Here is a 72,089-nt window from a genome sequence, read left to right on the forward strand (position 1 = left end):
GGTGGTGTTAAGATAGGTACAGGTGTCGTACCTATAAAACTGGCAACATATTCATATTATGAGCTTCTGTTCTTTTGGTTCACAAATTTAACTATCTTTGATGGCTTGACAGATAGCTGGTGCAACCATCTTTCGAATCAATAGTTTCAGCGAGGTACTTTTGATTATGGTATAAAAGCATTACTGCGAAATTACAAATGCAGACAGGCCGCAACATCACAATGTGAGGTTCGAAGACCTACATCTACATCTACATGTACATGATTACTCTGCAATTCACATTTAAGTGCTTGGCAGAGAGTTCATCGAACCACAATCATACTGTCTCCCTACCATTCCACTCCCGAACAGCGCGCGGGAAAAACGAACACCTAATCCTTTCTGTTCGAGCTCTGATTTGTCTTATTTTATTTTGATGATCATTCCTACCTATGTAGGTTGGGTTCAACAAAATATTTTCGCATTCGGAAGAGAAAGTTGGTGACTGAAATTTCGTAAATAGATTTCGCCGCGACGAAGAACGTCTTTGCTTTAATGACTTCCATCCCAACTCGCTTATCATATCTGCCACACTCTCTCCCCTATTAGGTGATAATACAAAATGAGCTGCCCTTTCTTGCACCCTTTTGATATCCTCCGTCAATCCCACCTGGTAAGGATCCCACACCGCGCAGCAATATTTTAACAGAGGACGAACGAGTGTGGTGTAAGCTGTCTCTTTAGCGTCCTCCCGATGAAACGCAACCTTTGGCTCACCTTCCCCACACTATTTTCTATGTAGTCTTTCCAACTGAAGTTGTTCGTAATTTTAACACCCCGGTACTTGAACTGACAGCCTTGAGAATTGTACTATTTATCGAGTAATCGAATTCCAATGGATTTCTTTTGGAACTCATGTGGATCACCTCACACTTTTCGTTATTTAGCGTTAACTGCCACCTGCCGCACCATACGCTAATCTTTTCTAAATCGCTTTGCAACTGATGCTGGTCTTCGGATGACCTTACTAGACGGTAAATTACAGCATCATCTGCTCTAAGAGAACTGCTCAGATTGTCACCCAGGTCATTTATATAGATCAGGAACAGCAGAGGTCCCATGACGCTTCCCTAGGGAGCACCTGATATCACTTTAGTTTTACTCGATGATTTGCCGTCTATTACTACGGACTGCGACCTTCCTGACAGGAAATCACGAATCCAGTCGCACAACTGAGACGGTGCCCCATAGGCCCGCAGCTTGATTAGAATGCGGCTTTTCGCGGATGATACTGCAGTATACAGAGAAGTTGCAGCATTAGGAAATTGTTGCGAAATGCAGGAAGATCTGCAGCGGATAGACACTTGGTGCAGGGAGTGGCAACTGACCCTTTACATAGACAAATGTAATGTATTGCGAATACATAGAAAGAAGGATCCTTTATTGTATGATTATATGATAGCGGAACAAACACTGGTAGCAGTTATTTCTGTAAAATATCTGGGAGTTTGCGTGCGGAACGATTTGAAGTGGAATGAGCATATAAAATTAGTTGTTGGTAAGGCGGGTGCCAGGTTGAGATTCATTGGGAGAGTCATTAGAAAATGTAGTCCATCAACAAAGGACGTGGCTTACAAAACACTCGTTCGACCTATACTTGAGTATTGCTCATCAGTGTGGGATCCGTACCAGATTGGGTTGACGGAGGAGATAGAGAAGATGCAAAGAAGAGCGGCGCGTTTCGTCACAGGGTTATTTGGTAACCGTGATAGCGTTACGGAGATGTTTAATAAACTCAAGTGGCAGACTCTGCAAGAGAGGCGCTCTGCATCGCGGTGTAGCTTGCTCGCTAGGTTTCGAGAGGGTGCGTTTCTGGATGAGGTATCGAATATATTGCTTCCCCCTACTTATACCTCCCGAGGAGATCACGAATGTAAAATTAGAGAAATTCGAGCGCGCACGGAGGCTTTCAGACAGTCGTTCTTCCCGCGAACCGTACGCGACTGGAACAGAAAAGGGAGGTAATGACAGTGGCACGTGAAGTGCCCTCCGCCACACACCGTTGGGTGGCTTGCGGAGTATAAATGTAGATGTAGATGTAGATGTGAGGAACGGTGTCAAAAGCTTTCCGGAAATCTAGAAATACGGAATCAACTTGAGATCCCCTGTCGATAGCGGCCATTACTTCGTGCGAATAAAGAAAAAAAATGTTCAAATGTGTGTGAAATCTTATGGGACTTAACTGCTAAGGTCATCAGTCCCTAAGCTTACACACTACTTAACCTAAATTATCCTAAGGACAAACACACACATCCATGCCCGAGGGAGGACTCGAACCTCCGCCGGGACCAGCCGCACAGTCCATGACTGCAGCGCCTAGACCACTCGGCTAATCCCGCGCGGCGCGAATAAAGAGCTAGCTGCGTTGCACAAGAACGATGTTTTCTGAAACCATGCTGATTACGTATCAATAGATCGTTCCCTTCGAGGTGATTCATAATGTTTGAATACAGTATATGCTCCAAAACCCCACTGCAAACCGACGTCAATGATATAGGTCTGTAGATCGATGGATTACTCCTACTACCCTTCTTAAACACTGGTGCGACCTGCGCAATTTTCCAATCTGTAGGTACAGATTTATCGGTGAGCGAGCGGTTGTATATGACTGCTAAGCAGGGAGCTATTGTATCAGCGTAATCTGAAAGGAACCTAACCGGTATACAATCTGGACCTGAAGACTTGCCTGTATCAAGCGATTTGAGTTGCTTTGCAACCCCTAAGGTATCTACTTCTAAGAAACTCATGCTAGCAGCTGTTCGTGTTTCAAATTCTGGAATATTCCATTCGTCTTCCCTGGTGAAGGAATTTCGGAAAACTGCGTTCAATAACTCCGCTTTAGCGGCACAGTCGTCGGTAACAGTACCATCGGCACTGCGCAGCGAAGGTATTGACTGCGTCTTGCCGCTTGTGTACTTTACATACGACCAGAATTTCTTCGGATTTTCTACCAAATTTCGAGGCAATGTTTCGTTCTGGAACCTATTAAAGGCATCTCGCATTGAAGTCCGTGCCAAATTTCGCGCGTCTGTAAATTTTAGCCAATCTTCGGGATTTCGCGTTCTTCTAAACTTCGCAATCTTTTTGCGTTGCCTCTGCAACAGCGTTCTGACCTGTTTTGTGTACCATGGGGGATCAGTTCCATCTCTTACCAATTTATGAGGTATGAATCTCTCAATTGCTATTGCTACTGTATCTTTGAATTTGAGCCACATCTCGTCTACATTTGCATAGTCAGTTCGGAAGGAATGGAGATTGTCTCTTAGGAAGGCTTCTACTGACACTTTATCCGCTTTTTTAAATAAAATTATTTTGCGTTTGTTTCTGGTGGATTTGGAAGAAACGGTATTGAGCCTAGCTACAACGACCTTGTGATCACTAATCCCTGTATCAGTCATGATGCTCTCTATTAGCTGTGGATTGTTTGTGGCTAAGAGGTCAAGTGTGTTTTCGCAACCATTTACATTTCTCGTGGGTTCGTGGACTAACTGCTCGAAATAATTTTCGGAGAAAGATTTAGGACAATCTCGGAAGATGTTTTCTGCCTACCACCGGTTTTGAACAAGTATTTTTGCCAACATATCGAGGGAAGGTTGAAGTCCCCACCAACTATAACCGTATGAGTGGGGTATTTATTTGTTACGAGACTCAAATTTTCTCTGAACTGTTCAGCAACTATATCATCGGAGTCTGGGGGTCGGTAGAAGGGGCCAATTATTAACTAGTTCGGCTGTTAAGTATAACCTCCACCCATACCAATTCGCACGGAGTATCTACTTCGACTTCACTACAAGATAAACCACTACTGACAGACACAAACACTCCACCACCAATTGTGCCTAATCTATCTTTCCTGAACACCGTCTGAGACTTCGTAAAAATTTTTGCAGAACTTATTTCAGGCTTTAGCCAGCTTTCTGTACCTATAACGATTTCAGATTCTGTGCTTTCTATTAGCGCTTGAAGCTCACGGACGTTCCCAGCACAACTACAACAATTTACAACTACAATTCCGACTGTTCCTTGACCCAAGCACGTCCTGTATTTGCCATGCACCGTTTGAGATTGAAGCCCATCCCGTACTTTCCCGAGGCCTTCTAACCTGAAGCATTCTAGAATTTTTCGTATAATATGATATTCACCTCTTTCACTTCTTTGTCCATAGAAAACACATCAAACTACGCTGTCTATGCGATTGCCTAAATTTTGAGATCGCCTTATAAGTGACTGTCGTGAGTAAATGTTCAGCTCGAAACAAAGAAGTGTTTAGCGCCTCCAATAGCACAGCATCTTGTAAAACATATTTGTTAAAACAACCTTTAAGTCACCAAGTATTTTTTTTTTTTTTTTTTTTTTTTACGTATTGTGCCCTGGATTGGTCTCCTCTTTGCAGAACGAACGATAGTTCTTGCAGGAAATAAGAGAAGTCGCAGCTAGAAAAGTACGCTGAAACTACCTATTTTCATAGGTGACACAGCCAAGTGTTTGTCTTTCTTTACGTGCCGTAGTTGAGAACTGCTACACTGTGAGATCAAAAGTATTCGGACACCCCCAAAAACATACGTTCTTCGTATTAGGTGTATTGTGCTGCCACCCACTGCCAGGCATTACACGCGCAAAGTTGACACTCGGCGCGGTGGCTGTTGGGAGTGACCGTAGAGGCAATTCCCATTTACAGTCGCTCCCATCAGCCACCGCGCCAAGTGTCAACTTTGTTTGCGCCTGTAATACTCCACAACAGCGACCTCAGTAGTCTTAGAAACCGTGAGAGAGCGGAATGTGGCGCTCCGCGAAATTCTCGGAATTCGAACGAAATTTTCACATCCCTAAACATCCCTTACTCCACTGTTTCCGATGTGATAGTGAAGTGGAAACGTGAAGGGACACATACAGCACAAAAGTGTAAAGGCCGACCTCGTCTGTTGACTGACAGAGACCGCCGACCGTTGAAGAGGGTCTTAATGTGTCATAGGCAGACAACTATTCAGACCATCACACAGGAATTCCAAACTGCATCAGGACCCACTGCAAGTACTATGATAGTTAGGCAGGGGATGAGAAAACTTGGATTTCATGGTCGAGTGGCTGATCATAAACCACACATCACGACGCTAAATGCCAAACGGCGCCTCGCTTGGCGTAACGAGCGTAAACATTGGACGATTGAACAGTGGAAAAACGTTGATTGAAGTGGCAAATCACGGTACACAATGTGGCAATCCGATGGCAGGTTGTCGATGTGGCGGTCGCGCGGTTCCAGACTCTAGCGCCTAGGTCCGCTCGGCCACAGCGGCCGGCTCATTTAAGGGTGTGACTAATATTTTCTCTTGTGAGCCTATAATATGAGTCCCAAAAATGAGCTTTGCGTGCATTTGGGCGAGGAGAAAGGGGAATAGTCGGTGGTCTAGGTTAGAGGGAGTCTTGACCTGAATATGTCGTTAAAATTTCCATAGTAAAAAAGGTAAGGATTAGAATCAGTACTGAAGGACGTACACTAAGTGTTTTACAATTTCTGGCTTTATTCAGAAAATATTCTCAACCTAGTGTAAATTTGCCCTAAATGTCCCGCACACCGTTAGGCCGTCTTCCGCTCACGCCCCAACATCGTGCAGCCCGCCTCCAGTGGTGTCGCGACAGGCGTGAATGGAGGGACGAATGGAGACGTGTCGTCTTCAGCGATGAGAGTCGCTTCTGCCTCTGTGCCAATGATGGTCGTATGCGTGTTTGGCGCCGTGCAGGTGAGCGCCACAATCAGGACTGCATACGACCGAGGCACACAGGGCCAACACCCGGCATCATGGTGTGGGGAGCGATCTCCTACACTGGCCGTACACCACTGGTGATCGTCGAGGGGACACTGATAGTGCACGGTACATCCAAACCGTCATCGAACCCATCGTTCTACCATTCCTAGACCGGCAAGGGAACTTGCTGTTCCAACAGGACAATGCACGTCCGCATGTATCCCGTGCCACCCAACGTGCTCTAGAAGGTGTAAGTCAACTACCCTGGTCAGCAAGATCTCCGGATCTGTCCCCCATTGAGCATGTTTGGGACTGGATGAAGCGTCGTCTCACGCGGTCTGCACGTCCAGCACGAACGCTGGTCCAACTGAGGCGCCAGGTGGAAATGGCATGGCAAGCCGTTCCACAGGACTACATCCAGCATCTCTACGATCGTCTCCATGGGAGAATAGCAGCCTGCATTGCTGCGAAAGGTGGATATACACTGTACTAGTGCCGACATTGTGCATGCTCTGTTGCCTGTGTCTATGTGCCTGTGGTTCTGTCAGTGTGATCATGTGATGTATCTGACCCCAGGAATGTGTCAATAAAGTTTCCCCTTCCTGGGACAATGAATTCACGGTGTTCTTATTTCAATTTCCAGGAGTGTATTATTCAACGCAAAAATCTTGCCAATCCTGGCCTACGGGATAGAGGTTATATGGGACCACCTAACACAAAAAAATATAGAAACACTAGAAAAGGTAAAATTGACTTATCTAAAAAGAACACTAGGTTTCTCAAAGACAACAAGATCTAGACAAGTGTACCTGCTAGCGAGAGAGACATTCGTAACCGAAGACATCAAGCTTCGATAATATGATGCCACACACCAAGGTTTCCAGAAATCAACTGAAGATCATCTAGGATAAACGAGAAACAGTATGGCCGGAGATCTTTGACACCGAAGCAATGACGAACCGCTCATGGACAGCACCACACTTCGAACTGCGACATGTCGTAACCACATCATCTATTCACGGCTTTCATTACCTAACTTGCAAAAACGAAAATTATCACGACCCAACCACTACATATGTGTGTGAACTGTGTAACGAAGCCTTGAACGATATCGCACAGAACAGAGCAGTAAAAGAGTGAAATCTATAAATGAATATGGAAAAATGTATAATGTAAGATGTTAAGAAAGTACACTACTGGCCATTAAAATTGCTACACCAAGAAAAAATGCAGATGATAAACGGGTATTCATTGGATAAATTTATTATACTATGTGATTACATTTTCAAGCAATTTGGGTGTATAGATCCTGAGAAATCACTACCCAGAACAACTACCTCTGGCCGTAATAACGGCCTTGATACGCCTGGACATTAAGTCAAACAGAGCTTGAATGGCGTTTACAGGTACAGCTGCCCATGCTTCAACACGATACCACAGTTCATCAAGAGTAGTGACTGGTGTATTGTGACGAGCCAGTTGCTCGGCCACCATTGACCAGACGTTTTCAATTGGTGAGAGATCTGGAGAATGTGCTGGCTAGGGCAGCACTCGAACATTTTCTGTATCGAGAAAGGCCCGTACAGGACCTGCAACATGCGGTCGTGCATTATCCTGTTGAAATGTAGGGTTTCGCAGGGATCGAATGAAGGGTAGAGCCACGGGTGGTAACACATCTGAAATGTAACGTCCACTGTTCAAAGTGCCGTCAATGCGAGCAAGAGGTGACAGAGATGTGTAACCAATGGCACGCCATACCATCACGCCGGGTGATACGCCAGTATGGCGATGACGAATACACTCTTCCAATGTGCGTTCACCGCGATGTCGCCAAAGACGGATGCGACCATCATGATGCTGTAAACAGAACCTGGATTCATCCGAAAAAATTACGTTTTGCCATTCGTGCACCCAGGTTCGTCGTTGAGTACACCATCGCAGGCGCTCCCGTCTGTGCTGCAGCGTCAAGGGTAACCACAGCCATGGTCTCCGAGCTGATAGTTCATGCTGCTGCAAACGTCGTCGCACTGTCCGTGCAGATGGTTGTTTTCTTGCAAACGTCCCCATCTGTTGACACAGGGATCGAGATGTGGCTGCAAGATCCGTTACAGCCATGCGGATAATATGCCTGTCATCTCGACTGCTGGTGATACGAGGCCGTTGGGATCCAGCACGGCGTTCCGTATTACCCTCCTGAACCCACCGATTCCATATTGTACTAACAGTCATTGGATCTCGACCAACGCGAGCAGCAATGTCGCGATACGACAAACCGCAATCGCGATAGGCCACAATCCGACCTTTATCAAACCCGAAACGTGATGGTACGCATTTCTCCTCCTTACACGAGGCATCACAACGTTTCACCAGGCAACGCCGGTCAGCTGCTGTTTGTGTATGAGAAATCGGTTGCCAACTTTCCTCATGTCAGCACGTTGTAGGTGTCGCCACCGGCGCCAACCTTGTGTGAATGCTCTGAAAAGCTAATCATTTGCATATCACAGCATCTTCTTACTGTTGGTTAAATTTCACTTCTGTAGCACGTCATCTTCGTGGTGCAGCAATTTTAATGGCCAGTAGTGTAACTGCATGTGGCTATTTACCCGCAATTTTATTAAATAAATTATCACGTGCACCTGGCATCAGTCTGGCACCGCCGGCTGGAAACATTCCTCTTACATGACTTGAAGTATCTGAAACTTTATGTAAGACAGTTGACGTGTTCTGGTACCTTTTTGCCTTGTTACGATTGTGAGGCTTTCCCTTGTTATCAGCGTTTAAGACTTGGGTGTCATTTCTGTGTATGCAAGAGAATATGGTAACCGGCAACGGATGAGTTTGAGATTGACGTGATCTAGAAAATTTATTATTGTTTATACAGATATACGTCATAGAGAGAATAGGTATCCTTTTTACTTGTTTCTTCATTAAATTGCTCGTGACAAGGACGTATTTGACGAACAGATAATCGCTACGAAAACAAAGAAGCAAGAAGAGACAAAACGTTTCGCTGCACATTTGGAGGTCCCTTTGCAGCACTGATAAATGGCCCGTTTAAAGCGAAGATAAGCCGGAGCCGTGTGGAATCGCTGAGCGGCTTAGCGGATGATCCAGTGGGCGCGCGCCCGGCCCTGCCTCGTGCGGTCCGCGTCAAACGCGATTCTGCACGGCCGCGGCGCGCCTCGCACTCAGATAAAGCGGCGCTGCGTCGTCATTAGGCGCGGACGGCGCATGCGCGCTGCGTCAGCGAATACCGAGGCGCCGCGTAATTTGCGCGTCGCGGCTGATTGATTTCACGCCGCGGGCGAAACGCTTCTCTCAATTGTTGCGGCACGTGACCGCGGGTTGTGGGGAGGGAATGACAAAATACGAGTCAGCCGCTGTAAATATCGCAGCGCCCCCACCGATAAATCAAGAGGACTGTGTATCAGTTGCGTCCTAGCGGCTCCTGCCCCCGTGCGCCGGTGCCTTCCCCCAGCTGGGACTCGCAGTTGAGGTCCACGGCGGGTAAGGAAAACCTGGTTAATTAAAGAGCGACACATCACCTTCCGTCTGTGTTCTTCCGCAGCGTATAAGGATTCATCGCTGTAACATGTCATCTTTCACCCCCTTTCCTGTTTTATTTCAGTGGAAATTAGCCGTAGCGAATATAATTAGAGACAATCAGTAAAAGAAGCAAAGTTTCTATTTTAGTTATGTCTCAAGTTTTCTAGGTGCGGTTGATTAATAGTGAGTTTCCCGAATTTCAGCTGAGTTGTTAATTCCATTTCCTGCCCAATATTTTGACGACCGACCCGGCAATTTTTTTCAGGTGCTGGGACTTTTGCTGTTACGTCTACTCGTCCCCTGGACTTCAATCAGACTCTGAACTATTGTTGGTCTCACGCCGCTGTTTATAGCCGAGTTCATTTCCCGACGTCCACTGCGCCCTCCTTCCCCTTTTGTCTTACAGAGCACTCTCTGATACACCGTGAAACGAAAATTTACTGAGCGTTTCCCAACTCTGATGGATGTGATCACTGGTGAGATTTTTATTAAATTAAGTGTCGGACCGCAAGGTTTATTTAAACTGAAACCTCCATGCTGTCCTAGAAGCTTAGAGGCTTCAGTTTAAATAACCCTAGGAGTCCGACAATCAATTTATTAAAGTCTCGCCAGTGATTACATTCATCAGAGTCGGAAAACGCTGAGTAAATTTTAGTTTCGCGGTTTCTCTCGGTGTCTCAGTTCATGGTCTTATTCGAGGCAGTGGTCGGCGACAGCTGATTTGCTTGGTTGTTTTAGTCAGGAGTGTCGCTGGTGGTCCTGGCATCTATCCTCGACTGCTTGATAGTCTGCCCAATGTAAGATATGCCACATTCACATGGACTGCGACACACATTCGACTTTCGGAGACATTAAAAAATATTTTTATCTTAGTTCAATGTAGGTAAATACACTGGATGCCATGTTTCCGTATGAGTCTACTGATGTTTCCGAACAACAGGCCAGCATATGGCAGATAAGAGATTCTTTCCTTCTCTTCTCAGTTTTTCAACCGCTTTCTCAGGCGTTCTTTATTTCGTGTAGATGGGACGTAAAATTTCGTAAGAGGCAGGCGACCATGATTATTTTATAATCTAGTATTGTGTTGGAGATGAATAGGTCTCAACACAAAAGCCATACAGCCGGTCAAAAATGAATTCATTACTCATACTGCTCACCTGACGCTTTTAGGATTTATTTTCAATCATCAAATATCCAAGTGTACAGAGGAACACAAGATACGCGCGCTGTTAGATGAATATGTAAGGTAAGCTAACAGATTTCTTGATTTTGACTGCATCTCCCGCGGAATATGATGATTTGAGTTCCTACTTCTTCGGAACACCAGTCGTTGATGTTGTATTTCTCCGGCGAGGCTCCCCTCGTTTGAAAGTGTTCGATCTGTATGGACCAGAACCTTCATTGTGACGTATAGTGATACCCAAAGGCGTGGCGATAGTGCGTGCAGTTTTTGTGCATACACTGTGACCCATAGATATGGCCGGTGTTCTCTTAACCAACACGTCGAGGAAAAGTAGCTGGTCCTCTTTCTCAAGTTCCATCGTGAATTTTACACACATCAAAAGAAGTTTTGCATCACCTCGGTTCCGCGAGATGCGGAACCTGTACAGAAAATTGGAAAAGAGATTAACATAAACATGAATTTCGCCCTTTTTATTGCTCATGAAAACCACACATTGCATGTTGTACCACTATACAGCGAGATCTTCAGAGGTGGTGGCGCAGATTGCGGTACACACCGGTACCTCTAATACCCAGTAGCACGTCCTCTTGCACTGATGCGTGCCTGTACTCGTCGTGGCCTGCTATCCACAAGTTCATCAAGGCACTGTTGGTCCAGATTGTCCCACTTCGACGTAGAGTGGTTGGTGGGTCACATCGTCTATAAACAGCCCTTTTCAGTCTATCCTAGGCATGTTCAATAGGCTTCATGCCTGGAGAACATGCTGGCCACTCTAGTCGAGCGATGTCGTTAACCTGAAGAAAGCCATTCACAAGATGTACGCAATGGGGGCGCGAATTGTCGTCCATGAAGACCAATGCCTCGCCAATATGCTGCCGATATGATTCTACCGGTCGGAGGATGGCATTCATGTATCGTACAGCTGTTACTGCGCCTTCCATGACCACCAGCGGCGTACGACGGCCCCACATATTATGACACCCCAAAACAGCAGGGAACCTGCACCTTGCTGCAATCGTTGGACAATGTGTCTAAGACCTTCAGCCTGACTGTGTGTCTCCAATGATTGTCTGGTTGAAGACATATTCGACACTCATCGGTGAAGAGAACGTGATGCCAATCCTTATCGGTCCATTCGGCATGTTGTTGGGCCCATCTGTACCGCGCTGCATGGTGTCGTGGTTGTAAAGATGGACCTCGCCATGGACGTCGAGAGTGAAGTTGCTCATCATGCAGCCTGTTGCGCACAGTCTTAGTCGTAACACGACGTCCTGTCCTTGCACGAAAAGCATTATTCAACACGGTGGCGTTGCTGTCAGAGCTCCTCCGAGCCATGATCCGTAGGTAGCGGTCATCCACTGTGGTAATAGCCCTTGGGCGGCCTAAGCGAGGTATATCGACAGTTCCTGTCACTCTGTATCTCCTCCATGTCCGAAAAACATCCCTTTGGTTCACTCCGAGACGCCTGGACACTTCCCTTGTTGAGAGCCCTTCCTGGCACAAAGTAACAATGCGGACGCGATCGGGCCGCGGTATTGACCGTCTATGCATGGTTGAACTACACGAGCCGTGTACCTCCTTCCTGGTGGAATAACTGGAACTGATCGGCAGTCGGAACCTCTCCGCCTAATATTCGCTGCTCATGCATAGTTGTTTACATCTTTGGACGGGTTTATTGACTTCTCCGACAGTCAAAGGGACTGTGTCTGTGATACAATATCCACAGTCAACGTCTGTTTTCAGGAGTTCTGGAAACTGGGGTGATGCAAAGCTTTGTTTGATGTGTGTATATTACAGTGGATAGAGATTAACTTTACCACGAACTTTTCTGCTCCAAGTGGCCATGCCACAAACGTGTCGTCCACAAATAAATAGAAACAAGTGGGTTGCACGTCGTGACGCTAGACGGTTGGTAGATGCCAATTCAAAAGTGCATCTTCATATCCATTTTTATACATCCGCTAAACTCTCCCACGAAACTCCCTGCAGATTATTGGGATTGTGTCGACAGTACAATATGGTCGTAAGCGGAATTAATACAGTTGAAAAAACTGCACGCCATAAAGCAAATTAATACAGTTGAAAAAACTGCACGCCATAAAGCAAATTAATACAGTTGAAAAAACTGCACGCCATAAAGCAAAATTCAATGGCTTGCACTTTCAGCCAAAACAAGATGCAATAAGTTGTACTGTAACTAATCTCACTCAGAAGCATCTGGACGAGGATATAGTTGAGATCCTTGCTGAGGAGCTACATTTCGCACCTACTTCAAAGATGCTACCAATGGCAGATGACATCAGCTCCGTGGAGTGCGTTGTAGCTTCTCCAGCCGTGCGGGGTGGCCACGTGGTGTCACGGATTGCGCGGCCGCTCCCGCCGGAGGTTCGAGTCCTCCAACGGGCGTTGGTGTGTGTGTTGTTCTTAGCCTAAGTTAGTTTAAGTAGTGTATGAGTCTAGGGACCGATGACCTCAGCAATTTGGTCCCATATGAATTCACACACATTTGAGCATTTTTTCGTAGCTTCTCCCCTACTGTAAGCAGCAGTAAAAGGTTCGCCGCCAAACCTGTAGAGCACTTACCAAGTCGCCAGTGGTGTGATCAAACATCTCCAAGGGAGAACGAGTAACACTGAAAAAGCTGTGGGAAGGCAAGGTAAGTGTAGTTGTATCAGCCGACAAAGGCGACGCTACGATTCTGCCGTCTCGTGTGGACTACAAGGGAAGATATTCGATCTTTTGAATGACGTTGCAGTCAGATAGATAGATATCGATCCTGCGAATAAAATCGAGAGGAAGACTTTGAGTCTTCTCAATGAGTCAGGCTTCCCATGTAAAATATTATGGGTCTTAAAATACGAGCAGCTGTGCCACCACGATAATGTGGACTTTCTAAGGCAGACGGGTACTCTTGTAACCCGATAGTTAGTAAATACTGGTGCACCGACTTACTAGTGGGCTAAATACCTCGAACCCATACTTGGAGAATATGTGGTGAAATGCGCACACCACATTTATAATTCCTCCGATTTTTTACGTTGCCTTACTTAACTGTGCATCCTGGACACGGATATTATTGTCAGTTTCGATGTAGTATCCCTCTTTCTCAGAGTGCCATTTTCTGTTTCGTTGGAACTAATCGCGGAAAAGTTATACGGTTGTTTCACAGGACTTTTTACGCAAATTCTAAAGTCAACTTACTTTCTGTTCGACGGAAAATATTATGAACAAACTGATGGCGTGGCGATGGGTCGTCCGTTATCACCTGTAGTGGCGAGTTTTTACTGGACCACTATGAAGCGAAGCCACTGGAATGCACGAAGGTGAAACCCACATGTTTCTCTCCATCGCAATATAAAATTCATGATACAACTTGAAAAAGAGGGCCACCTATCCTTGCTAGATGTGTTAGTTAAGAGAAGATCGGACGGATCCCTGGGTCACAGTGTGCATACAGAAAACCTACACACATTGATCTCTATCTCCGCACCTCGAGGCACCATTACCCGTCACAAAGATATTAGGCGCTAAGGAGTCTGACACAAACAGCTCGAAAGTTTTCAGACGAGGAAAGCCTCGCCGGAGAATAACAACTCCTAAAACTGGTGTTACAAACGAATGGATACTCAGAGCATCAAAGTGAGTGGGCTATGGAGGAAAAGTCAAGGACGCCGGAGAAACAGGTCGAGACTGAGACCAAAGAAGAGAATCTAAAATCGCTGGTCTGCCTTATGCTGGCCCAGTTTCTGCAAAGGTCAGTAGACCCTCTCCAACTAAAATATAAAGAATTCCTTGTAATTTTAAAGGCGGTCTAGGTGTTCGAAAGCCGAGTCTGTATCTCATTCCAGGCGAACGATTCATGTCGTACATTGAGCAGATTATTGCTGAGCATTGCTTCGAATATAATCATGAAACGGAACACAACGAGGCCAGCATCGTGGAGCAAGCGCCAAGTTTTTGGGACAGAATAATCAAGAAGCCTATCGAAATAAAGACGGTAAGAAAATCTAATAAGCCGGGATGGTGGTTTCAGTTTAAATAACGCCTGCGTCCAGCACTCAATTTACTAAAATCTGGACGACCATAACATCCACCAGAGTTGGAAAACGCTGAGTAAATTGCCTTTGCTCTCTAAAGGAAAACAGCCACAAAGGGCTCAGCGGACGTCGGGAATCGAACTCGGTTACATAGGGGGCGTGAAACCAATAACAGCTCACAGTCTGATTGAAGTCCAGACAGCGGATACACATAACAGCAAACCTCGCAGTGCCTAAGGAAGGCGGCTGGTTGGTAGTCGAAATATTGTGCGTAAATAGGAACAACAACTCTGCTGAACACCCGGAAGGTTACTGTTAAATCTGTTTTAGTGTCATAATAAATCCCATTAGAGTGAAAGCAACAGAAGAGATGGTTTATGATGTTTTTCAGTAAGTTTTTAAAAGGTTCTCTAAAAATGAACTGTCCCTAAAGTTTGAGAAAATACACTTTATTCAGTTACGTACAACGAATGGAGTCACACCTGAAAATGACATAACACATGAACAGGAGTTATTAAACATGGTAGAATGCTTCAAATCTGATACTGCTTTCTGGAACGAACTTTGAAGTTGGTTGCACGTCTGTGCACCACCGTTCTGGTGTTGAGAATTGTTTTTAGGAATAAAAAATTTGGCTGCTAGGAAAAAGCTCAGAAGGACGCAATCAGAAACAAGAGTCAAACTTGGGTAAGGATTATCTCAAATACGCTCAAATTGTGTTTTAGAAAAGGTAACACGAAAATAGTAAAAGTCCCCCAGAGATAAGGAAATAACTAATTGATTCGGGTTTACATGAGCCAAAGCCAACTAGATAGATAATTAAAAACCCTAAAAAGTATGATAACTGCCTAACTAGGGGCGGAATGCCGCCTGGTGCTGTTGCGATTTCGTTTGTGCGGTATAAGAACTGCATAAGCGGCCAACAGTCGAATTGGACAGCTTTAGAAGGGTTGAAATGTTCTGATGCATTTGTTACTCAGGTGACATTCAGTAAGTTGTCGATATTCGAAGTCAGTGAGCTCTCCTGACCTACCCCGTTCTGTCGTTAGTGCTTCTCTCCCGGCCACCTTTCATACTGGAGGACTGAGCGAAGTGAAGCAGTGATTAGCACACTGGACATGGATTCGGGAGGGCAACGATCCGCGTCCGGCCATCCAGATTTAGGTGCTCCATGATAGACCTGAATCGATCCAACCAAATGCCGAGGCGGTTCCTTTGACATGGCACGGCTGAATTCCTCCCCCATCCTTGACACACTTTGATCTTGTTCTGCACCTCTAATGGCCTCGATGTGACGGGACGTTAAAGTCTGATCTTCTATTATAGTGGCGGGTCCTCTTCTAATGACATGTAGTGGTCAATTAAACATTCGATACGGAGTCGGGATACTTCTGATCGCCTAGTGTATACAATCAGTTGTAGTCAATTTGCAGGACCAATAAATTTAAGTAGTTCAGCGTTCGTAGATACGGGGGAAAAGAACCAATGGAATTGTAAGGTATTGGAGCACTTGTCCATGAAATCGACTTCAATATCTCACCACTGCGGTCCACTGATCTCGTACGTTGATACCACTGAAGTTCAAATGGTTCAAATGGCTCTGATGACTATGGGACTTAACATCTGAGGTCATCAGTTCCATAGAACTTAGAACTACTTAAACCTAACTAACCTAACTAATCCATGTCCGAGGCAGGATAAGAACCTGCGAGCGTAGCGGTCGCGCGGTTCCAGACTGAAGCGCCTCGGTCACACTGGCCGGCAGCATTGAAGTAATAGAGAGCTTAAACCTGGGAGTGGTATGGTGCTGAACCTAACTTGACGTAATATTTAATCGCCTCAAAGGCGTTTTAAAACTGAGAAAGTAAACGACTCAGAGCAGGTGTTAGGACATCCACTACAAAGTCATTAATAATTCAAAAATTTTAAACGTTGTACACAAGAATTTCAGATGCGATAAGCAGTGAGAGAATCAGTGTCAACAAGTTCTCAAAAGAGCTGAGAACAAACGCATTTGATTACAAATGTTGTGTTAACATCAGGCTACCAGCTTGTCTCAGACATGTCTCGTTCCCTCCAAATCTGAAACGCACACACACACACACACACACACACACACACACACACACACACACACGCACGCACGCACGCATGCACACACACAAAGAGAAAGATAGTGAACATTATAGCGACATAACCACAAGTCCTTTACAACTTCGACTAAAGAAACGAAAGCTACATATTTCGCACAGTAATCTTACATAAAAAAAGTACTTCAGCAATTTAAAGAGAACAGACAAAGTAAAACGATTGCCAGTGTTAACGTCTGGGTCACTAAACGAAAGCACACAGTACAAAAAAAAAAAAAAAAAAAAAAAAAAAAAAAAAAAAAAAGCGGATTTCTTGTAAAGAAAAGCACAGGTATGAGAATTTCACAGAGCAATCAATATTAAAATGTAATTTTCATTTGCTGTTTCCAAATAGGTTTAAAATAGCGAGGGCTTATACTATTAACACGGAATGCTGATCCAAATAAAGAGAACTATAATTCTCGCTGGCCAAAGCTACGCAGCATTATAGGCTAGGACTCAGTCTCAAATGTAACAAAGATGTTCGCCATTTCCTTGACATGCAAAAGTTTGGCTGTAAGTAAATACCGACGGCGCAGCATTAACAACCAAGGCAGCAGGAACGAAAAACATGCCGACTGCGGAGACGCAAACCCGCGACCACGATGAGAGAGGGAAGCAACAATCCTTCAAGTGTATTCACACCGTTACCACAGGCACAGGCATCATAACAAATCGGACCACCTTCCTGAGTGAGCGACCCCAGCAACTAAACAGAACGCCAGAAGACACTGAGGCCAGACAGGAGCCCACGTGCGTTCAGTTGAACTCATCAAACGATTCCACGCCGTCTGATGAGACGCTGCTCATGCTGTTGCTTGGAAACGACGAGCAGAGAAATTTCATGAGCGATAGGAATCTATTATAGCACGTGTACGCTTCAGCCACTATCCAGCGCTAAGTTAAATCAACAAGTAGTGCATATGCATTATCGAGCCACACTAATGATGCCGCCTGTCAGAAACCTGAATAACCACCTTCTGCAGCATGGACAGCTGCGCGAGATGCTTAGGGAGAGAGTGTTTGAGGGCCTGGAAAATACCAAGAGGGATGTCGAGCCGTGACGACTCCAGTTCCGTGGCCATTTGCGTTAGGATTCTCGGTCAAGGATCCATGCCGCGAGCAGCCCAATCGAGATGGTCCCACACATTCTCGATTGGCTTTAAATCTGGGGAGTTCGGTGGTCAGGGGTGTGTGGAAAACTCATCCTGTTGCGCTTCGCACAACGCAGATAAAGTTGCGAGCTGTGTGACAGCTGGTAGATGGCATCGTGCTGAGGATAAACATACTGTATATAGGGGTGGACATGGTCCCCAAGGATAGATGCACACTTGAGCTAATGCACTGTGCCTCGCAAAATGATGAGATCACCCAGTGAGTGCCACGAAAACATTCCCCAGAGCATAACGCTCCGTCCTCTGGCCTGGATCCTTCCGAAGTTTATCGCAGGGACTCTGCTTTCAGACGTTTCACGCCGTACGCGCCAACGGCCATCTCTCATCTGAAAAGGCCATCTGTCGATACTCAATGGACGTCCAGTTGCGATACTGGACGTGAAAATGCCAGCCTGCGTCGCCGATTAATAGCAGTCACGATGGGTACATGAACCTGGTGCCTACTAGGGAGGCCCATACGCAGTAATATTCGCTGAACGGTCGTTGAGCAGACACTGTTGGTAGCCCCTTGGTTCATGAGGACGGGCAGTTACCTCGGCGCCGGTTTTAGATAGCGCCATTTTCCATTGCACTGTATACTTTAATCACGACGCCACGCGAGCAGTTTACGAGCTGAGCAATTTCGGAAATGCTTCCACCCTATTGCGAAATCCTATGATCATGCCCTTTTCTAAGGCAGATAAATCGCTCCGTTTCTTCATTACGACAACGACTGCACTGTTCCCCCGACATGCTTTATATACCCCTCCACTGCAAGAGCTGCCACCAGCCGTCTGTCAAAAGTCATTATACTCTACCGGCCATTAAAATTGCTACAACACGAAGATGTGCTACAGACGCGAAATTTAACCAACAGGAAGAAGATGCTGTGATATGCAAATGATTAGCTTTTCAGAGCATTCACACAAGGTTGGCGCCAGTGGCGACACCTACAACCTGCTGATGGTTCAAATGGCTCTGAGCACCATGGGACCTAGCTGCTAAGGTCATGAGTCCCCTAGAACTTAGAACTACTTAAACCTAACTAACCTAAGGACATCACACACATCCATGGCCGAGGCGGAATTCGAACCTGCGACCGTAGCGGTCGCGCGGTTCCAGTCTGTAGCGCCTAGAACCGCTCGGCCACTTCGGCCGGCCAACCTGCTGACATGAGGAAAGTTTCCAACCGATTTCTCATACACAAACACCAGTTGACCGGCGTTACCTGGTGAAACGTTGTTGTGATGCCTCGTGTAGGGAGGAGAAATACGTACGATCACATTTCCGACTTTGATAAAGGTCGGATTGTAGCCTATCGCGATTGCGGTTTATCGTATCGTGACATCGCTGCTCGCGTTGGTCGAGATCCAATGACTGGTAGCAGAATATGGAATCGGTGGGTTCAGGAGGGTATACGGAACGCCGTGCTGGATCCCAACGGCCTCGTATCACTAGCAGTCGAGATGACAGGCATCTTATCCGCATGGCTATAACGGATCGTGCACCCAAGTCTCGATCCCTGAGTCAACAGATGGAGACGTTTGGAAGACAACAACCATCTCCAGGGACGACGTTTGCAGCAGCACGGACTATCAGCTCGGAGACCATGGCTGCGGTCACCATTGACGCTGCATCACAGACAGGAGTACTCAACGACGAACCTGGGTGCACGAATGGCAAAACGTAATTTTTTCGGATGAATCCAGGTTCCGTTTACAGCATCATGATGATCGCATCCGTGTTTGGCAACATCGCGGTGAACGCACATTCGAAGCGTGTATTCGTCATCGCCATACTGGCGTATCACCCGGCGTGATGGTATGGGGTGCCATTGGTTACACGTCTCGGTCACCTCTTGTTCGCATTGACGGTACTTTGAACAGTGGACGTTACATTTCAGATGTGTTACGACCCGTGGCTCTACCCTTCATTCGATCCCTGCGGAACTCTATATTACAGCAGGATAATACACGACCGCATGTTGCAGGCCCTGTACGGGCCTTACTGGATACAGAAAATGTTCCACTGCCGCCCTGGCCAGCACATTCTCCAGATCTCTCACCAATTGAAAACGTCTGGTCAATGGTGGCCGAGCAACTGGCTCGTCACAATACGCCAGTCACTACTCTTGATGAACTGTGGTACCGTGTTGAAGCGGCATGGGCAGTTGTACCTGTACACGCCACCCAAGCTGTGTTTGACTCAATGTCCAGGCGTATCAAGGCCGTTATTACGGCCAGAGGTGGTTGTTCTGGGTACTGATATCTCAGGATCTATGCACCGAAACTGCGTGAAAATGTAATCACATGTCAGTTCTAGTATAATATATTTGTCCAATGAATACCCGTTTATCATCATTTCTTCTTGGTGTAGCAAATTTAATGGCCGGTAGTGTACGTTGGCGTCGAACGCCACGCTCAGATTAATGTAAATGGACTGTGCAGTATCTGGATCGGGTTAAAGTAGGAGAAATAGAGTTCGGCACCGTTCGTAGTCGCTCAGTAGAGCTAGTGGGTGACCCGGCACGACACCTGAATGCGGCCCACACGCCAGACGTCCACACATCGCGATGCTCCCCTGGCGACGCTTTTTCCGCGCCCACCGCTGGCCGAGCAACTGCTGTTTCCGGCCCAGCGCCAGCCCGCGGCGCCAACATTTCCACGTTTGCTGCAACCTAATAACCAGCTCCAACAAAAACAGAATTATGAAGGATGATCATGCCGCGTTTTTGTTGTTAGTCACGCACTAATGCGTATCGCCTTGTGGCAGTCGAGACTTACGGCTCATTTGTCGCTATTATTTCTGTCCGAAAAAACTGAGCAGGAACCGCTCCACGTGCCCATCGGTTCCACGAAACCAACAGATGGTGGCAACGTTAGCGTTTACCCCGAGTGCGCATTTGGCACGGAAGGGTAGACTGTTTCGTTACGGAGAGTGCGCCCGACAGCCCAATAGCGTAATTCTTGATGAAGTTACCATTTTACCTGTAAAGTAGTGCGTCTCCCCACCAAAATTTTTTTCTGAAGGTCATTATAGCTGGTTGAAAATACACTTTCGTTTTTTTTCTTTTCGCTTTCTGCTAAATGTTTGTAGGATATGATATTTTGTCTAATCGTAACAGAACATTTCCACTGAAGTGTGTCAATGTTTTTTAAGAAACTACAACATGGATGGCCTCACCAACCATCGTTTTTAATACAGTTTTGATTTCAGGCTGTGTAATTTCCTTCACTCATTTAATGTTTAGTTTACAAACACTTATCTTCGGAAATGTTCCATTAATAGATCATTCCTGCTATTTGTCCCAATTTCTTCCTATAAAAAGACATTAAAAGATGCTACACTTATGTTACACATACGCAAACAGTGGAAGAAATAAACATTCATGTGATTTTAATCCAAACGGTATTGCGGAGCTCACACGAAACTGAAGAACTAAATTTCTGATGACGAAAATGTGACACTGACTGCGCAGGTTTTACGTTTTAAGGAGTAGTTGTGGTGTTAGGACGAAGTGCAGCCGATGACTACTTTTAGTCATCAAAAATGCAGTATGTGAATGTTGTTTTCTTCGTTACACTAATTTGCATTGTATAGTTGGTATTATCTGGCTTGTCTTAAGCAGAGGTAAGGACGTTCTTAAGCTCACAATATCCTCCTTGATATTAAGAAACCTAAGCAACGGTAACCGCCGTTGTAGTGATAGCTAATAATTGTAACTGAGTGACAGGACAGTAGAAGGGATGATGATTAAGCGAATTATTCTTAACAACATTTATTAAAAGAAAAATTAGAACAACACTTAATCACCTCCAGTGATCACAATAAAAGAGACAGATCTGGAACAGTCACATGTAGCAGGCCATTCTTACCAAAAATTACATTTTTTAAAATAAATAAATTAAAAAAGGGTGAACGTAACAAGCATCAATTTGAATTCAACAACTAAGCCCAGCGGCCACCTTATTAAAAACTATTAAAATTTGAATTCAGTGATTAGGCCCAACGGTCACTTTACCAAATACTAGAATATCTGAACTTCAGTGACACAACAGGCACTATAACAAGAACAACAATTTGAATTCAGTAATTTATGCGCGACGGCCACTTTACGAAGAAAAAAATGAAAATTGAACTTAACTAAGCAGGCACACTGGTCACCGTGACACAGTAGGTACAGTTTTTAGCTCTGGTAATCTGAATCTTCACAAGCTGAGCAATTACAAATACGGAGGCTTCTCAAGCACATGTTAGAAAAGGGAAAATGTAGTGCTCTGCAGGTTCCTTCCGTGTTGGTGACAGCTGCCTCAGGTGCCCTTTTGACGTGACATGCAGCATTACCGCGCTCCATCAGTTAAAACTTCCAGATCTTAGCAGACGTGAAGCCCTTGCCCTTTGCCAATAGCGGTCACGGTGAGCCTCTTATGCATTCTACTGTCCGAATACTTCGCTGATTCCCAATGCGTGGTAATTGCGCGCCCTCTAGCGCTGAAACTAATAACCAAAGTCGTTTCGTGAAATGATTAAAGAAAATAGCATTTATTTTTATCTTCATCTGTTCACACACAGAGCAGTGTTCTTCACCCGGTTCGATCACTGGAAACATTTTCAGTTTCGTCCCAACATAGTTGGCATTTGTGGTTTTCTGTAAGAATCTGGCGCGAAGACCACGCGTATTTTACCTTTCCTCAGAGCTAACTGATTTATGACATTTATTTTCTATACGGGTGGTCTTGCCGTCAGATTCTTGAAGAAAACCAGAGAGATGCCAACTATGTTGGGAAGATACTGAAAATGTTTCCAGTGACCGAACCGGGCGAAGAACACTGCTCCATGTGTGAACAGATGAAGATAAAAATACATCCTATTTTCGTTAGTCATTAAACGAAACGACTCTGGTTATTAGAGAATAAAATCTTAATGGTGAACAAAACATGCTATTGAATATATTTTTCTTCGGAGAACAGTCGAGGTGGATAAGTTTCCCGAGACTCGCTATTCGCGGGTGGTACTGTTGCCGGATGAGGAAAGCTTGGGGAAGAATGCCAAAAGCAAAAGGCAATCTGCAGTGCCCAATCTAAGGAACCACGAAGTATTCGCCGTAAGTGTTTTGGGAAAATCACGGTAAACCCTAAATCTAAATTTACATACTATCAATACCTGTTTCCCCGTCGTCGTTTCCTTTTACATTCGCGAATGAGGAAGAACAATTGATCGTAAACCTACGTGCGAACTCGAATGTCTCCTTCATAGGCTTTTCGCGAGATGTGCAGAAGAGGAAACAATACACTAGTCGACTCTTCTAGGAAGGTACGCTCTCGTATCTTCAATATTAGACCATACCGTGATGCAGAACGTCTTTATTGCATCGTCCGACACTGGAGATGGCTGAGCATATCCGTGACACTTTTCGTGTCGTGCTTACTAAATGAACCTGTAACGAAACGTCTTGCTCTTCTTTGGTTCTTGTCTGTTTCTCCTGCCCATCCAATCTGGTATGCACCCCAGACTGGCGAGCAACATTCAAGTATTGCTCGAAAGAGGGTTTTATGAGCTACCACCTTTGTAGGCAAACTACACTTCCCTAGGATTCTTCGAATGAAATTGTTTGGCACCGGCCTTATCTGCGAATAGTTTTATGTCGCCGTTTCACTCTGAATCACTCAGTGCACATATTCCCAGATATTTCATTGATGTAACTGCTTCCAGATATTATGTTGCAAACGTGTAAACATAGAGTAACAGGTCTTTCTACCTATTTATGAGAGACACTCTTCACTGTTTTATGTTGACAGTAAAAGGTCAAGCCCAGCAACAGGCCCCCATCCTCTGCAGGTCTTCCTGCATTCCACCAAAATTTTCTAGCGTTATGACTTCTCCGCATATATCATCTACGAAAAGTCTCACGAAACTTCAGACGTTGTGATAAGTAATGGTCCTCTAACAGTCTCTTGAGGTATGCCCAAAGTTACTTTCATTTCCGAAGAATGACATGGTGTGTTATGTTTGCTAGAAACTTTGAGTCCAGTCCGTAACCTCGTGTTTTGTTCTTTAGGCGGAAGTGCCGAACCGTGTCGAACGCCTCCCGGAAGTCAAAGAGCACAGCATTAATCTGGAAGCCGGTATCTGATGCTTCTGGGTCAAAAGCAATCTTTTTTTTTACCCATTTTCCTTCGTACAAAGCAAACTTACAAAATAGAGTTTCAGTCTCCAGGAGAATAAAAATGTCCCATTACTCTACAACAGACCAAAGTCACAGATATAGGCGTAGAGGTTGCTGTGTCTGTTCGACGAGACACCTTGGAAGTGGAAATAACCTGTGACTTTTTTCTTTTTTTTTTTCTTTTCTTTTCTCTCAATCACCATGAACACTTTGCTGCTTCATCAATATACTGTACTTTACGGTGCCGCTAGAAGATGCACAAGTTCTTTTGCATACACTACGTCAAATCGTACTGATATCCCATCAGGTCGAACGGCATTTCTTTCTAGAAGGATTTCAATTGTTTTTCTACCCTAAGGTCATGTTTTTCCATATCTTAAAAATTTGTATTTGTGGAGATCCACGGCCTCCATATGCTTAATAAACATAAACATGGTCCGTAGTAGGCTGTAATGTGATTTTTATTTAATCGTGCGATTAGCTAATTTCGACTATTTGACAATGGCAAGGAGTCGAAATTAGCAAATCGCTCGATTAAATGTAAATAACATTACAGCCAACTAAGGTCCATGCTTACATTTATTATTTCGATACTTGTCATTATGACTGCAGTGCGAGCTCTCTCAATGATTCCGTTTTGTAAAGGAGCGTTTAGTGTTTCAACCTTCGTCTTTCAACCTCCGTTCCGATGCCATTACGGTTACAAAGTTGAAACGTCCCCTTAGAAAAATTATAAATGACTTTGCTTAAACTGACACACAATATTTTTAGCGCAACGCAATCTGGCTTTCAATAATCCGTACAAAAGAATGGCCCTGACTAACGATAACCCATACCTTTCATGAATCACTTACCTCACAAAAATCTTCGTTACTGGAACTACTGCAATACAGAGAGCGCCAATACTGCCATCTAAATAAAAGATTCTAACTACTGAAGTCACTAACTACTGATAGGCATAGTTAGCAAATGAAAGATTTTGATAGAAAACAAACAATGTATTTACCTTAATAGTGTTGAAAAATTATAATATATATCAGTTCATGAAATCCAGTCTTAAAAATTTACTCTCTCTCTGATGGACACACGTCCAGATCATCCGCTCTCAAATCTCCGCCATTTCACTCCCCACATCCACCACTGCTTGCGGCTCACCTCCAACTACGTAACGCTACGTGCTGTCAACAGCCAACTGCCAAACACTACAATAGCAAATTCCAGCAATGCAAACCAGCCACAGACTTCACACAGCACAGCCAGTGATTTTCATGCAGAGTGCTACGTGGCGTTACCAACATAAACGCGTACAGAGTGTCTGAAAAGATGGCTCTGAGGCGTTTACTATGTGGCTGGATGGGCATTTGAACCGTCGTCCTTCTGAATACAGATCCAGTGTTTTACCATACCCCAACTCTTTCCGTTGTTGGCGGATGAATTACGCAGGCACCAACCAGTTCTCACGCTACCAATCTGCCAGCGACTCATCCTTACTTTCCAAACTGTTTAGAAACTTCCCTGCGTACCTCACAGGACAGGCGCTGCTGGGACAAAGTATAGTGCGGATAATGAATACGTTTCCAGAACGCAACATGCAGGGAACAGGTGAGTGTCTCAGATAAAGAATGGACAGAGTGTGCGTGTGGTCTGTCCCGTTATTATGCGGACCTGATTTAATAAAGAGGAAACGAGGACGGAGTGAAACTTTCCCAGATACACTGTGCACGACCCAGATGACAGAACGTCGCATGCGACAGTTCTGTTTTCCCTCAAAAATCGTTATAACAGAGCGATAGTCTCCTTAATGAAAAGCTGCAGTGTCACGCTGTGTGTAATTTTCTGCTCTATCTAAAGACGTACTTCACAGCTGGCCCTCGGCGTAAGAATGGGACGTTGACATCTCCCAAGACCCGGCAGTACATCTGTGCTGCAATTGCACGACATTAGCACAGCTTCGGACGTTTTCCCACGGTGGTCGTCCCTTTTGACGGCAGGCACATCTCGAGTTCTAATCTTTGTCCCCCCGGCGTAGCTGCGCCCCGGCTGTTAATGTCAACGCGACATGCTACGTCCACGGGCAATACAAAAAGTAATGCGGCGCTGAATGGCTGTGGGGAGCGCCTTATAATTTAAGCCGACAGAGGAAGCAGTTGAACGTCATTAGTTCTCAAAATAACTGCTACTTACCTTCTGAACTAAATGCGTCCGCCGTGTCGTCGTGCTGTTGTCCCTCGCGGAGGCAGAGAAACGAACCTCGTTGACCGACAAGTGTCGGGCCAGCGGCGGTGGCCACTCGGAGACAAGGCCGGCCCCTCATTGTGCACCGCTCATTGTTCTGTCACGGGAGACGGAATACTCGTAATTTAGGCCCGCTGGAACAACAGGTAATTCCGGGCGAGAAGGTGGCACCGAGGCCCGCGGTGGCCGCAGCCGTAATTACACGGCCGATTGCGCGTCACGCGATCTGCCGGGCCACCCAGGGGCGGAGACGTTTGCTGACCGCAGGCGGCAGCACCTGCGCCACTGGCCGGCCTCGTGACGTCACCACTAGAAGGCCGGCTCCTGCATACGCGCTGCTATTTGTTGCTCTCTCTTCTGGCTGGCAGGCTGCAGCGTCAGAAGACCAGCGAAGTGCAGGATGACCTGCAGAGAAGCGAAGAATTGTGCGAGGACTGGCAGTTGACTAGATTCAACATTATTCTTGCTCTGTAGATCATTATGAGGATATACCCAACGATGTAGGATTTCACAGAAATATATAATAAGGGAGAGTGGATGAATAAGTGTGCACGCAGAAAAATTTGACATATTCATAACAACTTTACATTTATGAAAGGCAATGTCCATTGCTTGACATAGTGTAGCACCCTACCCGTGACTTATCTGATTTTGGCATGTGTTCACCCCAGCTAATTGACTAACAGATCAACAGAGAGTGCAAAACTGCCGCAATATCGGATAACGCAAAGAAAGTAATAAGGCCCTGTGACTCCTGTTTGAACTGCGGTGGCAGTGTTGACATTAATTGATTCAGAATTGATCACTTTCAATTAAAAATGGGTTCACATTGATGTTATATTCAGCTATTGAACACCAGATGCAAATGTTCAACATAAAATTAATTAAGAAAATGACTTGGGATTTCAACTACTTGATTGAAAACAGATGCAGTCGATTAACATAAATTTATTTTAATTCCCGACCTTCCATCATCACATTACATGACTCTTGTCAGGCAGTGGTAATAAATTGCGTTTACATGGAGTAAAGCGCGATAAATCAAAATTAATTCCTATCGACTGACTCAGGCATAACACGAAGTGCGAGAAGAATTCCCCAATACAAGCCCCATGAAATCCTTGTGGAAACTTTGCCGACGTGATCCAACAAATTAATGTGGCGTAATTCAAGCCAGAGCAGGTGCAATATCACCGAATTCAGCATCATTGTGATGACGTCGGCGGGCCTCGTGGTGCTGCAAGGCTGCGCTCATCTATTCACTCCTAGCTATCTGGCTCAGTACATAGCTGAACCAAAACTTTCTATCTTCAAGCTCAATCGTTCCATTTGCTAAGTCCTTAACTTCAGACATGCTCACTCTTTCTCAGGCAAGCTGAGTCGAGAACGCCACGTCTGCATTCTAGGCAAGCTGGGAACGGAAGACCCCTATGGAGACTTCTCCCATTCTGCTCTTCACCTTGGTTTCCCCTCCAGCAAAATCAGTTACGCCAATTGCAGCACAAGTCGCGTTAATTATATGTCGCTTCCCAGCGCCTACCAGTGCCTGCTCTGGGAAGTGAACAAATTCCCACAAAATTTCCCTTCCTCTGAACTTCTGCTATTTAGCTCCTCCCAGGCCACCCATCAATATTAGCATCTGCACAAAACACCAATTTTTCCGGTATTCGGACTCCCAGGAGAGTACTTCAAATTTCTTGGTCCTACGTTCCCATTGGAGGCCAGCGTATTTCATTCTGTCGCTCTTCACCTGATTTACTTCAGACTCTGCAGACTGTGAATTCAGCGTGAAGTTGCTATAGTCATGAACACACGTATTTTGGTCTCTGTTGACCACTCCACCGTAGCTTTGCATGGCTTTCTCGCATGTTTCACTGAAAACAGGACGACGAACATTTATCAACAGGCGTACAAGTTCTCTGTCTGCTTCCCGGTACACCAGCATGGAGTCAACCACCCACTCACTGTCACTCATCTTAAGGCAGCTGGAGGCTGCGCACCGTTACCGCTTTCTCAGAGCTTGAGCTGCCCTAAGCTGCCTATTGTTGCTTCCCTTCGCTGCTCCCCAGCCGGCCACGTTCAACTCTGAATACTTCCCTGGGATAAACTAGCCTCCAGTAAATCAACGCGTTTCCACAAATTTTTCATGTCATGTGAATTAATTTATATCAGCCGACATTAATTATTCCAATACGTCCATACTATACCCTCTACATGATGCATTGTGCCTTGTCAGTCATTTTTGTTCAGCCCTATTGTTCTCTCAACGTGAGTTAGGTGATCTTTAACGACTTCATGTAAGGGGAATAGTTCTTGCCATCTTACAATAGGTTCACAAAAACATATTTTAATCAGTGAAGTGATGATGGTTCATCATTTTAACGAATACTGCACATTCATCATTAATGATGGTTTTGCCAAATGAAGCCTGAGAACTTTCCCTAGCCACGAAGTTACTCTGTGACATTCTGTAATAGATCCCTGTACTTCATGACATAGTATGATATACACCAGAATAAAGATACAGCTTAAAAGTTGCAAAAATAATTGAGCAAGTCCCTAGTAGACTTCAATCAAAACAGCTACTGCAGACTACTGGACTTTTCATTTAGTTCTATATTTTAATATTTTAACACCTGTATATATGCACCTGATATACCATATGAATTGGTCAGTTTATTATGTATCATAACAAGTAAGCTAAAACCAACTGTATGAAAGACAGCTATAGTTTCTCTACATTTACGACACTAAATAAATGTAAATGTAAAAAATAGTAACAGTAATAAATAGTGAAAAATAGTAATAAAGTGTAAGAAATGGTAAAATGAAATTTAGATGAAAATATCATCAAACCATGAAACAGATGACTCAAAAAAAAAAAAAATAATAAACACTCGATGGAGCCCAATTCCCTACTCCATGGTGTAATTACTCACAATGGTTCAGAAAGTGTGTGCTTCAGAGGGGAAGGTTATATGAATGAAAATAATCGCCACTTAAATTACCTATCAATTGCTGTTAGGAACTCAGAATATTCAAATGTTTTTAAAAGTAACATGGAGTGTGTAATCATTTTTGCTTTCACATTTGAACAGTTTTTGGAATGCCCATCGCTCAGATAAGCTGTCAGTCATGTATTGGGGTGTCCCTTATCGAGCACAGGAAACATGATTCCAAGCACAGCGCAAATGTGTTATCATCTCTTAAATGAATGTTTCAGTGTTTTTAAGTATTTCACGTCCATGGGGACCACTCTACTTAAGATAGATGGAATTAATGTTAGCAGATCTCTTTTTATTTTGCACATATGTATTATTTGTCTTACCTGTTTCTCCACAAGTGCGAAATAACTCATTACATTTTGTACTGTGTAGGTTGCATCTTAAATGCGCCAGTACACTGTCATAATCATCATCATTATCAACATCATCACAAAGTCTAGAAAGGTCTGGTACCTGCGATGCCTGGCGTTTCCTCCTTACTTCTGGTTTTGTTTTTATGTTTTACTGGCTGTTCAGTACAGCACTCTCATTCAGCTTCCCCATTCTTTTTCATCACCCCAGTCTGTTGCTTGTTTTTATTCCTTACTTCTCCATTTCAGCCTCATCCAGCTTATATTTCATGAGAGTGTGCACCAGCTTTTCCTCTGCGCTCTGTTATCCCAGGCCGCCACTACACACTAAAGCGACGAGATTCTCTGTGTTAAAGCGTTATATTTAAAAAGCAATCGAACCAATGATTAGTTACTGGTCTTAATAACATTCTGATGAAAGTAAATCAGTAATAACTGTAACCTTACCTTCTTAGTTTCGTCTGTTGGAAACAACAAGAAATTATCCTGTTTTATTTGCCTCACTCTCACGTATTCCACAACTCAATTGGCGCTTTCATGTCTCTGTTTATTACCTATATGTGTTGCCATATGGCAGTAGTAGTCAGAAGTCATGTCGTTTATTGTGAGCTTCAAATATTGACTGTTTATGGATACACGCCGTTCATACTTCCACAGCTCTCCCTTAGATGTGTACAAAATGAGGAGAGATCTGCTAATATTAATTCCATAGATGTTAAGTGGAATGGTCCTTATGGATATGAAATCACTAAAAACTCTGAAACATTCATTTAAGTGCCAATAACAAATTTCTCGCAAAGCATGTAAGTATAGGATACACTATGGTGAATATTATAACTTTTAGGTTCTGTAGCCACGAGTCATCAGAGAGGAAATTCAGTTTACAACAGTTATTTACACTGATCGTGTGACTGCGCTGAAGACGTATTGGATAGATTTTCTGTAATGCACAAGTTACCTGATATTATCAGCCATATATACATGCATCAATCAGTTCTATTTGTCAATGAGTAGGAGGCATTGGTCACCAATGTTAAACTGAATTTCATTAGTAATTAATCCCCTTATGGCGGATGGCAAATTAGTGAAAATATATGTTCCTGCACAATGGACACTTTTCTAGACCAAAGCAAGAGGCTGAAAATCTTAGTGAAGATTAACCTTTAATACTAATTCCAAGAACTGAGCTGTTGGTTGGAAAAATAGGTAAACGACTAATGACAAATGTCATACAAGAATAAATGCACTGTGTAGCAGTGGATAGTATCCCCAGTTCCTTGAACAGGCCTCTGCAGGCATTCCTTGAGTTTTCAGCACAAATAATTTGTGTTACAAGTTTCTGGACTCGGAAATTTTTACGTTAGTTTTATTAGTTACCACTAAACCTTGTCCCATATACAATTACGGAATGAAAGTGGCGAAAGAAGGACATATTCCTTATTTTTATATAATGTATTTCTGACAACATTGACATTGTAAATAAGGAATTGTTTAGGCGCTTGAGCAGTTCTGGCGTGTGGTCCTTCCAGCAGCATTAATTGTCAAATTATATATAAGTAATGTAACACCGAGAGGCTTTTCTACGTACTTGTCAAATTTTTAACATATACTGGGAAGAACCCTCTTACAATTTCTGAAATGAGCACAGTCTTTTTCTTTTTTTGCAGTTTAATGACAAATAATTGTCGAGGAGCTATTTACTAACACCACTTAGAGTTTCATTAGCCGAACTTCCAAAAACTATACTTGATTTGCTATTCGTTGCAAAATTTGTAACGTACATATTTGTTCAGCATAAATATATGGAGAAATCAATTGATGTTTGATAACACTATAGACGACAAAACAATAGAAACACTAACAAGCCTAAAAGACCTGCGAGGAACCGCCCGGAGCAGCATGAAATAGAAGGACCAAAGAAAACTAATTTTAGGAAAATCAGATCCCAATGGAGATTCTTCGGAGGAATATGAAATAAATTTCGTTCATCCACAAAATAAGTGGCTTAAAAACGATTCACGAATATTGCTTATCAATGAATTGCTTAACAGGTAGAATTATTAGAAGAGGTACACAATATCCAACGAAGAGTGGCGTGTTTCATTACGGTTTCAGGAGAAGGCGCTAGAGCGCTACGAGACGCTCATTATATTCCTATGGAAGACGTGACAAAGGGACGTTGTACGAGCGTATCGCAGAGATTTGTGAGAGAGGAGTGTCGGAGAATATATTAAATCTTCCCATAAACATCTCGTGAAAAAATCACGACGGAAACATCAGAGAAATTAGATTTCACACAGACAATCACACTTCCCATCTTCCCAAGTAGCATTCGCAAATGCACCAGGCTAGGTGTAAAATGGTAGTGCAGACAGAAGTAGCTCCGCCCTCTTGCGAAGTATAGCTGAGAACATACACTGTGAATCCGAAAACAATGGAAAAAATTTGGAACCTTATTCAGGGATATTTTCTGATTATTTTGGTGTAATGAAGCTGCGGTCTCCGATGGCTCATTATAGATTAATGATGTAATCATGATTTATTCGACTGGTTACTCTAATTACCTTGACTGCTGTGCAAATAACATGCAGTTACCCTGACGTACAGCAGAAAACTCTGAGAATTTCAACAATCCTCAGGCGAAACCTGTACATCAGCGTCTACACTTACGTCACTACTCAGCAGTTCATTCTGAGTTGCTGGAAGAGGGTTTTTCGAACCACCTTCAGACTATTTACCTACTGTACCACTCTCTAACAGCGCGTGGGAAAAACGAACACTTAAATCTTTCTGCACGAGCTCTTATTTTCTTATTTTATTACGATAAACATTTCTCTCTATATAGATTGGCGGCAGTAAAACATTTCCAGATTCAGAGGAGAAACGTGGTGATTGAAATTTCGTGAAAAGTTCTCACCACGAAGCAAAACGCCTTTGTTTTCATGTTAGCTACCCCAACTCGATTAACATATCCGTGACACTTTGCCCCCTACTTTTATCAGTGTGTGTTCAATCATTCTTGTCAGTGTACAGTGTTCAACTTGAGACAAATGCGGAGCTCTTCCCTCATAGATACTGTTGTCGACCACCATGATCACGACGGCGGACAGCGGAATACCGTCGACTCCCTTACACGTTCAAGAATGCTGGGCATAGTACTTCCGCGGCTGCGACAGATCTAGGAAGCAGATCCATTTGAATTTCGACCAGACTCTCGTAAACTAGGCTCTTCACATGTCTCCAGAAGAAGAAGTCATGTCTGGCTGCTCTTCCAGCCATAAAAAAACTGTGGTTGCAATTGAAATTCAGTAGATGGTCTACGAAACCGAGGTACGAGGGCAGTTCAATAAGTAGTGCAACACATTTTTTTTCTCGGCCAATTTTGGTTGAAAAAACCGGAAATTTCTTGTGGAATATTTTCAAACATTCCCGCTTCGACTCGTATAGTTTCATTGACTTCCGACAGGTGGCAGCGCTGTACGGAGCTGTTAAAATGGCGTCTGTAACGGATGTGCGTTGCAAACAACGGGCAGTGATCGAGTTTCTTTTGGCGGAAAACCAGGGCATCTCAGATATTCATAGGCGCTTGCAGAATGTCTACGGTGATCTGGCAGTGGACAAAAGCACGGTGAGTCGTTGGGCAAAGCGTGTGTCATCATCGCCGCAAGGTCAAGCAAGACTGTCTGATCTCCCGCGTGCGGGCCGGCCGTGCACAGCTGTGACTCCTGCAATGGCGGAGCGTGCGAACACACTCGTTCGAGATGGTCGACGGATCACCATCAAACAACTCAGTGCTCAACTTTGACATCTCTGTTGGTAGTGCTGTCACAATTGTTCACCAGTTGGGATATTCAAAGGTTTGTTCCCGCTGGGTCCCTCGTTGTCTAACCGAACACCATAAAGAGCAAAGGAGAACCATCTGTGCGGAATTGCTTGCTCGTCATGTGGCTGAGGGTGACAATTTCTTGTCAAAGATTGTTACAGGCGATGAAACATGGGTTCATCACTTCGAACCTGAAACAAAACGGAAATCAATGGAGTGGCGCCACACCCACTCCCCTATCAAGAAAAAGCTTAAAGCCATACCCTCAGCCGGTAAAGTCATGGTTACAGTCTTCTGGGACGCTGAAGGGGTTATTCTGTTCGATGTCCTTCCCCATGGTCAAACGATCAACTCTGAAGTGTATTGTGCTACTCCTCAGAAATTGAAGAAACGACTTCAGCGTGTTCGTAGGCACAAAAATCTGAACGAACTTCTCCTTCTTCATGACAACGCAAGACCTCACACAAGTCTTCGCACCCGAGAGGAGCTCACAAAACTTCAGTGGACTGTTCTTCCTCATGCACCCTACAGCCCCGATCTCGCACCGTCGGATTTCCATATGTTTGACCCAATGAAGGACGCAATCCGTGGGAGGCACTACGCGGATGATGAAGAAGTTATTGATGCAGTACGACGTTGGCTCCGACATCGACCAGTGGAATGGTACCGTGCAGGCATACAGGCCCTCATTTCAAGGTCGCGTAAGGCCGTAGCATTGAATGGAGATTACGTTGAAAAATAGTGTTGTGTAGCTAAAAGATTGGGGAATAACCTGGTGTATTTCAATGCTGAATAAAACAACCCGTGTTTCAGAAAAAAAAGTGTTGCATTACTTATTGAACTGCCATCGTATCATCATCAGATAGCGCTGAACTACCCATATCTGTGTTGCGGTACTTACGATACGTACGATGTTGCTGTGAGCTACACGATTCTGAGTATATTTCAGTAATGTTATAATTTCCGTTACCCATGGATCACAAATCATTCAAACTGGAGGATATGACCTACTTTAAGCCAAATAACAGACCCAAACATCCACTAGTCTTTGAGCCGTCCTCTGTTAACGGCTTCACCGAACGTCGCTAGGTAACAGAATGTGCGCAGCGCACCACTCTCTTGGTCAAATATTTCTGCTGTTGACCTGCTTCGCTGATGGTTTTCCTTCAAATAAATCCTAAGATACACTCACAAGACTGAGTACAGCATTCTCCGTATCACCAGCGCCTTGGAAGTATATACCAGAAAACGACTCCTCCGCGTGGCAGTCAGCCACGTTAACCATCTAGTGACGAAGGTAGACTAATTATTGAAAGAGAACTGTAAAATCAGTTAGACAACTATGAAAATGTGATGAACAACATACATGTACCAGGAACAAGGTATAATGTTTGTACAGAGCATTATGTTTACGAATAAGGTGTTCAAATGGCTCTGAGCACTATGGGACTTGACATCGGTCATCAGTCCCCTAGAACTTAGAAGTACTTAAACCTAACTAACCTAAGGACATGACACACATCCATGCCCGAGGCAGGATTCGAACCTGCGACCGTAGTGGTCACTCGGTTCCAGACTGAAGCGCCTAGAACCGCCCGGTCACAGCGGCCGGCAAATAAAGTGTCAGTTCTATTTACATGAGAAAAGTGTGTTTTCTGGCATAACAGCCATTCATTCTGACACGAAATTTCATAAGCGAAGTTTACAAAAGGATGGTGAGCGTTGTGTTGTAAGTGGTTCCACAAATGTCGCTGCACGTTTTGCTAGAGCGATGGAGTCATGCTGAGAGAACAAACGGTACCCTTCCCTTGTCACGACAAGTTGTGGCCGATCACCGATGAAGGGGTTCACTCATTATACTGGGGGACCGTTGTTCGGTCTACCTAAAGCCCCACTTGTCTTCAAGAAGTTTCACGATGTTCTCACACAAAAAGGAGCCTCAGTTAAATCCCATTGTTAGTGAATAAGTTCGTAAATTATCAGCAGAATCTGACTCTGTTCAGCTAGAGAAAAGTTCCTGATATCGCTGATACTTCCAAAATTAATTTACTCCATTATAGAAAGTTCATCTGCTAAGCTTAACATACCCACTTGGCAAAGACAAACCATCCCAACCGCCCACGGTATCATTTCAGTAGGTAAAATGGAGGGGTTAGCATTTATTATAAAATACTGTCGGTAATGTGATGATCAGTATCTGTAAGTCATACCCTCTTCTGTTTTCGTCTGACAATTTAAACCGATAATCTCCAAAGTGGGGTCACATGTTGTGAGGGATAAACTCCGTGTTCCTACTTTTCCCAAAGGAGTTCAACATTGTGCCACAGTGTCGACTTATAACTAACATATCTTCTGAAACATGTAATTGAATCAAATATGTATGACGTTTCGAGTAAGTATGTTGTAGTGACCAGTGGAAGTTTAACAGAAACGAAAGTACCATCTACTAAGTCCGAAGAAGTGTCATAGGACTGTTCTTCGTTATATTTATTTCTAAGCGCCGACAGCACTACCATAATGATTTAAGACACTCCTGTGCTAACAGGACAGCTGGATGACTGTAAAGGAGCGGTGAACGATTTAGCATTTCCAATCGTGCATTGACTGACAGCGTTCTTAAAAGGTGGAGAGAACCCAACAGTGGGCTATCCAGTGACGAATTAAGCAAATGAAGTAGTAAACTTAGGTAGCTGGTCATATCATTCGATTACCTAGTGGTAATATTATAAAACCGAGATATCAAACGAACTGGTGAAATCAACAGTAGTAAAGGCGAAGGAAAACGTAGATGGATTTTTTTTCATCAGTCTTCGGACTGGTTTCAAACGGCGTTGCGTCAGCCTCTTCATCTCAGAGTAACACTTGCAACCTACGTCCACAAGTATTCGCTGGATGTATTCCAATCTCTGTCCTTCTACAAAGTTTTTACCCTCTACAGCTGCCTCTAGCGTCATGGATGTCATTCCCTGCTACCTTAACAGACTTCATATCATCCTGTCCCTTCTTCTCGTTAATGTTTACCGCATATTCCTTTCCTCTCCGATTCTGAGCAGAGCCTCCACGTTCCTTACCTTATCAGTCCACCTAATTTTCAGCATTCATCTGTAGCACAACATCTCAAATTCGTCGATTCTCATCTGTTCTGGTTTTCACACAGTCCATGTTTCACTACCACACAATGCTATACTCCAAACGTAAATTCTCAGAAATGTCTTCCTCAAATCGAAGCCTATGTTTGATACTAATAGACTTCTCTTGGCCAGAATTGTCCTTTTTGCTATTGCTAGTCTGCTTTTGATGTCCTTCTTGCTCCGATTGTCATTGGTTATTTTGCTGCCTAGATAGCAGAATTCCTTAACGTCATCTACTTCATGACCATCATTCTTGATGTTAAGTTGCCCGCTGTTTCCATTTCTGCTACTTCTCATTACTTTCGTCTTTCTTCCATTTACTCTCAATCCATATTCTATACTTATTGGACTGTTCTTCACTTTCTATCGGGATACCAATGTCATCAGCAAATCATATCATTGATGTCCATTCACGTTGAATTTTAATTCCACTCCTGAACCTTTCTTTTATTTACATCAATGCTCCTTCGATGTACAGACTAAATAGTAGGGGCGAAAGACTACATCCGCGTCTTACACCTTTTTTCACCCACACTCCCATTATTCCCTCTTGGCTCTTGCACATATTGTATATTATCCGTCTCCCAGTATAGATTTCTCCTGTTTTTCTCAGAATTTCGAACATCTTGTGCCATTTCACATTGAGAACGGTTTTAGCAGATTGACAAAACAGATGAACGTGTATTGATTTTTCTTTAGTCTTCCCACCATTATAAACCGCAACGTCAGAATTGCCGCTCTGGTACCTTTGTCTTTCCTAAAGCCAAACTACACTCCTGGAAATGGAAAAAAGAACACATTGACACCGGTGTGTCAGACCCACCATACTTGCTCCGGACACTGCGAGAGGGCTGTACAAGCAATGACCACACGCACGGCACAGCGGACACACCAGGAACCGCGGTGTTGGCCGTCGAATGGCGCTAGCTGCGCAGCATTTGTGCACCGCCGCCGTCAGTGTCAGCCAGTTTGCCGTGGCATACGGAGCTCCATCGCAGTCTTTAACACTGGTAGCATGCCGCGACAGCGTGGACGTGAACCGTATGTGCAGTTGACGGACATTGAGCGAGGGCGTATAGTGGGCATGCGGGAGGCCGGGTGGACGTACCGCCGAATTGCTCAACACGTGGGGCGTGAGGTCTCCACAGTACATCGATGTTGTCGCCAGTGGTCGGCAGAAGGTGCACGTGCCCGTCGACCTGGGACCGGACCGCAGCGACGCACGGATGCACGCCAAGACCATAGGATCCTACGCAGTGCCGTAGGGGACCGCACCGCCACTTCCCAGCAAATTAGGGACACTGTTGCTCCTGGGGTATCGGCGAGGACCATTCGCAACCGTCTCCATGAAGCTGGGCTACGGTCCCGCACACCGTTAGGCCGTCTTACGCTCACGCCCCAACATCGTGCAGCCCGCCTCCAGTGGTGTCGCCACAGGCGTGAATGGAGGGACGAATGGAGACGTGTCGTCTTCAGCGATGAGAGTCGCTTCTGCCTTGGTGCCAATGATGGTCGTATGCGTGTTTGGCGCCGTGCAGGTGAGCGCCACAATCAGGACTGCATACGACCGAGGCACACAGGGCCAACACCCGGCATCATGGTGTGGGGAGCGATCTCCTACACTGGCCGTACACCACTGGTGATCATCGAGGGGACACTGAATAGTGCACGGTACATCCAAACCGTCATCGAACCCATCGTTCTACCATTCCTAGACCGGCAAGGGAACTTGCTGTTCCAACAGGACAATGCACGTCCGCATGTATCACGTGCCACCCAACGTGCTCTAGAAGGTGTAAGTCAACTACCCTGGTCAGCAAGATCTCCGGATCTGTCCCCCATTGAGCATGTTTGGGACTGGATGAAGCGTCGTCTCACGCGGTCTGCACGTCCAGCACGAACGCTGGTCCAACTGAGGCGCCAGGTGGAAATGGCATGGCAAGCTGTTCCACAGCACTACATCCAGCATCTCTACGGTCGTCTCCATGGGAGAATAGCAGCCTGCATTGCTGCGGAATGTGGATATACACTGTACTAGTGCTGACATTGTGCATGCTCTGTTGCCTGTGTCTATGTGCCTGTGGTTCTGTCAGTGTGATCATGTGATGTATCTGACCCCAGGAATGTGTCAATAAAGTTTCCCCTTCCTGGGACAATGAATTCACGGTGTTCTTATTTCAATTTCCAGGAGTGTAATAATCATCTAAATATCCACAATTTTATTTCCTGTTGTTTGCATGGGGCCTTAACTGAATAAAATGCAAATATTTTTAGTAGCTGTATGTCTGGCTACGAAGCCTCATAACCGGTTGGCCCTGACTAGTATTACTCCGCAATCTGACTGCATAGAATAACAACAAAGAATGAAAGGAAATTTACGTTAACACAATTAATTAATTAAGTCCCCAGCAACTATAAAAGCTACGAAACAACAAAGCACAAGTGTAACTGTTCTGTGTGTGGAAGTGTGATTCAACGTACACATCTGGCACGGTTCTTCCTCAATACAAGATGCTTTAAGCGCCATTTACAATGAAGTAATTAAAAAAAAACAGAAATACTATGATTGCACATAGAAATCAGAATTACATTCTAATACATGAACACAAGCCAGATGCTTTGTTGACTGAACCTGTGACTAAGAAGCATTGTTATTTAGGAAATTTGAAATACAAAAAAAATTTTTATTACCTCATATATATTGACGAAAAAATACACCCTGATCATTACAACATCCCCAATCGAACAGCATCGGGTGTCTCGCCCATCAGAACAACTGCACACGACATGCTCACAACTAGTACTGCTATCAACATCGTCTCAACAAGCACTGCCCACGGCAACCTCCGAACTACTACTGCCAGTGGAGGCGGCTGAATAAGACTCTTTGCCTCAATCTCTGGCGCTGTGACTCAGTGTAGCCACCTTTCATATGCCCCTCCTCCACGGGCTAGAATTTGATGGTACTTTTGCCAGCATTGGTGGTGAAACTAGCACCAAATTCGTCCAAAAAATACTGACAAAAATAAAAGGTAATATTAATAAGTAAATATCACATAACTAAATAAATTTTGGCTTTGCACTGACCCTTCAGTAACTTAATATATAAAATACAGTAAGGAATACAAATGCTTTCATACATGTGATTTTACATTATAGTTTACACAAGTATCATTCAATCAATGGCACCAGCAATGACGAATAGGTGTAGGTAAGAGTCTCACAACATTTCATAAACAGTAAATACACAAAAAATCAGTTTATACAAACATTCACATAAAATCTTTTCAATAGTTCAATAAACAAATAGCACTCCTCAGAGTAGTTGACAGTTCCAACAGTAGCACCCCGCAATGGTCAACAGGTGCAAATAGCAGTCTCATAATATTTCATCAGCAGTATTTAAACAGCTCCAACAATGGCACCCAGAAATGGCGAGCAGGCGCAGACACCAACAAGGGACATTATCTCAATAGCAGCAGTTCCATCAGTGGCACCCAGCAATGTTGAACAGGTGCAGACAGCAACAAGTGACATCATCTCAGTAGAAGCAGTTCCACCAGTGGCACCCAGCAATGTTGAACAGGTGCAGACAGCAAGAAGTAACATTATTTCAGTAGAAGCAGTTCCATCAGTGGCACCCAGCAATGTTGAGCAGGTGCAGGCACCAACAAGTGACATTATTTTAGTAGAAGCAGTTCCATCAGTGGCACCCAGTAATGTTGACAGGTGCAGACAGCAATAAGTAACATTATCTCAGTAGAAGCAGTTCCGACAGTGGCACCTAGCAATGTTGAACAGGCGCAGACAGCAATAAGTAACATTATCTCAGTAGAAGCAGTTCCATCAGTGGCACCCAGTAATGTTGAGCAGGTGCAGACACCAACAAGTGACATTATTTCAGTAGAAGCAATTCCATCAGTGGCACCCAGCAATGTTGAGCAGGTGGAGGTAACAGTACATAATATTCACTATCACTAATCAGACAGTTCATCAGAGTTTATCAGCAGAAATTAAACATTTCCATTGGCACCCATCATGTTGAACAAGTGCAGGTAACAGTCCATAATATTCACTATCACTAATTAGACAGTTCATCAGCAGTAATTAAACATTTCCAAGTGGCACCCACCAATGTTAATACGTGTAAGCACGAACAACAGTTTGAACGCACACACAATTGCTTTTACAAAATTATTCTCAACGCTCTTACACTAAACATACAAATTATAATAAACACACAAATGATATCAGATAATTGTCTTATTAAATATTACAAATACACAAATATCAGTAAACCTATAATATTTATGGGTGTCAGTGCAAGCCACAACAAACAAGTAAAATAATATTTAGGAGATAGGACGGTACCAATTATTTGGAAGGAAAGGGAAAACACACGAAACACACTCACTCATCTTTCATCCACATTAAGTACTACTGTGTAATTGAATAGTGTTAACTGTGTAAATGCAATTCTGTCAAAATTTGATGTTCAACATGTGTATCAAGTAGTAGTGGCAACAGTGTATAACAGTCAATAATAGTTAGTCAACGTCATAGTCATCATGTCAAGACCAATGTTTGCCAAGGCAGATCCAAATGTACAGTTGCTGAACAACTGTCAGTGTGCCAAGATATGCAATTACTTCCTCTCTCCAAAAAAAGTATATACTGCTTATTGATTTAACGAAGTGTGTGTGTAGACAATCTTCCTTCCACTTGAATGTTCTAGTCTGCCATCTTCATTCTCCTTGTTCCATATAGACCAACAAAAAAAAAATATGCTCCTCACTTACTTTACCTCTTATCCACCAAAACTCCAATAATCATCAGCATCACATAATCTTAATACTTCAATAATACGTCTTACGTCGATACATATAAACCTTATCATCAATATCATTTACCTTACATCTTGTCCACCAAAACTCCAATAATCATCAACTTCACACAATCTCAATACCTCAATAATACCTCTTCAATACGTCGATACATATAAACCTTATCACCAATATCATTTCACTTCCATAACAACTCTTTCCTCTAGTCAGTCTCCTCAACAAGTACAGATAAAATCCTAGTGCAAACTTCAATTCATCATCCCATACAATCTGAAGACCAAATGTCGACACACAACCTCTGTGTAATCCATCTGACCCAAATCTTCTACTCATTATGAATTATAAAATACATTTTGGTCACCTTGTCCATCATTAAATAAAAGAAATTCGTACATGACCTCTAACAGCCTTTAGTTTGAATAACTCTCAGTAAGTAAGTACGAGTACGGAGTGTGAATGATCGTAATATTTCACAGCGTGTACACCACTTCAAGAATCATGGCAAAACAGAAGCAAACATGTGGAGTATTTCTTATGTCAAGTGTCACTTGCTATTTCAATTGCTCAGAATTATGACAACAAACAGAAATGTATAAATATGCAATTCATACGCAAAGCAGCAAATATGTATCTTACATAATAAACAGGTCATTAGCATCATATCAGCATAAGCAAATAAATGTTCATATGTAATCTTAATAAGTAAACATGAAGGCGCAAGCAGATAAATCACGAAGTATAACTTACATACATAACCATATCAGCACAATTAATCAGGCGACAATTATAATTTAAATAAATAAGCACAGCAGGCACATAATTAAAAAAATGTGACATCAGTAAAAAAGCAGTGCAGCCAAGCGATGCATAATATACCTAATTAACAACCCTGTTCATTAATCAATCATTGTCAAAATCAGTTAACACAAGGTATAAATCACGTAATCGCGAGCAGCAAATTACGTCTAAAGTATGTACCTAAGGGGAAATATGTTACCTGAAAAATAAACTCAATTAACAGTTACCTTTTTAGTTTATTAGTTTCTTCTTCGAAATTACAATCTTCCTGAAATTTTCTCGATAGCAAGTCCTCTTAACGTCGGACACACACAGAATTTACCTGAAGGTCCTAAATATTTTATACAACCGTATCCTGATAAATACTGAACGTTAATAACATAATTTATCAAGTCACTATAGCTTTATACCGAATTTAATCAGAGAAATTAGACTGTGTATTTGTTTACGACTGTCAGTGATTTCGCACTGAGCGCTCGATCAGCTGTAGGTACGCGTGACGTAGGAAGTAATTGTTTACGGTCAACGACTGCCTTGTGCGCCCCGCAGACTTGATTGTTGCTTTGAGTATGTGCCGCCGCCGGAACACGGAGCGGTATCCTTGTATTCTCTGCATGTTTACGTATAACTGTTGGTTTCTCGAAAGTATGTTATTCAACAAAAATTTTAACGTTCCATATGTGATGTATTCCCTTAGAGCGCCGAGATTTAAGAGTTTCTACTTCGACAGTGTTATCATGAATGATTTTGCGAACCTTATATGGACCGTTATAAAGCAGAAAAAATTTGCGACACAAGCCTTTTCCTTTGTGAGACAAACGATGAGACTTAATTAACACCTTTTGACCAACTGACAAGATTTTTAAACGACCAGGACGTTTAGCTGATATCTCTCTTCTAGCAGCCGCAGATGCAATATTTTGCAGAGCCAGGTTCACAACTTCAGAATGCCGCAGTTTCCGTGTAGGCGGAAAAGGAACGATTTCAGAAATGCGATTTGTCGGTGCTTTATTTTTTTGATATCAATATAGGCGGTAAAGAAGTTGCATCATTAGGGAGTTCATTCAGAATGTTTTGAAAAATATGAAGATACTGATCCCATGTTCTGTGATTCTGATGACAATAAAGTCGACACAATTTATTGATTTCCTTCATCCATCTCTCTGAAGCGTTAGATTGGGGGTGAAGAAGTGAAATGGAAATTGGTTTAATCTTACGACGCCATAGAGTACGAAGCCAAATTTTAGAACGAAACTGTGATCCATTATCTGATATAACCTTATCAACATGACCCACTTCTTTAAGAAAATGTTTGATGAAAGCGTTAGATACTGAACGAGCTGTTGCTTTGCGTAAAGGTGTAAAACACACATATTTTGATGTCAATTCCACTGCTACCAAAATGTACGCAAAACCATTAATAGAACGAACCACTGGACCGAACAAATCGACTGCAGCCATGACCTTTAATTTCGCTGGAATGATAGGAAACAACGGTGCTCTGTGAGAAATAGTTGGCGGCTTAGCCTTTTGACTTAATTTGCATTTGGCAAGAACAGATCGAATACGTTTTTCCATATTACTGAAGTAGCAATTTTCTCGTAATTTATGAAAGCATTTTCTGGGACCAAAGTGCGCATAACTGAAATGTATATACCAAATCAATTTATTAACCCACTCATCAGGAATGCAAACTAACCGAAAAGAGTTGTCAACCGATTTTCGTTTAAAAAGAGTATCATTGCGAACTAAATAATACGTACTGTCTAATCGCTACGCTTTTCTTTCTCCTCAACTTCTCCTTAATGTCCTTCCAGATTGGATCCTTGTTTTGCTCCTTAGCGACGTCCTGGAGCGAAGACGAAATAAAATTCTCAAACGCAACACCTTGAATATACATCAAACAATAATTGTTTTCTTTGCAGTCCTCCTCAGCACTTTGTTTCAAACCCACAGGTGCACGTGATAAAGCATCAGCAATAATATTTGAAGAACCCTGTATGTAAACAATACTAAAGTCAAATTCCTGTAGATACAGCGCCCATCGTGACAATCTTCCATGAGTTAATTTTGTTGACATAAGAAATTCCAGAGCTCGATGATCGGTGTAAACCTTAGTATGTCTGCCATACAAAACTATGCGAAATTTTGTGAAAGCCCATACAACAGCCAAGGCTTCAAGTTCCGTAATCGAATAATTCTTTTCTGATTTACAGAGAACACGATTTCCAAATGCAATAGTTTTCTGTACTACAACGCCGTTATCTTCTATCTCTTGAAATAAGTGTGCACCTAGGCATTTGTATGATGAGTCCGTCGCCAAACAAAATTCTTTAGATAAATCCGGATATGAAAGAAGTGGAGCAGCAACTAAAGCATCACGAAGTTGTTCAAATTCTGACTGAGCTTCCTCATCCCAACACCAATTAGAATTCTTTCCAGATAGTTCACACAAACGAGGTGTGGCCAGATCGTCCAACCTAACAAAGCGTCTAAGAAAATTACAGACACCAAGGAAACTACGAACATCACGTTTTGTGGTAGGAACAGCATAATTACGGATAGCGTCTAGTTTCTCTGGATCAGGAAGAATACCTTCTGTAGAACTAATATGACCAAGAAATTTCACCTGAGAACGACCAAATTCAGATTTTTCCAAGTTCACTGTAATGCCAACTCTTGCAAAAATACGTAATAATGAATCCAAAATTTTGTTATACTCACTCCAAGAACGTTTAGCAATAAGAATATCGTCAACATACGAAGTAATATTGTCACGAAGATAAACAGGTAAAATTTCGTTTAAACTACGAATGAATGCTGCTGAAGATACAGTAAGTCCAAACGGTAATTTCCGAAATTGGTAACAGTTACCAAAGGCTAAAAAGGCAGTGTATTTTCTACAATCAGGGTGAAGTTCTATTTGCCAAAAACTTGCGCGGATATCAATCGTGGTTAAAACTTTAATTCCACGGAAATGTTGAGGAAGTTCATCTAAATTTTGTGGACGGTCAGTTTCAGGAATGATGATATTATTAACCTTTCTGGAATCCAGAACCAAACGAATTGACCCATCCTTTTTAAGAACGACGTGTAATGGGCTGGTATAAGGACTGACTGCTGGCTCAATAATGCCTTGATCTAACATGTATTGAAGTTCACTCTTAACCTTGTCTCTGTAAGCCAAAGGAATAGCGTACGTTTTCCCCCGAAATGGTGTGTGCTCTTTTACTTTAAATAAATATTGTAAGCCTTGTATAGTTCCTGCGTGTTGACTAAATACTGTAGCATGTGAAGTCAAAATTTGGTGCAGTTCTTCTCTTGCAACGTCATCTGGCACTTCAGCTTTCTTAACCTTTTCATTAATTAATTCTTCGCTATTAATTATATCATCCATCCCGTCTCTGTATCTGTTGTCGTTGTCATGAATGAACACATTGTCGTCATAATACTCAGCGAAAATATCAGAAGTAAGAAACCTTAAACATTTTGTATCTGATTCAGATCTTGTTAAACACTCGAAAAATTTCAAACATTTCGGCATCCCGGCAACAATCAAATTCACACTTCCTTCTTTAAAGTTCAAAATTGCCTTATGTGTGTTAAGAAACTCCATACCTAATATAATTTGTGTATTGAGTAGCGGAACAATAATAAAATCAGCAGAAAATTCGTATCCTTGACAAATGAAATTTAAGTTGGTCTGTTGTTTGACTTCCACACTTTTTCCGAAATAGCGCCTCGAATTGTAGTTTTAGAAACAGGTAACACAGAACAAGCACTAGTTCTTACACAAATATGAAAAACTGATTCACTAATAACGTTCAATGGGCTCCCAGAATCTAAAACCGCAGTGAACTTATTCTTACCCACACATACCTCAATAACAGGATGTAAAAATGCGTCTACATTATTTTCCTTTTCGTCTAGCAAAATGTCTCTCATGTCTTCCAGGCGTACGTAGTGTAAAGTCGTAGTGTCATTACTTTCTGAACCGTCTATATTGCTGCCAGAAGCCGAAGCTACAAGTCATTGTCGATTGTTTGCGTCACGTCTTTGATTATTCGCGTCATTTCGCGGATCAATTTCTACGATTTGCACTTGTCTCTCGGAATTTCTGTCACGCGGAGGATGCCAATTAGGTCCCTCCTGTCTGTTAGATGTAAATTCTTGGTTGTGTCTGTTATAAAAATCTCTATTTTCCTGTCTATCTGCGTGACTACTTCTTGTGTAATTTCGACTGTCACTTCTGAAATTACTGTTAGATCTACTACCCTGGTTATTTCTGTAGTAAGAATTTCTATTATTGTATGAATAATTTCTATCTTGATGATACCGATTACTGTTTCCGTATCATTGATCATTCCGGTAGAAACTACCGTTATTATAACTGTCTGTGTAGTTTCTGTTAGAACGTCTGTTATTGTCATAAGGCTGGTATCTATTGTCCTGTCTGTTTCGTCTGTCATTCTCAAAATTACCCATATAACGCCCGTTCCAATCACTATCCCTTTTCTCTGAAAATCTATTGTAATTACTGTTACTGAAAAAATTACAAGAAGTCCCGTCGTCGTTGTCATACTCAAGTTCTTGTAGTAAAGTCTTAAAAGTCTCAATGTCGTCTTTACATCTTCCAGCTAAAGCAATTTGTCTTATCGATTGTGGCAGCTTAGTTAAGCAAATGCGAATTAATTCAGTCGGGCTATAAGGGTTGGACAGGAATTGATTCTTTCGAATCATGTCTTCAAAGTATTCTGCCGGTGTGCGGAACTCAGACTGTTTAAAATTACGTTGCATAATAAGACTATGTTTGACTCTGTCTTGCGTGTTTTCGGACCAATATGCCGATAGAAATGCATGATAAAAATCATTTAAATTATTACAATCTCTAATAAGTGCGCGCATCCGCGTCGCCGGTTCGTTTTCTAAATATCCACACATAAATTCCAGTTTGTGACTTAGTGGCCAATTTGGTGGAAGTGCGTACATAAATTGATCTAACCATGAACATGTATGTCGTTCTTAGAATTGCGCAAGATCTTAAATTTCCGAACAGTTAAGAAGTGTTTATAGTCAAAGTTTTCTCCTCGTGGCGACAAAGACCTACCGCGTCTGTCCCAGGCCGAATGTCGATTATTGTCAAATTCGCGCGCCTGGCGCTCTCTTGTTGCATCTCGTAAATGAAACAAATTATTTTCTTCAAACCCCTCTGCTATCTGTGATTCTAAATTTCTTCTGCTGTCTTTTCCTACGATTTCGCCTTCAATTTGTTTGACTTGCTTTTGTAATGCCTCAAATTCCCTTTTAACGCGTTCATTAAATTTTCCCTGTTTTTCAACATGCTTATTTATGTTCTGGTACTCTTCGGTTTCTGCAAATGGTAATGGAGCTGTATCATCCGAATCTCTGTCCCCATTTAAACTAAGATTTGTCAATTTATCTGAAATCTCCTCCACTCTTTCCGATAAGTCACCTATTTTTTCTTTCTGTTTATTTACGTCTTCCGTAAGTGTCGCGACACGGGTTTCAGTATTGACACATTTAGTAGTTAACTGTTCATATTGTTGTGTTAGGTTATTTATTCTGTCATTTGGTACGGATTCCTCGATTCTCTCAAATATTTCTTCCTTATCGTGTGCACATTGTAAATTTAACTCTGAAAATTTTTGTACTATCACGCGATCTCTTTCTTCCTGTTCTCTATCCTGTTCCTTTTGTCTAATCTCTACTGCAAATAATCTGTTATTGTGAGAATTCAAAATCGGTTGTACTTCTCTAATTTCTCTCTTTAATCCATCTTTCATGTTTTTGAAACATATCCCTATTCGTGAGCCTAACCGTGTTTCCATTGTTCCCATCTCAATTTTAATTGTTCCTATCTCACTTTTAATTGTTCCTATCGCAGTTTTAATTGTTCCTACTCGTGAATCGAGCCGTGTTTCCATTCGTGATCCCAAATTTAATATAGCACCCATCAACTGCTCCATATTAACTGGTTCGAAATTCTTTTCGCCCCTAACATTTCCCGCAAAACTAACTTCCTTCGGCATAGCCATAAAGCTATCTGTGTTCGATACTATTCCAGAGTCTTCTGTCGTTAATCTCGTATTCTGAAAATTTTTTGATTGTGAAAAATTTTGAATTGGTTCCGGACTATTTTCCCGACTTATTAAATTGTTTTCAACTTCATTATTCGTAATACTGTTCTCCTGTGTTGGCGAGTTCGCCATGTTAACAATTTCGTCATTTTCACTATTCATCATTTTTGCATTTTTCATCGATCGCGTAATCATTTACAAAAAATACAAAACTCGTCACTATATGAAAATTACACACAATGACACTTTATCACCAACAATATCATTCACACGAAATGCTTCCCTCAAACACGATTAACGAACAATTGAAATCTTCATAATTGCACAAAATTATCAAACCCATATACAAGACAACAAAAATTAAATTCTGCAAAAAATACCATTAGAAGAATGACAATTACCAAATCTACACATGCAATATATACTACAATTACTAAACTACGAATTACTACAACAATACTACTGTCTGCTATTTATACAATCAGAAGAATTCCAAGGGACGATCCGAAGCAGCAGTCGCCACGTGCATGAGGGCTTAATTAAATAAAATGCAAATATTTTTGGTAGCTGTCTGTCCGATTACGAAGTCTCGTAAACGGTTGCCCTGATTAATATTAGTACGCAATCTGACTGCATAGAATAACAACAAAGAATGAGAGAAAACTTCCGTTAACACAATTAATTAATTAAGTCTCCAGCAACTATAAAACCTACAAAACAACAAAACACAAGTGTAGCTGTTCTGTGTGTGGAAGTGTGATTCAACGTACACATCTGGCACAGTTCTTCCTCAATAAGACCAGATATTTTAAACACCATTTATACTGAAGTAATTTTAAAAAACCAGAAATACTATAATTGCACATAGAAACCAGAAATACAGTCTAATACAAGAACACGAGTCAGATGCTTTGTTGACTGAACCTGTAACCAATAGGCATTATTGTTTAAGACATTGAAACAATACAAAAAAAGGAATTTTTTTTACCTTCATATATATTGACGAAAAGGACACTCTGATCATTACAACATCCCCAATCCAACAATCTCTGGAGTCTAGCCCATCAAAGCAATATGACAACATCTGAACAAGCACTCTCCATGGGAACTTCTCAACAACGACTCACCACTGCTACATCTCAACAAGCACTCACTACTGCTACTTCTCAATAAGCACTCTCCACCACGACTTCTCGACAAGAACTGCCAGTGGAGGCGGCGAAATAATACTCTTTGGCGCAATCTCTGGCGCTGTGGCTCAGTGTAGCCACCTTTCAGAAGCCCTGGTAGTCTGGTAAGTAATTAAATCTTCTCCAAGTAACAGTCTTGGAAACAATCAGAAGAACATCGCTCAACTCTTTATTTCCTCTCCGACCATTTACAGGGAGGGGCTTACTTTCTAGAACGCGTGCCTTAAACGTTGCTAACATCATTGCAGGACCAATTCCCCGAGTTAAAATTATTTGATCAGACAAAGCTGTACAACGAAGAGATTAAGGAGGGAATGGTAGAGATGTAGATGGAGCCCCTCTTTTAATTCGTAGAAAAAGGTGGTTTAGTGGTCAGCGTTGCTGGTTGCACTGCTGAGGTTCTGGTTTCGATACCCAGTGAGCACCTCAGATTTATCTGTCGTGGAAATATCTAGAAAGAGTAAAAATGACCAAACTGGAAGCCGATTTTTAAGATAAATGCCGCAACTGACACACAAGCCACCAGACAAGTTTTGACTTAAGCTGATACAGAGTCCTTATGTATACTCTAGATTTTTTTATAGACGTAGATGAAAATGTCCTCATGGCAGGCATCTGCGGATGGATGGTCTGAGAACTAGCAAACTCGATCATGACATCCGGGTTCTCCTTATCCTACCTCAATCTTTGAACTCTGCTTATTATAAGATCTTCAATTATTAATGCGCCAATACCTCAGGTTTTCGGGTCCAGTTCCTCAATCAGTAAAAACAGGATCCTTTATCGTCACTTAGTTTTCCGTCTGTGTGTCTGTCCGAATGTTGAAAACTATTTTTCAAGAACAGGTAAACGTATCAAACTGAAATGAGGCTTCTAATTCAGTGCAATCAAAATATGCGGCCATTTATGCCACGTATCTCTGTACTTGAAAACTCATTCATCAAAACCTATAGGAATCATGAGATTTGACAAGAAGCAAGGTCTCACAGTGCAACTAAAGGAAGAAATCCGAAAACTGTTCGTAATTACATCACACGAAAAAGATTTGTCATTTGTTATTCGACAGCATGTTTCTTCGCAAGTGTGTTGAGACCGCTTTTTCCCAGGAAAGGGTCATCATATCAAGTATAAATTTGCCACGTACTAGTAAGTAATGTCTCTTGGCAGAGTTATAAATGTAAGCTTCTAAGTCAAAAGGTACCGCCGTATACACCGCTCAGAGAGAAGATTATAACCACTGATCTAGTATCGATAAACACCGGTCCAGGCAACAGCAGCGTCACCAGGCGAGGAATGACTGATAATCAGACACGCACGGTGCGTGTGGTATCAGTAAGCGTGCTGTCCGGTGTGGAATGGGGAAGACGCGCGGTCAGTCTGAAATTGAGCGCGTGGCAGATGGCGATGGCCCGGCGCGAGCATTTCGAAAACTTCACCTGTCTGGTATTAAAGGCGTAATGTGGTGAGTGTCTTCAACACTTAGCGAAACCAAGATGAAGTCGCTTCCAGACATCGTGATGCCGGGCGGCCATCCCTCTTACAGATGTTGGGTGTCGTGGGCTGGGAGTCTGGTAAACCAGGGCAGGCGGCGAACTGTGGTGGAACTAACATCAGACTTAAATGCTGGGCAGAGTACAACTGCGTGTGAACACACAGTGCGCCGAACAGTCCTAACTATGGGCCTCCGCAGCCGACGACCCATGTATGTGCCCATGTTAACACCACGACTTCGGCAATTACAACTGAAATTGGGATGTGACGGTAGGCACTGGACATTGGCGCAGTGGCAGAGTGTAGCATGGTCTGATGAATCCCGATAGCTTCTTCATCATGCCGATGGGATGACGCGAATTGTTTGTCTTCCAGAAGAGCAGCTCCTTGGTGCCTGTACTGCAGGATGAAGACAGGCTGGCGGCGGCTGCATTATGGCCTGGGGAACATTCACGTGGGCATCCATGGGTCCATTGGAGCTCACGCAAGGAACCATGACGGCAAAGGAGTATCATATACCGGCTGCAGAGCACATACAGCCCTTTATGACGTTCATGTTTCCCGACGGCGTTTTAATTTTTTAGCGTGACAATGCGTCATTTTACAAGGCCAACAAGGTGATTGAGTGGTTCTAGAAACACAATGGCGAGTTTCAGTTGATGTGCTGGCCCCCCCAACTCGCCAGATCTGAACCCGATCCCACACATCTGGGATGTGATTGAATGTGGCGTCAGAGCTCATCGCCCTCCCCGGAATTAACGAAAATTTGGTGACTTGTGAGTGCAGATGAGGTTCCGACTTCCTACAGCGACATACCAAGGCCTCATTGCTTACGTGCCACAACGTGTCGTCGCTGTTCTACGTGCCAAATGTGGACATTCCGGCTATTAGGTGGGTGGTCATACTGTTCCGCCTGATCAGTGTGTGATACATATTTTGATTCCCGAAAACTCAGTTATCAAACTACACTCCAGGAAATGGAAAAAGGAACACATTGACACCGGTGTGTCAGACCCACCATACTTGCTCCGGACACTGCGAGAGGCCTGTACAAGCAATGATCACACGCACGGCACAGCGGACACACCAGGAACCGCGGTGTTGGCCGTTGAATGGCGCTAGCTGCGCAGCATTTGTGCACCGCCGCCGTCAGTGTCAGCCCGTTTGCCGTGGCATACGGAGCTCCATCGCAGTCTTTAACACTGGTAGCATGCCGCGACAGCGTGGACGTGAACCGTATGTGCAGTTGACGGACTTTGAGCGAGGGCGTATAGTGGGCATGCGGGAGGCCGGGTGGACGTACCGCCGAATAGCTCAACACGTGGGGCGTGAGGTCTCCACAGTACATCGATGTTGTCGCCAGTGGTCGGCGGAAGGTGGACGTGCCCGTCGACCTGGGACCAGACCGCAGCGACGCACGGATGCACGCCAAGACTGTAGGACCCTACGCAGTGCCGTAGGGGACCGCACCACCACTTCCCAGCAAATTAGGGACACTGTTGCTCCTGGGGTATCGGCGAGGACCATTCGCAACCGTCTCCATGAAGCTGGGCTACGGTCCCGCACACCGTTAGGCCGTCTTACGCTCACGCCCCAACATCGTGCAGCCCGCCTCCAGTGGTGTCGCCACAGGCGTGAATGGAGGGACGAATGGAGACGTGTCGTCTTCAGCGATGAGAGTCGCTTCTGCCTTGGTGCCAATGATGGTCGTATGCGTGTTTGGCGCCGTGCAGGTGAGCGCCACAATCAGGACTGCATACGACCGAGGCACACAGGGCCAACACCCGGCATCATGGTGTGGGGAGCGATCTCCTACACTGGCCGTACACCACTGGTGATCGTCGAGGGGACACTGAATAGTGCACGGTACATCCAAACCGTCATCGAACCCATCGTTCTACCATTCCTAGACCGGCAAGGGAACTTGCTGTTCCAACAGGACAATGCACGTCCGCATGTATCCCGTGCCACCCAACCTGCTCTAGAAGGTGTAAGTCAACTACCCTGGCCAGCAAGATCTCCGGATCTGTCCCCCATTGAGCATGTTTGGGACTGGATGAAGCGTCGTCTCACGCGGTCTGCACGTCCAGCACGAACGCTGGTCCAACTGAGGCGCCAGGTGGAAATGGCATGGCAAGCCGTTCCACAGGACTACATCCAGTATCTCCACGATCGTCTCCATGGGAGAATAGCAGCCTGAATTGCTGCGGAATGTGGATATACACTGTACTAGTGCCGACATTGTGCATGCTCTGTTGCCTGTGTCTATGTGCCTGTGGTTCTGTCAGTGTGATCATGTGATGTATCTGGCCCCAGGAATGTGTCAATAAAGTTTCCCCTTCCTGGGACAATGAATTCACGGTGTTCTTATTTCAATTTCCAGTAGTGTATGTAGGGAATTCCCCGAAAACTCAGTCATCAAACTATATAGGGAATTCCCTTTGGCCTATAATCACGAAATTCGATAACAAAGAAGGTTTTACAGCACAAATAAAGGGGAAAAAATCCGAAAATTTTTAATGTGTAATGATATCACACGAAAAAAAGTCATTTCTTGTCCGACTGTCTGTCCGTCCGCCGTCTCTTAAGACCTCTTCAACTAAGGAACGGGTAGATGCATTAACGTAAAACTTATGTCACATACTAATGTCTATAGTTCCTTGGCACTGTAGTAAATATAAGCTTCTAAGTCACTGCAATGCAAAGCTACTCCGATCTATGTGACGTATTTTGTTACTCGCAAACTCACTCAGCAAAACCTGTGGGGTACTTCCCGTTGACCTGGTATCATAAAACGTCACAAGAAGCAAGAGTAACAGTACAAGTAAAGGGAAAGATCATAAAAATTTTAACTTTTAACTACATCATTAAAAAAATATTTATTTTTCAATTTGTTATCTGATTTCTAACTTGAAATTAAAACATTCTCGGAAATCTAGCAAATCCCTTGGCAGTATCAATGTCGATAACAGGCAGAAATAGTGAAGATTTTCTATTCTAGTGATGGATGAAGTGTCTGTATACATACGTTTGTACTGAACCTTTCGAGCGGAAGTCCTGCTCATATCTGGCGTACTGTTTTTTTCTTTTTTAACTTACTGTTATTCATGTCGATGTTTTTACTTGATTTCTCACGTGTTACTGAACGGATATTACAATGTTTCTGCGTTGCAAAATTCAGTGACCATTTCATGGATTGCTTGTGGACTGTGGTGCTCTCGAGCGTAACGACATTACTTGAAAGCTGACGTTGAACACCGGTAGCTAATACGTGGAAGCGCGTGTGGCGCCTAAAAACGCCACGTGATTTAAGCGACTTCGGTTCCGGCCGGCGTCGCGCTGGCCTTGTTGCCGCCTCATTAGCTTGATCTCCGCCTTTGATGGCGAAGTGACGGAAGCGAAAGACCGGGCAGCGGGACATACGGCACGAGATACACGCAGTTCCCCCCTGGCGGGATAAGAAAGTGAGCGTTGATGAAGGTCCTTAGCTGCGCCGCGGCGAGTCTGCGCGGACCGCTTGCGATGAAGACGCCATTGTCTCGGGCTACGCAGAAACCGAGTTTCCTAGAAAGCCGACGGGATGTCGAAGGGACAAGAACTGCTAAAACGGCGGTCGCTACAAGAAAATTAACAGCCCGGCAGCGGCCGGTGGAATGTGGTGACGGCCGGAGCGTGGCGTGGCTGTGCGGCCTGTTCTTTTTGCCGGCCGGCCGGTCCTTTTTCCCTTGTTTCTTTGTTCCCGGCGGGCCGCCGGCGACGTGACGCGGAACAATGAGTGATGCCTGGCCGGCCATCCGTGTTCACACGTAACTATGTCGGCCCTGTCGCAGCGCTCCGCGCCCTGCATACAAACGGCGCATCTCACCTCAGCCCTCACGGCTGCCGAGACTGTCAGTACCCGGGCTTTGCGCCGTACTCCGCGACGCGTAAGCTGCGCCAAGCTGCCGTCGTCGTCCTACGCCGCACACTGAAGGAGGCGTCTCCAGGTGTTGGGAACGGTTTAGACAGAACAGAACGTCGACTGAACGGACCTGTAACTTCGAAGTAACTCGAACGCCACACCATATTTTTGGCACTGCATTCGTTGCGTGTCTTGCAGAGTGGTACATTTGTACTTTCCGCCGTCGGTGCTGAAATTTCTGGCGGTTTGCCACGGCGCGCTGCGCAAGAGGGCGTGTGGTTAGCTCGGACATTGGTGGCGTTGCCCGTGATTGGTTGATTAGCTTTGGCGCCATTTTGCTGCCAAACGTCTCTCGCACTTCCTGGGTTCGCCGTGATTTTGAGTTGATTTTAAGTTCATTAAAAGGTATTTGACTTATTGAGAGACTTGTTACGCGTTTTGCATGCATGTTCGATTTAGTTGTATATCGTTTTTAGTACGTAATTAGCGTTTGCGATCTTAAATACAAGTTGAAATAACGAAGCGTTTTGTGATGAAGTCGGTAGACCTACATGTTTGAAATGAACACGTTAGTAAATGTACAGTATTGTTTTTGACATCTGTAATTCGTTCTGTATACGTTCGTAAACGATGGCAGGTTCTGCAGTATTTGTTGTTCCAATAGAGGCGAAGGTGGATTTCGCATGTTAACATTTCCAAGCAATGAAGAAAGACGAAAGCAGTGGGCAGTCACAGTCAACAGGGCTGACATAAATCCGATACAAAACAAATGCTATACACTATATTTTTTTTATTTACGTTACTTTCATTGTAATATGTCTAGTAAACGAACTTTAAAGGAGATAAATGCAAGTAACGAATAATTTTTACAGCCACTGCATCAAATTTTCCTCTGCTGTATGTAGTAGGCTAGTATGAGTATATTATAGCTGTAAATAAAGGCATTTAATGAATGATTTCGCCATATTGTCTTATGCTTTTGATTCGGTGAGTGTGTACTCCAGTACTGGCCATTCAGAAGTCCCGCCAGCAGTTTGGCAGAAAAATGGCCGCTGTATCGTCCGGTTGGCCACTCTCCCCCTAGCTCGGACATCGATGCCAGCGCCTGCCGGGCCAGCATCGTGAAGCGAGTGGCTCTTTGACGGCCAGTAAGTGCACAAGTGAGATTGGAATGTTGAGCATCGCGTATGTGGTAACCGTGTTTGCAGAGCCTCAACGGTCTACGCGGGGAATGACCAAGCTGAACGCTGACATTGTCTACCGTGGGACCGGTTAGGATTTGTCGGACTAAATTATCGTGTGGCAGGAACCGAAGTGATGTTGTCTGGTGTGTTTGGAGTTATGTTTTCAAACAGCGAATCCGTTACACGTGATGTGATGTGAAATACTGTACTGTATCTTGCGATCGTGGTGTTTCAGAGAGCGGTGTTGTATTGCACTGTGATTATTATACTCCTCCATGATTCAACCATTGTACCCAGACATCAGTTTTTCTGTGTTGTGTTTCTTTTCCTTGTCCTTGTTAGACAGCTCCATGTAGTTGTGTTGTTCGTTGGCATTGGTTAGGTTGCCGGTGGAGGTTGATGCATTTGCTCGTCTTAGTTTTACCGTGTAGTGCTGGGTGCCTGCTTGTAAAGCTGTTTCGGGCTGAGATGTGATATTTATTGCTCGATGGTGCCCACCTGTAATATCACCTGGGCCGATTAAGAGTACTGTTTAGGAACATTTAGATCTGTCCAGAGTACGCTTTTAATCTCATTTTGCTGTGCCCAGTTCTAGTAAAAAGTATTCCTGAGAAGAACATGGTTTGTAGATGATTTTAACTCTGGAAGAGTTTTGTGCTGAAGTCGTTATAAGTTTTCATGGTATAATGTATGGAGATATGTAAAGGCTATTTAAAAATAAGAACGCTCTCTACCACTCTCGCACAAAGCCCAGCCCAAACAGCACTGCGCCCATAACCAGTGCTGCAATCGGAGAGGCGTCACAGAAGACGAAAAAACTGAAACAGAGGATGGAACAGCACGCTATGTCGTACGAGTTGAATCAAACCGGCGAGGGTTAATAAAAAATGCCTGGGATGACTCCTAGAAGAGGGCAGGAGATTTACTTTGAAAATCAAGAGAGGAATATCACTGATCCGCGTTAAACAATCAGTTGCATAAGATGGTGGCCTAATTACTAGTTCAGGTGCACACGGTGGAGCTACAACGTTATAATCGGTGGGGACAGGGGAGGGGGGGGGGGTTAAGGACACAAACTGACTGAACACTCACTGTTATGGCAGCGTATGTTCTCACGGGAATCCAGAGGCAACTTCGGAGCCACAGACGTATGTCAGAAATTGGTACTGTGGTCAGTGAAAACTATTAAGGAACTACAAAGGTTACTAGAATGTAACTACACTGCTGCTCTTCAGAATTGGAACCCTGCGAGAAGTTGGCAAGCAGTCATAGTCAAATGGACATGATGTCCACTAGATGCTAGAATATGCAAGTGATCTTTCAGCGTAACTGCAGGAAGTTGCTAGGAGTAAAGCCAGCTGTATTTTGTACATAGGGAAAGATTATGTAGCAGGTTCCACATTAAATCCTTTGGCGAATGGACTAACAAATAGGATCACTACTAAACCTATTAATAAATGAGAAACTGACCTATCGATCCGCTGAGATCTGAAAAGTTTTAGTCTTTACATTGGACTAGTCATAGGATATGGAAGTACCGTAGGGCTGTGCGGCGAAGACACATTTCTAGGGGCTGAAAACGCTGTAAAATTAGGCATTACGCAGAGTCTGATGTGTCCTAGGCAATTTCCAAAACTGGTACCCAAACTGAGCTGTATATGACGTTTAGGGACGAGAATACCGCTTATTTCAGGGAAATTTCTCACGCTTGATATACAAAACGCAAAATGATAAACGTGATGTTGGTACCGGGCTGTAGCAATGTCGTCTCGGTAGGTCGGCTTCTTTGCACCAAGCACGGTGGCTGGGCGAGTCAATTCGATTGGACGACCAAAATTTTGGAGCGAAAGCAACCGTTTTCTCTCACGCTGGCCGGGCACCACTGTGGCACCTCGACCTTTGATGTTCGTGCAGCAAAGGCAAAAATACCAAACGCAGTTATTCTCTGGGACAGCAGTGGCGGCACGGCGCGCACTGCCGCCAGCTAGATGAGGCGACAGCTCTACTCACAAAACCCCGAAGCAGGCCGCGGCCTCGCGGAAACTGCCAGTCTCCCTGTGGAGGTTTGCCTCTCCTAATGAGATTCACCAACTGCTTTCTGCCGACAACTGGATCCTGAAACCACACGGCGAGTGCACCTTCCAGCACGAAAAATGCAACCCTCCTCTGAGGCCGATACGTCGAGAACTCTTAATAAAATAGCTGCCGAATAGTGACAGAAAAATAAGTGAAAGGATCCTACATCGTTTGACTGCGCAACTGATCACAAACACGTTCTTCAAGTATCCTAAGCAATTTAATGTGCTTTGAACTCACAAATTGAACGGTGGGGAAAGTAGATGCCAGAATCGGGTATACGAGAAAAACACGCACTTTATTTTAGTTGTAACGACGGAGCAAAAATACCCTCACGAATAGTGAGAATTGTAAGGAAATGCAGTTCGCGCATAAAATACCAGTTCCCGAATATTGTTCGCCCTTCTGGTGTCCTTGCGAAGTACGGTTAACACAAGACACAGAAAGATTCTAAGAAAAACTGTGCTACTATTATTAATGATTAAGTTATAAATTAAAATAAAAAATTCTTGCCTCTCGATATTCTGTCGTCCCCAGAGATCAGAATCAGTTGGAAATTACATATCATCATTCCCTCCGTACAGAAGTATTTTGAGCCAGGTTAGTTCTAACGCAACGTCTTTCAAAATACAGTTATTGTTGGTCACCAAGAAGCAGTGGCAGAGAGACCCAGAAAGACTCCTTTGTTCTGGAAAGTGCCTGAGAAGCGCAAGAGTATATTCCTGGGGGACAGGTAGCAGTTAGGACCAGCCAGGTAACAGCAAACTATCAGATTTGGAGAGCTTCTTCAGAACTCGCTTGTAAGACGGATTTCACTTCTTGTAGGAACGGCGGTGATATAAGAAAATGGTGCATACTGTCAGGGTAGGCGCCATTTTCTTATATCGCACCGCACGGTGGGAACTGTATCGGCGAAAATCTCTCACACCGCACGCGCTCAAAAAAAGTAGTGAGAGCTACTGAAAATTGATCATTCTTGAGACGAAAATAATATGTGTGATTCACGCAATCGGAAGACAAGCGTCTGTATAATACAGCTTGATCCTATGGCCTACAGGTTAGGTAACACGCCATGACGCCCCACTGTCGCTCCTCATTGCTAGTATTTCTCTCTCTCAACATGATATCACTTGATATCACTTAGTTTGATACTGAGATTTGATCACAGGTGAAATCTGATACAGAACACTAGTGCACCTTCCGTCTGTAGTTCTTAAATGAAGAATCCGAAACGTGTCTGTTTCTCGCTTCGATTCGTTTAATTTATATATAAACATGACGCTCGTTTGTCTTATCCAAAGAAGCACACACGTTTATACGCCGCTATCGATGGTGCGCTGCCATGCGCAGCTCTTTCAACCCGCGGCTAGCTGGACGCATATGCATATTTCTAGTGTCTTTGGTCTACGGCGAACATGAGACGCTTGCAGTGAGAAGCTTTGAACCTTGTCTTGATGTTATTCATTGGCTCTTGTGTCAGGCTTTGTTATCCTTAGCTACTTCGTCGTCGGTTGCGGTATTCAATTCACGAAGCTGCAGATCTGTTGGTAATATTGCTGTATGCTTTTGGCGCAAGCAACGCATCAGAAATGTAGTGGGTTGCATTCTTGTAAGCCATCAATCAAGAACACGCGTGTGGTACATGTCACGGTTACCTGCAATAAATCTTTTTCTTTTCGTTGCCATTCTAACTTAATACGGAACTTAGTTATTTGTGGATGGATTTGGAAATGTGCCTTCGTGGATAGGGATATGCATGCATTCGATTACCATTCGTCATCGTATTAGACATAAACCCTCTTTTATTCACTAAGAAATCAGTTTGACGTATCTTTTGATGTGATCCATTTCTTTTGCACTTAGTTTGAATTTCGATGCTGATCGGTAACCCTCAATGTAAATTTTCTTATTCTGTAAAAGTAGTGGTCTTCTTGATACAGCGAGTTAACAGCATCTCTGGTATCAATCATCCCCTCCTGAAAGTCAAACCTGGGGGGGGGGGGGGGGGGAGGATTACTGATTTTAATGGATCACCTCACCCTTTTCTTTTTTGCCTTGGCTGGACTCACAAACATCACTTTAACCTGACTAATATGTACCCTAAGAGTGTTACCGCCAGCTACGTTCTTAACTAGCAGACTTTCTGGAGTGTGCATCTTCAGAACCTCACATGAACCAACATGGCAAAAGCTTGACAGAAATTTTGCCTGGTTCTTTGCTACGGGTCGAAAAATTATTTACAAAATCCTTGTCGCCAATCCTTAACGAGGTTGACCACCTATTGTCGTTGTATCTGAGAGCCTCCCACCTGTGTGTGAACCAAATATTAGGAGAATCCTTTCTAAAACCTTGTTCAGTGTCGAGAGAAGACTGATCGGCCGTTACTTATTAGGATTCGCCCGGTTCTTCCCTGGATTTAGCACTAGGATTATGATGATTTACTTCCAGTACTGAGAAAAGTCCTGTTGTACAGAATGTTCTCAATCTGCGCGACGTTTTGGGAGGCTTCTACTAGAAGTCCTTTGACAGCTTAAAGTTGATATTGTCGTGCTCCGGTGCTTTTCTGTTGGCCAGTGCTTTTCTGTCGTGGGGTCACACCCGTCTCTATATCTATAGAAGAGAAATGTCGCGGAGAGTAATTTGGAAAACCTCTGAATCGTCGAACACTCCATCCTGATTCAAAGTCAAGAAAAAGATCGTTGTTTGTATCTTGTCTACTAAACGATTTGATGGACTACTCACGATACTTGGGAAGATTGTGCTTTAACAATAGGCCGTTTGATAGCTAACTCATTTAGAGAAGAATAGGGTTGTTGCCTATCTCACAGCTGTTGTCACTGTTAATTGCAGCAAAATTCTCTCTGCTTATCCAACATATTAAGGGGAACCAACCACAAACAGTTCTTATGAATGAGAAGGAGCGTGAATGTGCTACAGAAATACTCTGACTTGGGGAAGCATTATTAATACATTTAAAAATGTTCTGCGTGCTGTGAAATATTATTTAGTATAACTACATTTTAGCTTTCTGTCATCCGCACAGCGTACGTCCAACTATCTCGAGCCTGCTCAAGGTTTTTATATGGAAATCGTACATCGACTATTTTTTATAGCTTCTCTTTATTTTGCACTTTCATTGAACCTTTAATCTCGGGACTATTTTCATCCGGTTTTTCCACGACCCACGAGTTATTAATTTTTTTAAAGAATTATGTGCTCTCTCTCTCTCTCTCTCTCTCTCTCTCTCTCTCTCTCTCACACACACACACACACACACACACACACACATTCAAGACTTCTTCCTGAATTCTACATCAATTTTTGCAAAGAAAAAGTTAACGTTTGCAGTGTTTCTTCTTAATCTTGGTCAAGCACATATCTTCTCACAATAATTCAACACAAGGTCTCACTTACCTAGTATCCTACCTGTGCTGATCCATGAAACGAAAACATTCGCAGAATCCTTCGCTCCTGGCGCTCCCCCGCCTCTGTAACACATTGTCCTGCGCTGTGAATACAGGCTGTAAGGTTGATGCATTAATTTGTTCTGAAAGCAGTGCTGATATTCAAGACCATAAAAGTGGGTTAAAAGCTGTGAGCTTTCTGAGGAAGTTAACCTTGCATTACTGCGCAACTGTTTCACCAGGTATCCAGTCTAGCTTACCAAATTCCCAACCAGACTAACATTAATTATAATCTTTTAGTACTCATCTTACGATAACCGGTGATATATGTATAAAAGGACAACTTAAATAAAAAGAAATAAATCAGTTTATATTTGGACATTTATTTTAACATTGATCATTGTTCCGTTAAAATTTCAGCATATCAAACCTGATTCATAACTAAACTGGTGCCTTACTTAGGATTGTGTAAACGTGAGTTTGTAATCTTATGGAACACATCAAATAGGGAGCCAAGATTTGGAGACTACATACAACACTGCATTCATAAAATAACACACGAAGAACGTTGAAACATATGCAAGAGGAAATTAACCACAACCAGCCAATTCAATTTTCACCCAAAGAAGTTACGTTCGTAGCGTAATCCTGTCCGTCATGAAATTACCACACACTGCTACACTAAATTCATACTAACTCCCTGTGAAATCTTCCCGAAAAGAAGAGCTGAGGTCTACTTTGATGCTTACACCACATGCTTCACGTGGTCAACTTGGTTTACACAAAGTGTGTAACTCCACAATAATTTTGATAGTTAAAACAAATTACATCGAAATGCAATTTAGAAAAGAAAAACCTCGAACTGGTTACTATCGTCTTACTATTAACCTGATGGGTCAAACAATTGTATAAGCACGTGGTACTGGTCTCACAAAGTACACCCCACGTGGGTTGAACATAAAGAAAAGTTGCTATATTGAAAAATATTGTCGAGACCAGACGTTATAATCTCACGCAAATTCGCATTTAAGATTGATGATCTTAGTTAGAGTTACTGATCAACACGTGGTTCCACTTTACTCACAAAGTAGTGACAAAGCAACTACCGGAAGATATTCTGAACTTCACACTCGAATTACACTGCCTTGCAATTTAAGATAACATTAGATATTTTAGAGCTAAACCTGAAATAAAGGTGATTAAATTTTCAGTTAGGCTGAACTTAAGAAATCCATTGTCCTACGGACTTAGCAGACACGCGCTTAGCCGGAGATCTTACCACTTCAGACGCTCGCCGCGGACAGACTGCCGTGGGTCCCTCCTGAGGGGTGCCTCACAAATACAAACGGAAGTGACCAGAGAGGCAGCTTCCTATACCAACATGACAAGGGACGGACAGGACCATACTAAGAATAGAAACCTCTTTGCTTCTAGAAAGGGTAGCTACCTGTTCCAACATTGGTCCTACTGTTCTCTAGCAGACAGGCTTGTCTGCTATCATCAAGCATGCAGCTAGAAATACATTTGCTCATTCATTCTTTCACACAGAAGGCATGGGGGATGACAGTATCTTATCATATACAGTATATAAAAGAAAGCGGATGTAGGTTCCGTATGAGACTGTGTGACATGAAGTACATATAAACTGTGTTTTGAAGTGTAGTAGAGTGGCAGATCGTTCTTGTTTATGTGTAAAAGTAACACATTTCACTGCTCGGTCTCCTCCCAGATAGTCAGAAACACCACAGTAAATTTAGAAGAGGAATTTATGCCGTAAATGACAACAGATTTAAGAAATTAACATGAAAGGAATCCAACAGAGACCTTTCATAACCCCAACGCTCTGGGAAAAGACTGTGCAGGGAATTTTCTGGCCATGCTAGAACATTCCCAAGCAGTCATCTCAACCCAACTTAAACCAGAAATGTAATGCAAAGGCAAAAGGTCAGCAGGTACTTGCTAAAACACAATAATTTCAAACCATCTTTAGAATCTACCAATTTCAAAGAGAAAAAAACAATGTGACACCTATTTAAAAGATAGTCTAGACCTAATTCGGTCAGCAAGTAAAAGCGATGGTCCCTGTGTCATTCATATGAAAACAATTTCTGGTTGTTACCCTTATGGAGTTCACCAGTATTTGCTCATTGCAAGAGCCAACTGATCACAGGAAAATTTATGACTGCTTATTAACAAGTAAAATTTATGAAAATAGCAAAGGTGCCACAGCAATTTAAAAAAAAAACATGAAAATAACATCAGTATTATAAAGCAGAACATTACATTGCACAATCCACAACAGCAAAAAAATGATAAGACAAAAAAAACATGTTTTACAAAACATTCTATATCTTATAAAACTAATAATTTTTAGAATTAAAATAACTTTGTGGTACTAATTTAATCACTCTACTATATTTCAGTTAGTTAGCAAACAATGATCACTGTGTCATTATACTGAAACTACAATTATGTGATTGTTACCCTTAAGGGGTTTCTCACTATAAATATGCCCCATGCAAAGGCTAATCGATCACAGTCCAATGAGAATGAATAGCTATCTGACTGATAAACGAAGCAATGCCACAGGAATGATTTTACGAAACAAAATATCACAAATCTAATACATCACACAAAAACAAATATTGAGAAATGAAACTGCTCTGAAAGTAGAGTAGTCAACGTCTAAAAAAATACCAATAAATAAAACACCTGCAAAATACAAGATTCAGTCTAATAAAAAAAAACAATAAATCGAACCCCTGCAAAATACACGATCAAAGTTTCTCTGAAAGAACACACGTATATGCATTGGACTAAGAACCGCATAATCACTGTTCACTGGCACACTCAGTAGTTCCACTGTTCCGCGGCACAATATAAGAGGGGGGGGGGGGGGGGCGGGTTCGTCGCTGCAGCTGTCAGTAGGGATTTTTGTCCATCTGTTGCGTGCAATCCCGCCGTCTCTGCCCTCTCATGAAATTTCTCTTGGTGGCCCGTGTCACGTATATCTCGATTTGGTTCCATGTTTGTTTTGTCAAATTCGTGCAGTATCCTCGTTTGACACGCCAGGTTGATATTCCTAGGCAAGGATGACAATGGCTTTTCTTTGTGCCACCCTTAGCTACCAGAGAACATTGAACTATGATTTACTGTCGCTTGACAGTGGGCATCCGCCAGGAAATGTTGATAGGCGTCGTTGAAGTCTGCCAGTTTCTCTGGACATTACGTGATGTGCCAAAAGGCTCCACGCCCCTTGTGTTGTTAAATTCTTGAGTTATCCTCAATTGGCTCGCCGGTTTCATATCCTGGGCAAGGATGACACTTAGTGGCTCTTTTTTGTGCCATCCTTAGCAACCAGAGAACACCGAACCATGATTTACTGTCGCTTGACAGTGGACTTCCGCCAATAAATGTTGATAGTCGTCGTTGACATCTGCAAGTTTCTCTGGACAGTACCTGTCAAAAGGCTCCACGCCCCTTTATCCCTGTCTCCTGTCGTTTCACCGGGGCCGTCTCGTCACGGTCGCGTGCGTGTGGTGCGTTGCCAGCAGGTGGATTTCCGCGCGGAGGACCGCTCAGCCATCTCTGGTCATCGCCTCCACGAAGGGTCGCACTGGTGCGGCCGGCCATTAGCTCCGGGTGCAAGGGAAAGTGTTTGCCCCGCAGCCCTTCTTTTGTTGGCGAGCGTGCTCCAGAAGTGGCCCGGCTGATAGTGTGCCCTGCTGGGAAACCCACCTGTTAACATCTAGTCCTCCTCCTCGCTGCTCCCACTGTCTCGTAAGAGTTTAGCTGGTTCGTTTTCACGTTCTCAACTGCATTCACAGAAATTGTTCATCATAGTTATGTGATTACAAAATGTCATACATAATACCACTTAGTATTGCCTTTCAAAATTTTTAAGAACAAAAGTGAGACTTAATTTTTTTAATAAAAAAAGTTAGATGAAACGACAATATAAAAATAAAAGTTAAATGACTTGACAATATAAAAAAATTAAAGTGAAATGACTTGACAGTATAAAAATAAAAATTAAATGAACTGACAATATAATATCTAAATCCACATCACTAATGTGGTATGCTTCAAATTTAAACAATTCAAACGCTACCTATTAATTCACTAAAATGAATAGGATTATGCCTTGTGGAAGTATAGGTCAGGACAGCATAGGGTTCACATGTTATTTACACACACACATGCACACCTGTTGTCTATACTACAAACTAACTACCCATAAACATGTATTACTCAAAATTCTACTTCACTCCACTACTAGTTAATCCAACAAGCTACTTCAATGCTACTTCAACACAGTGTATATACCACTGCAACATTGTTCTAATTCGTCCTCTTCTTGACGCTCGGGGCATACGTCTTGTCACAAGATAAATATGGAGAAACGTTCCTTAAACATACATAGTAAAAAGAACAATGGTTATTTGCACGTCAAAACATTTGTACCAGTTCACACACCTGAAAAGAGACTCGCAATTATACATTAATCATAATCATCTGTTTATACATAAAACAGTAAGACACTTTCATCTCAAATTACGTTATCACAAGAATTAACCAGACAGATGACTCTGAGAAGGGTAAAAATATTTTCGTCATACAGGATATACTAGATTTTCTTACCCATTTTGCTCCAATTTTGTTCCTTCTTTAAGTTACCTTTCGCTTCCAAATCAGTTATTTCGCCTGTGGTGGTTATTCTGGATTCATTTCTCATGAATGGCAAAATTGTGGTCTCCTCTATTCTTAAACCAAGCTTTCCTTCGGTCCCATAATCTAAATTATTTAATCTTCCTCTACCTTCAAGAGGGACATTTCTTCAGTTCAACTCATATAGGCTGCATCGCATCACGCACCAGCGAAAACAGTAAGCTGTAATGCTCACAGCAGCAGCGAAACACATAAACGTCACTTTTCTAGGACAAGTATTAAAGCAGAATAATTATTCAGGCTCTGGCTCAACATCAGTCAAGACTACAAAAAGGATCCATATTAGCGTTCCATTCTCCATTTGCTGGAAAACTGCTCGTCATTTGACTGCCATAATACTATTTCAGGGCCACGTAAATTACACAAACCACAACTCTTTTTTCACCTTGAAGGGAATCAATCTACCTACGAAATCCACAGACAGCACTTTACGTACTCAGCTATAAATAACAAAAAAGACATATATCATCAATATTAACATATTAGCATATATTGGGAAGCCATTTGTTAAACAATCGCATTATAGCATCCTGTTTTCAAGATTCCAAACTTACTCATTCCTTTCTCAGAGTTCTCCTATCTTAAAACATTCATACAGCACGCATACTATAGTAAGAGATCCCCATTTATACTGACAGATATAGAATAGTAATAGATAGATAGTAGCAATGAAAGCAGAAAATCGGAAACAAGGCTACTAACAGCTGGGGACCTGGGTTTGCCAGACCATAATACCCACAGATCGGATATTCCCCTGAGTTTTGCATTAATTAGACACAGATCTTGCTCCTCTCAGGAGCGACTCTATTCAATTTACACAAAAAAACCATAAACAGCATTTCACTCGTTCACAAATAAACTTTTTATCTTCACATTTGAACCAACCTAAATCCTAATTGCACAAGGAAATAAAAAAAACTGAAAACATCACTTCAATCAATCACATAGAAACATCTTTATCATTATTTTTACCAACATATTATTCAAAATGCATATGTCACAAATGTAAACCAATCAATTTATTCTCCTCTCTATACACCCTATGTACTCATTTGCCATGTCACTCATTTGTTCCGTTTGGGCGCCTTCTGCACTGATCATTTGTCATTGCCGGTTTTGTTCATTTCCATTTGCTGGGTTATGTCTTGGGTTAGCCGGCCGAATATCAACATCATGTGGTGCTCCGCCTACAATCCTATTCCCACAGTGTTCACCGTAGTATCGATTGTGGTTGCCGTACCTGTTGCGTTCACGATCCTGTCCACGTCCTCGATCATTTCCGTTGTTCCATCTGTGTTCGCGACTGTTACCCCAGTTTCTATACGGCCGGTCCCGATTATTGTTCTGTTCGCGTCGCGACGACCAGTCACGCCATTGATTAGCACTATGGCCACGACTGCGATCGCGCTGCTATGCCCCGTAATAACTTTGTGCCTGATTAGGCGGGCATTCTGCTGTGTTATATTCCAACTCTTGGAGAAGTGTCTTAAACGTTTCCACGTCCTCTTTGCATCGTCCCGCAAGAATGACGTGGCGCAAGTCCATCGGCAATTTGGTGATGCATATCCTAATTAGTTCCGCAGGCCCGTATGGGTCGTATAGAAATTGATTTGCCTGCAGCATGTGGTCGAATAGGCGCGCTGTGCTGCTGAAACCAGACTGGTTCAAATTTGGCAGCATAATTATGCCATGTTTGACCCTATCTTGTGCCGCTTCCGACCAATAGGCGGACAGAAAGGCTTGTCGAAACTCCCGAGTGGAGTTGCAGTGACGCGCTGCCGACCTCATGCGAATTGCCGGTTCGCCGTCCAAATAGCCACACATATATTCTATCTTATGTGAACTTGCCCAGTCGGGGGGAAGACAGAACTCAAATTGCTCGAGCCATGCTCGTGGATGTATTCCTTTTTGCGAATTTCGAAATATCTCAAAGTTTCTCACCGTAAGGAAATGTTTGAAATCAAATCCCCACATTTCCTCCCGGCGGGGCCCTTGAATGTTTCTATTTTTCTCATGTCTGCCCCTCAAAATACATTCTTCCCTGTCATCAAAATCTCCCTCGTGGCCGGAGTCCCTCTCTGCACTGTTCGTATGGCTAGTTTTAGTGCTATTGGCGAGTTCGGAATCACACCCCATGCGGCTTTCCAGATGCGCCTCACGTTCTTGTAATTCGCACTTCTTCGGTCTCTGCGACTGCTGCCGGTGTAGTATTGTTATCGCTCTCCGTCACCTCAATCGTGCCTACGATGTCCGCTAATGCCGCAATCTTATCACGTATTTGTCTGTTGTCCTCCGCCCCAGTCTGCTTCAATTGTTCTACTTGCTGTTGTCCACTACTGTGTTGCTAACGGACGCGGGACAATGCGTTTCCGCCTCCTGAACCTTGGAGAGTGCCTTCTGGCGTTCCCTTTGGCATTCTTTTCTCAGCACTTGCAAATTCCTAAGTAGCTGTTCCTCGCTCTCTTTCGATTCCGCATCGCGCCTCCGCTTGCCCTGTTCTAAGGCTTGCAGACGATCATCGATTTGTTCAAATGTACGGCCTAATTCTTTCATAATATCACTTTTTATTTCACTTGCCAGATTGTTTATTCTTTGTGAGATATCATCGGACACTCTCTGCATAGTCTTGTCGACTTTATTTGTCTGCTGGATTAGTTTTTCGTCTATTTGTTCGCCTAGCTTGCGGATCGATTTTTCAGATTTCTGCGTCATTTGTTCGCCTAGCTCTCGGATCGATTTTTGAGATTTTTGCATCATTTGATCGCCTAGCTCTCGGATCGATTTTTCAGATTTCTCTGCGGTTTCTTTATTTTGTTGCAATAAGGCTTTCATGAGTTCTGTCAAATCAGTTTGGTTAGTTGGAGGCAAATTAATTTCTGGCTCTGATGTGAGCCCGTTCGTCCTGTTTTGCATTTCATCTGAAGTATTCCCTATTGCAATTTTCGGAACTGTCTGACACATTAATATTCGAAATCAAATTATCCCCTTGGTCCATGTTGCTTAAGTTGTTGGACCGCCTTCTTTTAGCTTGGTTACGTGTCTGCATTAGTTCAATTTATGCCCGGTACGCAACACACTAATCAGAATAAACGTATCCTCCAAAAATCACGACAGTCACACGAAAGGTACCCAACCTAGTACGCACTTTTTCACATGCAAAACAAATTTATGTCTTTGATCGAAGTCAGTGCAATTTACAAGCGAAAAAATACACACACACACATAAAACACACAAATATAGAAAACAAAACAAGACAAACAACACAACGCCGCTCAACAATGCCGTGAATCTTTTGAAAGTCTGCTCAGAAACAATGCAGAAGTTATTTGAGCGCTGCAGGTAAAAAAATTAAGATTATACAACGCTCGCAATCTAGCGTTTCAGAGATTCCAGAGTCTAGCGGAATCACAGAACAGGGTCGCCATGTGTCAGGTTGTTGCATTAATTTGTTCTGAAAGCGGTGCTGATATTCAAGCCCATAAAAGTGGGTTAAAAGCTGTGAGCTTTCTGAGGAAGTTAACCTTGCATTACCGCGCAACTGTTTCACCAGGTATCCAGTCTAGCTTACCAAATTCCCAACCAGACTAACATTAATTATAATCTTTTAGTACTCATCTTACGATAACCGGTGATATATATATAAAAAGACAACTTAAATAAAAAGAAATAAATCAGTTTATATTTGGACATTTATTTTAACATTGATCATTGTTCCGTTAAAATTTCAGCATATCAAACCTGATTCATAACTAAACTGGTGCCTTACTTAGGATTGTGTAAACGTGAGTTTGTAATCTTATGGAACACATCAAATAGGGAGCCAAGATTTGGAGACTACATACAACACTGCATTCATAAAATAACACACGAAGAACGTTGAAACATATGCAAGAGGAAATTAACCACAACCAGCCAATTCAATTTTCACCCAAAGAAGTTACGTTCGTAGCGTAATCCTGTCCGTCATGAAATTACCACACACTGCTACACTAAATTCATACTAACTCCCTGTGAAATCTTCCCGAAAAGAAGAGCTGAGGTCTACTTTGATGCTTACACCACATGCTTCACGTGGTCAACTTGGTTTACACAAAGTGTGTAACTCCACAATAATTTTGATAGTTAAAACAAATTACATCGAAATGCAATTTAGAAAAGAAAAACCTCGAACTGGTTACTATCGTCTTACTATTAACCTGATGGGTCAAACAATTGTATAAGCACGTGGTACTGGTCTCACAAAGTACACCCCACGTGGGTTGAACATAAAGAAAAGTTGCTATATTGAAAAATATTGTCGAGACCAGACGTTATAATCTCACGCAAATTCGCATTTAAGATTGATGATCTTAGTTAGAGTTACTGATCAACACGTGGTTCCACTTTACTCACAAAGTAGTGACAAAGCAACTACCGGAAGATATTCTGAACTTCACACTCGAATTACACTGCCTTGCAATTTAAGATAACATTAGATATTTTAGAGCTAAACCTGAAATAAAGGTGATTAAATTTTCAGTTAGGCTGAACTTAAGAAATCCATTGTCCTACGGACTTAGCAGACACGCGCTTAGCCGGAGATCTTACCACTTCAGACGCTCGCCGCGGACAGACTGCCGTGGGTCCCTCTTGAGGGGTGCCTCACAAATACAAACGGAAGTGACCAGAGGGGCAGCTTCCTATACCAACATGACAAGGGACGGACAGGACCATACTAAGAATAGAAACCTCTTTGCTTCTAGAAAGCGTAGCTACCTGTTCCGACGTTCGTCCTACTGTTCTCTAGCAGACAGGCTTGTCTGCTACCATCAAGCATGCAACTAGAAATACATTTGCTCATTCATTCTTTCACACAGAAGGGAAGGGGGATGACAGTATCTTATCATATACAGTATATAAAAGAAAGCGGATGTAGGTTCCGTATAAGACTGTGTGACATGAAATACATATAAACTGTGTTTTAAAGTGTAGTAGTGTGACAGATCGTTCTTGTTTATGTGTAAAAGTAACACGTTTCACTGCTCGGTCTCCTCCCAGATAGTCAGAAACACCACAGTAAATTTAGAAGAGGAATTTATACCGTAAATGACAACAGATTTAAGAAATTAACATGAGAGGAATCCAACAGAGACCTTTCAAGTCTTATGTCCTACAGCATTTAAAAAAATCTCAGCCTCTTCTTCTCTCAACCTCATAACTTTCCCCTGGAGAATCAAAAATGGTGTAAAGTTGGCGTAAGTCGCGCGTAGAATCTAGAAACTGGAATACCGTTATTGTGTTGTGCTAGTGAGCGCAGATGCCATAACATGCGGAATCCAGCAGTCCTAAAACAGGACTGTAATGCACAAGCACAACTGTAACTAACTGTAACTAACCTCTATTCCCGGCGGATGAACCCAAAACTCTGCATATAGCATACTCGGCAACATCAGCATGAATAAAAGCACCAAGGTCGTCGCCAGGTTTCCAACTCTGAAAAAAAACAAAGCTCTGTCACGACAACACGGTATGTTATTACAATAAATGCTTCCAGTTTGTAGCACATATTTGATTTTTTGCTTGTAGAAAACACTAATAAAATTCTGATGCTAGTTGTGTGCCTAAACAGCTAGGTCACAAACTGATAAAGGACAGGGAAACCCATCGCCAATGGAACAAGGCAATGTGGCCACTGCCGTGGACCACTGTCCTCAACCTGTCACGACTGTCGATGAGAACGTCTTCTCTTTCCGCCACTCACGAGGAACCAGGAACAAGTTTCTCTTTCGAGCTATATCGTCTCCAGACTGGATCTAGCAACGAGTGTTTGTGCCAGCCAGTCAGAGGCGGTAT

Source organism: Schistocerca americana, chromosome 2, assembly GCF_021461395.2.
Source record: "Schistocerca americana isolate TAMUIC-IGC-003095 chromosome 2, iqSchAmer2.1, whole genome shotgun sequence".
Lineage (NCBI taxonomy): Eukaryota > Metazoa > Arthropoda > Insecta > Orthoptera > Acrididae > Schistocerca > Schistocerca americana.